The sequence below is a fragment of the Tripterygium wilfordii genome, chromosome 5 (genome assembly GCF_013401445.1).
Source record: "Tripterygium wilfordii isolate XIE 37 chromosome 5, ASM1340144v1, whole genome shotgun sequence".
In the NCBI taxonomy this organism is placed as follows: Eukaryota; Viridiplantae; Streptophyta; class Magnoliopsida; order Celastrales; family Celastraceae; genus Tripterygium; species Tripterygium wilfordii.
The window spans coordinates 4,831,371-4,903,459 of NC_052236.1; positions in this window are offsets into that span (position 1 = coordinate 4,831,371).

The following is a 72,089-nucleotide window of genomic DNA, read 5'->3' on the forward strand; positions in this document are numbered from 1 at the left end:
GCTTTTCACTTTTTTACGCATTTTCAAACATAACTTGGTCTGTTCGCATTTTGCCTTCCGAAACGTTGCACGAACGCTCAACTAGCAAGTTAGACTTGAAAGAATACTAAAACCACATTGATGCTTTGGAAAAATTGCTCAACTCTCTCCACAGAGGAGCTTTTCACGTTTTTGTCCAATTTCAAACATAACTTGGTCTATTAGGATCTTTAACTTACGAAACGTTGCACGAAAGCTAAACAAGCAATTTGACTTCTAAGAACGCTTAATAGAGTACAACGGTCCACATTGATGCTTTGGAATTGCTCAACTCTCTACATAGACGAGCATTTCACGTTTAATGCAATTTCAAACATAACTTGGTCTATTCGCATCTTTAACTTACGAAACGTTGCACAAAAGCTAAATTAGCAAGTTAGGCTTCTACGAACACTAAATAGAGTACAAAGGTCCATTTTTATGATTCGGATTTGCTCAACTCTCTCCATATACGAGTTTTCATATTTTTACGCAATTTCAAACATAAGTTGGTCTATTTGCATCTTCACCTTACGAAACGTTGCACGAAGGCTAAACTAGCAAGTTAGACATCTAAGAACACTAAATAGAGGACAATTGCCCTCATTGATGCTTTGGAATTGGTCAACTCTATCCACAGACAAGCTTTTCACGTTTTCGTTAAATTTCAAACATAACTTGCTCTATTCGCATCTTTACCTTACGAAACGTTGCAAGAAGCCTAAACTAGCAAGTTAGACTTCTAAGAATACTAAATAGAGAACAACGGTCCACATTCATGCTTTGGAATTGCTCAACTCTCTCCATAGATGAGCTTTTCACGTTTTTGCACAATTTCAAACATAACTTGGTCTGTTCGCATCTTTACCCTAGGAAACGTTGCACGAACGCTCAACTAGCAAGTTAAACTTCTAAGAATACTAAACCACATTGATGCTTTGGAATTGCTCAACTCTCTTCACAGACGAGCTTTTCACGTTTTTGTCCAATTTCAAACATAACTTGGTCTATTCACATCTTTAACTTACGAAACATTGCACGAAAGCTAAACTGCAAGTTTGACTTCTAAGAATGCTAAATAGAGTACAACGGTCTACATTGATGCTTTGGAATTGCTCAACTCTCTCCAGAGAGGACGAATTCACGTTTAATGCAATTTCAAAATAACTTGGTCTGTTCGCATCTTTGCCCTAAGAAACGTTGCACGAACGCTCAAGTAGCAAGTTAAACTTCTAAGAATACTAAAACCACATTGATGTTTTGGAATTACTCAACTCTCTTCACAGACGAGCTTTCAAGGTTTTTGTCCAATTTCAAACATAACTTGGTCTATTCACATCTTTAACTTACGAAACATTGCACGAAAGCTAAACTGCAAGTTTGACTTCTAAAAATGCTAAATAGAGTACAACGGTCTACATTGATGCTTTGGAATTGCTCAACTCTCTCCAGAGAGGAGCATTTCACGTTTAATGCAATTTCAAAATAACTTGGTATGTTCGCATCTTTGCCCTAAGAAACGTTGCACGAACGCTCAACTAGCAAGTTAAACTTCTAAGAATACTAAAACCACATTGATGCTTTGGAATTGCTCAACTCTCTTCACAGACGAGCTTTTCACGTTTTTGTCCAATTTCAAACATAACTTGGTCTATTCACATCTTTAACTTACGAAACATTGCACGAAAGCTAAACTGCAAGTTTGACTTTTAAGAATGCTAAATAGAGTACAACGGTCTACATTGATGCTTTGGAATTGCTCAACTCTCTCCATAGAGGAGCATGTCACGTTTAATGCAATTTCAAATATAACTTGGTCTATTCGCATCTTAAACTTACGAAACGTTGCACGAAAGCTAAACTAGCAAGTTAGGCTTCTAAGAACACTAAATAGAGTACAAAGGTCCATTTTCATGCTTCGGAATTGCTCAACTCTCTCCATATACAAGTTTTCATGTTTTTACGCAATTACAAACATAAGTTGGTCTATTTGCATCTTCACCTTACGAAACGTTGCACGAAGGCTAAACCAGCAAGTTAGACATCTAAGAACACTAAATAGAGTACAACTGTTCACATTGATGCTTTGGAATTGCACAACTCTCTGCATAGACAAGATTTTCACATTTTTGTGCAATTTCAAACATAACTTGGTCTCTTCGCATCTTTACCGTACGAAACGTTGCACGAAGGCTAAACTAGAAAGTTAGACTTCTAAGAACACTAAATAGAGTACAACAGTCCTCATTGATGCTTTGAAGTTGGTCAACTCTATCCACAGACAAGCTTTTCACGTTTTAGTTCAATTTCAAACATAACTTGGTCTATTTGCATCTTTACCTTACAAAACGTTGCACGAAGGCTAAACTAGCAACTTAGACTTGTAAGAACACTAAATAGAGTACAACGGTCCACATTGGTGCATGGGAATTGCTCAACTCTCCCCACTGACGAGCTTTTCACGTTTTTGTGCAATTTCAAACATAACTTGGTCTATTCGCATCTTTACCATACGAAACGTTGCACGAAGGCTAAACTAGCAAGTTAGACTTCTAAGAACACTAAACGGAGTACAACAGTCCTCATTGATGCTTTGGAATTGGTCAACTCTATCCACAGACAAGCTTTTCATGTTTTCGTTCAATTTCAAACATAAGTTGGTGTATTCGCATCTTTACCTAACGAAACGTTGCAGGAAGCCTAAACTAGCAAGTTAGACTTCTAAGAACACTAAGCAGAGTACAACAGTCCTCATTGATGCTTTGGAATTGCTCAACTCTCTCCATAGACGAGCTTTTCACGTTTTTACGCAATTTCAAACATAACTTGGTCTGTTCGCATTTTGCCTTCCGAAACGTTGCACGAACGCTCAACTAGCAAGTTAGACTTGAAAGAATACTAAAACCACATTGATGCTTTGGAAAAATTGCTCAACTCTCTCCACAGACGAGCTTTTCACGTTTTTGTCCAATTTCATACATAACTTGGTCTATTAGGATCTTTAACTTACGAAACGTTGCACGAAAGCTAAACAAGCAATTTGACTTCTAAGAACGCTTAATAGAGTACAACGGTCCACATTGATGCTTTGGAATTGCTCAACTCTCTACATAGACGAGCATTTCACGTTTAATGCAATTTCAAACATAACTTGGTCTATTCGCATCTTTAACTTACGAAAAGTTGCACGAAAACTAAATTAGCAAGAAAGGCTTCTACGAACACTAAATAGAGTACAAAGGTCCATTTTTATGATTCGGATTTGCTCAACTCTCTCCATATACGAGTTTTCATGTTTTTACGCAATTTCAAACATAAGTTGGTCTATTTGCATCTTCACCTTATGAAACGTTGCACGAAGGCTAAACCAGCAAGTTAGACATCTAAGAACACTAAATAGAGTACAATTGCCCTCATTGATGCTTTGGAATTGGTCAACTCTATCCACAGACAAGCTTTTCACGTTTTCGTTAAATTTCAAACATAACTTGCTCTATTCGCATCTTTACCTTACGAAACGTTGCAAGAAGCCTAAACTAGCAAGTTAGACTTCTAAGAATACTAAATAGAGAACAACGGTCCACATTCATGCTTTGGAATTGCTCAACTCTCTCCATAGATGAGCTTTTCACGTTTTTGCACAATTTCGAACATAACTTGGTCTGTTCGCATCTTTACCTTAGGAAACGTTGCACGAACGCTCAACTAGCAAGTTAAACTTCTAAGAATACTAAACCACATTGATGCTTTGGAATTGCTCAACTCTCTTCATAGACGAGCTTTTCACGTTTTTTGTTCAATTTCAAACATAACATGGTCTATTCATATCTTTAACTTACGAAACATTGCACGAAAGCTAAACTGCAAGTTTGACTTCTAAGAATGCTAAATAGAGTACAACGGTCTACATTGATGCTTTGGAATTGCTCAATTCTCTCCAGAGAGGAGCATTTCACGTTTAATGCAATTTCAAAATAACTTGGTCTGTTCGCATCTTTGCCCTAAGAAACGTTGCACGAACGCTCAACTAGCAAGTTAAACTTCTAAGAATACTAAAACCACATTGATGCTTTGGAATTGCTCAACTCTCTTCACAGACGAGCTTTTCACGTTTTTGTCCAATTTCAAACATAACTTGGTCTATTCACATCTTTAACTTACGAAACATTGCACGAAAGCTAAACTGCAAGTTTGACTTTTAAGAATGCTAAATAGAGTACAACGGTCTACATTGATGCTTTGGAATTGCTCAACTCTCTCCATAGAGGAGCATTTCACGTTTAATGCAATTTCAAATATAACTTGGTCTATTCGCATCTTAAACTTACGAAACGTTGCACGAAAGCTAAACTAGCAAGTTAGGCTTCTAAGAACACTAAATAGAGTACAAAGGTCCATTTTCATGCTTCGGAATTGCTCAACTCTCTCCATATACAAGTTTTCATGTTTTTACGCAATTTCAAACATAGATTGGTCTATTTGCATCTTCACCTTACGAAACGTTGCACGAAGGCTAAACCAGCAAGTTAGACATCTAAGAACACTAAATAGAGTACAACTGTTCACATTGATGCTTTGGAATTGCACAACTCTCTGCATAGACAAGATTTTCACATTTTTGTGCAATTTCAGACATAACTTGGTCTCTTCGCATCTTTACCGTACGAAACGTTGCACGAAGGCTAAACTAGAAAGTTAGACTTCTAAGAACACTAAATAGAGTACAACAGTCCTCATTGATGCTTTGAAGTTGGTCAACTCTATCCACAGACAAGCTTTTCACGTTTTAGTTCAATTTCAAACATAACTTGGTCTATTTGCATCTTTACCTTACAAAACGTTGCACGAAGGCTAAACTAGCAAGTTAGACTTGTAAGAACACTAAATAGAGTACAACGGTCCACATTGGTGCATGGGAATTGCTCAACTCTCCCCACTGACGAGCTTTTCACGTTTTTGTGCAATTTCAAACATAACTTGGTCTATTCGCATCTTTACCATACGAAACGTTGCACGAAGGCTAAACTAGCAAGTTAGACTTCTAAGAACACTAAACGGAGTACAACAGTCCTCATTGATGCTTTGGAATTGGTCAACTCTATCCACAGACAAGCTTTTCATGTTTTCGTTCAATTTCAAACATAAGTTGGTGTATTCACATCTTTACCTAACGAAACGTTGCAGGAAGCCTAAACTAGCAAGTTAGACTTCTAAGAACACTAAACAGAGTACAACAGTCCTCATTGATGCTTTGGAATTGCTCAACTCTCTCCATAGACGAGCTTTTCACGTTTTTACGCAATTTCAAACATAACTTGGTCTGTTCGCATTTTGCCTTCCGAAACGTTGCACGAACGCTCAACTAGCAAGTTAGACTTGAAAGAAAACTAAAACCACATTGATGCTTTGGAAAAATTTCTCAACTCTCTCCACAGACGAGCTTTTCACGTTTTTGTCCAATTTCAAACATAACTTGGTCTATTAGGATCTTTAACTTACGAAACGTTGCACGAAAGCTAAACAAGCAATTTGACTTCTAAGAATGCTTAAAAGAGTACAACGATCCACATTGATGCTTTGGAATTGCTCAACTCTCTACATAGACGAGCATTTCACGTTTAACGCAATTTCAAACATAACTTGGTGTATTCGCATCTTTAACTTACGAAACGTTGCACGAAAGCTAAATTAGCAAGTTAGGCTTCTACGAACACTAAATAGAGTACAAAGGTCCATTTTTATGATTCGGATTTGCTCAACTCTCTCCATATACGAGTTATCATGTTTTTACGCAATTTCAAACATAAGTTGGTGTATTTGCATCTTTACCTTACGAAAAGTTGCACAAAGGCTAAACCAGCAAGTTAGACATCTAAGAACACTAAATAGAGTACAATTGCCCTCATTGATGCTTTGGAATTGGTCAACTCTATCCACAGACAAGCTTTTCACGTTTTCGTTAAATTTCAAACATAACTTGCTCTATTCGCATCTTTACCTTACAAAACGTTGCAAGAAGCCTAAGCTAGCAGGTTAGACTTCTAAGAATACTAAATAGAGAACAACAGTCCACATTCATGCTTTGGAATTGCTCAACTCTCTCCATAGATGAGCTTTTCACGTTTTTGCACAATTTCAAACATAACTTGGTCTGTTCGCATCTTTACCTTAGGAAACGTTGCACGAACGCTCAACTAGCAAGTTAAACTTCTAAGAATACTAAACCACATTGATGATTTGGAATTGCTCAACTCTCTTCACAGACGAGCTTTTCACGTTTTTGTCCAATTTCAAACATAACTTGCTCTATTCACATCTTTAACTTACGAAACATTGGACGAAAGCTAAACTGCAAGTTTGACTTCTAAGAATGCTAAATAGAGTACAACGGTCTACATTGATGCTTTGGAATTGCTCAACTCTCTCCAGAGAGGAGCATTTCACGTTTAATGCAATTTCAAAATAACTTGGTCTGTTCGCATCTTTGCCCTAAGAAACGTTGCACGAACGCTCAACTAGCAAGTTAAACTTCTAAGAATACTAAAACCACATTGATGCTTTGGAATTGCTCAACTCTCTTCACAGACGAGCTTTTCACGTTTTTGTCCAATTTCAAACATAACTTGGTCTATTCACATCTTTAACTTACGAAACATTGCACGAAAGCTAAACTGCAAGTTTGACTTTTAAGAATGCTAAATAGAGTACAACGGTCTACATTGATGCTTTGGAATTGCTCAACTCTCTCCATAGAGGAGCATTTCACGTTTAATGCAATTTCAAATATAACTTGGTCTATTCGCATCTTAAACTTACGAAACGTTGCACGAAAGCTAAACTAGCAAGTTAGGCTTCTAAGAACACTAAATAGAGTACAAAGGTCCATTTTCAAGCTTCGGAATTGCTCAACTCTCTCCATATACAAGTTTTCATGTTTTTACGCAATTTTAAACATAAGTTGGTCTATTTGCATCTTCACCTTACGAAACGTTGCACGAAGGCTAAACCAGCAAGTTAGACATCTAAGAACACTAAATAGAGTACAACTGTTCACATTGATGCTTTGGAATTGCACAACTCTCTGCATAGACAAGATTTTCACATTTTTGTGCAATTTCAAACATAACTTGGTCTCTTCGCATCTTTACCGTACGAAACGTTGCACGAAGGCTAAACTAGAAAGTTAGACTTCTAAGAACACTAAATAGAGTACAACAGTCCTCATTGATGCTTTGAAGTTGGTCAACTCTATCCACAGACAAGCTTTTCACCTTTTAGTTCAATTTCAAACATAACTTGGTCTATTCGCATCTTTACCTTACAAAACGTTGCACGAAGGCTAAACTAGCAAGTTAGACTTGTAAGAACACTAAATAGAGTACAACGGTCCACATTGGTGCATGGGAATTGCGCAACTCTCCCCACTGACGAGCTTTTCACGTTTTTGTGCAATTTCAAACATAACTTGGTCTATTCACATCTTTACGTTACGAAACGTTGCACGAAGGCTAAACTAGCAAGTTAGACTTCTAAGAACACTAGATAGAGTACAACGGTCCACATTGATGCTTTGCAATTGCTCAACTCTCTCCATATACGAGCTTTTCACGTTTTTGTACAATTTCAACATAACTTGGTCTATTCGGGTATTTAACTTACGAAATGTTGCACGAAAGCTAAACTAGCAAGTTAGACTTGTAAGAACACTAAATAGAGTACAACGGCCCATTTTCAAACTTCAAAATTGAACAACTCTCTCCATAGACTAGCTTTACATGTTTTTGTGCAATTTCAAACATAACTTGGTCTAGTTGCATCTTTACCTTACGAAACGTTGAAGGCTAAACTAGCAAGTTAGATTTCTAAGAACACAAAATAGAGAATAATGGTCCACATTGATGTATTGGAATTGCTCAACTCTCTCCACAGACGAGCTTTTCACCTTTTGTCCGATTTCAAACATAACTTGGTCTATTCACATCTTTACCTTACGAAACATTGCACGAAGGCTAAACTAGCAAGTTAGACTTCTAAGAACAGTAAATAGAGTACAACGGTCCGCATAGATGATTTGGAATTGCTCAACTCTCTCAATAGAAGAGCTTTTCACGTTTTTGGACAATTTCAAGCATAACTGGGTCTATTCGTATCTTTACCTTACGAAACGTTGCACGAAGGCTAAACTAGCTAGTGAGACTTCTAATAAGACTAAATAGAGTACAACTGTCCACATTGACGCTTTCGAAATGCTCAACTCTCTCCACAGAGAAGATTTTCACGTTTTTGTGCAATTTCAAACATAACTTGGTCTATTCGCATCTTTACCATACGAAACGTTGCACAAAGTCTAAACTAGCAAGTTAGACTTCTAAGAACACTAAACTGAGTACAACAGTCCTCATTGATGCTTTGGAATTGGTCAACTCTATCCACAGACAAGCTTTTCATGTTTTCGTTGAATTTCAAACATAAGTTAGTCTATTCGCATCTTTACCTAACGAAACGTTGCAGGAAGCCTAAACTAGCAAGTTAGACTTCTAAGAATACTAAACAGAGTACAATAGTCCTCATCGATGCTTTGTAATTGCTCAACTCTCTCCATAGATGAGCTTTTCATGTTTTTACGCAATTTCAAACATAACTTGGTCTGTTCGCATTTTGCCTTCCGAAACGTTGCACGAACGCTCAACTCTCTCCACAGACGAGCTTTTCACGTTTTTGTCCAATTTCAAACATAACATCTATTAGGATCTTTAACTTACGAAACGTTGCACGAAAGCTAAACAAGCAATGTGACTTCTAAGAAAGCTTAATAGAGTACAACGGTCCACATTGATGCTTTGGAATTGCTCAACTCTCTCCATAGACGAGCATTTCACGTTTAATGCAATTTCAAACATAACTTGGTCTATTCGCATCTTTAACTTACGAAACGTTGCACGAAAGCTAAACTAGCAAGTTAGGCTTCTACGAACACTAAATAGAGTACAAAGGTCCATTTTTATGCTTCGGAATTGCTCAACCCTCTCCATATACGAATTTTCATGTTTTTACGCAATTTCAAACATAAGTTGGTCTATTTGCATCTTCACCTTACGAAACGTTGCACAAAGGCTAAACCAGCAAGTTAGACATCTAAGAACACTAAATAGAGTACAATTGCCCTCATTGATGCTTTGGAATTGGTCAACTCTATCCACAGACAAGCTTTTCACGTTTTCGTTAAATTTCAAACATAACTTGCTCTATTCGCATCTTTACCTTACGAAACGTTGCAAGAAGCCTAAACTAGCAAGTTAGACTTCTAAGAATACCAAATAGAGAACAACGGTCCACATTCATGCTTTGGATTTGCTCAACTCTCTACATAGATGAGCTTTTCACGTTTTTGCACAATTTCAAACATCACTTGGTCTGTTCGCATCTTTACCTTAGGAAACGTTGCACGAACGCTCAACTAGCAAGTTAAACTTCTAAGAATACTAAACCACATTGATGCTTTGGAATTGCTCAACTCTCTTCACAGACGAGCTTTTCACGTTTTTGTCCAATTTCAAACATAACTTGGTCTATTCACATCTTTAACTTACGAAACATTGCGCGAAAGCTAAACTGCAAGTTTGACTTCTAAGAATTCTAAATAGAGTACAACGGTCTACAATGATGCTTTGAAATTGCTCAACTCTCTCCAGAGAGGAGTATTTCACGTTTAATGCAATTTCAAAATAACTTGGTCTGTTCGCATCTTTACCCTAAGAAACGTTGCACGAACGCTCAACTAGCAAGTTAAACTTCTAAGAATACTAAAACCACATTGATGCTTTGGAATTGCTCAACTCTCTTAACAGACGAGCTTTTCACGTTTTTGTCCAATTTCAAACGTAACTTGGTCTATTCACATCTTTAACTTACGAAACATTGCACGAAAGCTAAACTGCAAGTTTGACTTTTAAGAATGCTAAATAGAGTACAACGGTCTAGATTGATGCTTTGGAATTGCTCAACTCTCTCCATAGAGGAGCATTTCACGTTTAATGCAATTTCAAATATAACTTGGTCTATTCGCATCTTAAACTTACGAAACGTTGCACGAAAGCTAAACTAGCAAGTTAGGCTTCTAAGAACACTAAATAGAGTACAAAGGTCCATTTTCATGCTTCGGAATTGCTCAACTCTCTCCATATACGAGTTTTCATGTTTTTACACAATTTCAAACATATGTTGGTCTATTTGCATATTCACCTTACGAAACGTTGCACGAAGGCTAAACCAGCAAGTTAGACATCTAAGAACACTAAATAGAGTACAACTGTTCACATTGATGCTTTGGAATTGCACAACTCTCTGCACAGACAAGATTTTCATAGTTTTGTGCAATTTCAAATATAACTTGGTCTCTTCGCATCTTTACCATACGAAACGTTGCACGAAGGTTAAACTAGAAAGTTAGACTTCTAAGAACACTAAATAGAGTACAATAGTCCTCATTGATGTTTTGGAATTGGTCAACTCTATCCACAGACAAGCTTTTCACGTTTTAGTTCAATTTCAAACATAACTTGGTCTATTCGCATCTTTACCTTACAAAACGTTGCACGAAGGCTAAACTAGCAAGTTAGACTTGTAAGAACACTAAATAGAGTACAACTGTCCACATTGATGCGTTGGAATTGCTCAACTCTCCCCACTGATGAGCTTTTCACGTTTTTGTGCAATTTCAAACATAACTTGGTCTATTCATATCTTTACGTTACGAAACATTGCACGAAGGCTAAACTAGCAAGTTAGACTTGTAAGAACACTAGATAGAGTACAACGGTCCACATTGATGATTTGCAATTGCTCAACTCTCTCCAAACACGAGCTTTTCACGTTTTTGTACAATTTCAACATAACTTGGTCTATTCGGGTATTTAACTTACGAAATGTTGCACGAAAGCTAAACTAGCAAGTTAGACTTCTAAGAACACCAAATAGAGTACAACGGCCCATTTTCAAACTTCAAAATTGAACAACTCTCTTCATGGACTAGCTTTACATGTTTTTGTGCAATTTCAGGCATAACTTGGTCTAGTTGCATCTTTACCTTACGAAACGTTGCACGAAGGCTAAACTAGCAAGTTAGATTTCTAAGAACACAAAATAGAGTACAATGGTCCACATTGATGCTTTGGAATTGATCAACTCTCTCCACGGACGAGCTTTTCACCTTTTGTGCGATTTCAAACATAACTTGGTCTATTCACATCTTTACCTTACGAAACATTGCACGAATGCTAAACTAGCAAGTTAGACTTCTAAGAACAGTAAATAGAGTACAATGGTCCGCATAGATGATTTGGAATTGCTCAACTCTCTCCAAAGAAGAGCTTTCACATTTTTGGACAATTTCAAACATAACTTGGAGTACTCGCATCTTCACCTCATGAAACGTTGCACGAAGGCTAAACTAGCAAGTTAGAATTTCAACAACACTAAATAGTGTACAACAGTACACATTGATGCCATGGAACTGTTCAACTCTCTCCACAGACAAGCTTTTCACATTTTTGTTCAATTTCAAACATAACTTGGTCTATTCGCATCTTTACCTTACGAAACGTTGCACGAAGGCTAAACTAGCAAGTTAGACTTCTACGAACACTAAATAGAGTACAAAGGTCCATTTTTATGCTTCGGAATTGCTCAACTCTCTCCATATATGAGTTTCCATGTTTTTACGCAATTTCAAACGTAAGTTGGTCTATTTGCATCTTCACCTTACGAAACGTTGCACGAAGGCTAAACCAGCAAGTTAGACATCTAAGAACACTAAATAGAGTACAATTGCCCTCATTGATGGTTTGGAATTGGTCAACTCTATCCACAGACAAGCTTTTCACGTTTTTCGTTAAATTTGAAACATAACTTGGTCTATTCGCATCCTTACCTTACGAAACGTTGCAGGAAGGCTAAACTAGCAAGTTAGACTTCTAAGAAAACTAAATAGAGAACAACTGTCCACATTCATGCTTTGGAATTGCTCAACTCTCTCCAGGGATGAGCTTTTCACGTTTTTGCACAATTTCAAACATAACTTGGTCTGTTCGCATCTTTATCTTAAGAAACGTTGCACGAACGTTCAACTAGCAAGTTAAACTTCTAAGAATACTAAAACCACATTGATGCTTTGGAATTGCTCAACTCTCTTCACAGACGAGCTTTTCACGTTTTTGTCCAATTTCAAACATAACTTGGTCTATTCACATCTTTAACTTACGCAACATTGCACGAAAGCTAAACTGCAAGATTGACTTCTAAGAATGCTAAATAAAGTACAACGGTCTACATTGATGCTTTGGAATTGCTCAACTCTCCCCATAGAGGAGCATTTCACGTTTAATGCAATTTCAAACATAACTTGGTCTATTCGCATCTTTAACTTACGAAACGTTGCACGAAAGCTAAACTAGCAAGTTAGGCTTCTAAGAACACTAAATAGAGTACAAAGGTCCATTTTCATGCTTCGGAATCGCTCAACTCTCTCCATATACGAGTTTTCATGTTTTTACGCAATTTCAAACATAAGTTGGTCTATTTGCATCTTCACCTTACGAAACGTTGCACGAAGGCTAAACCAGCAAGTTAGACATCTAAGAACACTAAATAGAGTACAACTGTTCACATTGATGCTTTGGAATTGCACAACTCTCTGCACAGACAAGATTTTCACATTTTTGTGCAATTTCAAACATAACTTGGTCTCTTCGCATCTTTACCATACGAAACGTTGCACGAAGGCTAAACTACAAAGTTAGACTTCTAAGAACACTAAATAGAGTACAACAGTCCTCATTGATACTTTGGAATTGGTCAATTCTATCCACAGACAAGCTTTTCACGTTTTAGTTCAATTTCAAACATAACTTGGTCTATTCGCATCTTTACCTTACAAAACATTGCACGAAGGCTAAACTTGCAAGTTAGACTTCTAAGAACACTAGATAGAGTACAACGGTCCACATTGATGCTTTGCAATTGCTCAACTCTCTCCATCCATGAGCTTTTCACGTTTTTGTACAATTTCAACATAACTTGGTCTATTCGGGTATTTAACTTACGAAATGTTGCACGAAAGCTAAACTAGCAAGTTAGACTTCTAAGAACACTAAATAGAGTACAACGGCCCATTTTCAAACTTCAAAATTGAACAACTCTCTCCATAGACTAGCTTTACATGTTTTTGTGCAATTTCAAATATAACTTGGTCTATTTGCATCTTTACCTTACGAAACGTTGCACGAAGGCTAAACTAGCAAGTTAGATTTCTAAGAACACAAAATAGAGTACAATGGTCCACGTTGATGCTTTGGAATTGCTCAACTCTCTCCATAGACGAGCTTTTCACCTTTTGTGCGATTTGAAACATAACTTGGTCTATTCACATCTTTACCTTACGAAACATTGCACGAAGGCTAAACTAGCAAGTTAGACTTCTAAGAACAGTAAATAGAGTACAACGGTCCGCATAGATGATTTGGAATTGCTCAACTCTCTCCATAGAAGAGCTTTTCACGTTTTTGGACAGTTTCAAACGTAACTTGGTCTATTCGCATCTTCACCACATGAAACGTTGCACGAAGGCTAAACTAGCAAGTTAGAATTCCAACAACACTAAATAGTGTACAACAGTACACATTGATGCCATGGAACTGCTCAACTCTCTCCACAGACAAGCTTTTCACATTTTTGTTCAATTTCAAACATAACTTGGTCTATTCACATCTTTACCTTACGAAACATTGCACGAAGGCTAAACTAGCAAGTTAGACTTCTAAGAACAGTAAATAGAGTACAACGGTCCGCATAGATGATTTGGAATTGCTCAACTCTCTCCATAGAAGAGCTTTTCACGTTTTTGGACAATTTCAAACATAACTTGGTCTATTCGCATTTTCACCACATGAAACGTTGCACGAAGGCTAAACTAGCAAGTTAGAATTCCAACAACACTAAATAGTGTACAACAGTACACATTGATGCCATGGAACTGCTCAACTCTCTCCACAGACAAGCTTTTCACATTTTTGTTCAATTTCAAACATAACTTGGTCTATTCGCATCTTTACCATACGAAACGTTGCACGATGGCTAAACTAGCAAGTTACACTTCTAAGAACACTAAACAGAGTACAACAGTCTACATTGATGCTTTGAAATTGGTCAACTCTATCCACAGACAAGCTTTTCATGTTTTCATTCAATTTCAAACATAAGTTGGTCTATTCGCATCTTCACCACATGAAACGTTGCACGAAGGCTAAACTAGCAAGTTAGAATTCCAACAACACTAAATAGTGTACAACAGTACACATTGATGCCATGGAACTGCTCAACTCTCTCCACAGACAAGCTTTTCACTTTTTTGTTCAATTTCAAACATAACTTGGTCTATTCGCATCTTTACCTTACGAAACGTTGCACGAGGGCTAAACTAGCAAGTTAGACTTCTAGGAACACTAAAAGAGTACAACGGTCCACATTCATGCTGTGGAATTGCACAACTTTCTCCACAGAAGAGCTTTTCACGTTTTTGTGCAATTTCAAGCATAACTGGGTCTATTCGTATCTTTACCTTACGAAACATTGCACGAAGGCTAAACTAGCAAGTGAGACTTCTTAGAACACTAAATAGAGTACAACTGTCCACATTGATGCTTTGGAATTGCTCAACTCTCTCCACATAGAAGATTTTCACGTTTTTGTGCAATTTCAAACATAACTTGGTCTATTCGCATCTTTACCATACGAAACGTTGCACGATGGCTAAACTAGCAAGTTACACTTCTAAGAACACTAAACAGAGTACAACAGTCCTCATTGATGCTTTGAAATTGATCAACTCTATCCACAGACAAGCTTTTCATGTTTTCATTCAATTTCAAACATAAGTTGGTCTATTCGCATCTTCACCACATGAAACGTTGCACGAAGGCTAAACTAGCAAGTTAGAATTCCAACAACACTAAATAGTGTACAACAGTACACATTGATGCCATGGAACTGCTCAACTCTCTCCACAAACAAGCTTTTCACTTTTTTGTTCAATTTCAAACATAACTTGGTCTATTCGCATCTTTACCTTACGAAACGTTGCACGAGGGCTAAACTAGCAAGTTAGACTTCTAAGAACACTAAAAGAGTACAACGGTTCACATTCATGCTGTGGAATTGCACAACTCTCTCCATAGAAGAGCTTTTCACGTTTTTGTGCAATTTCAAGCATAACTGGGTCTATTCGTATCTTTACCTTACGAAACATTGCACGAAGGCTAAACTAGCAAGTGAGACTTCTTAGAACACTAAATAGAGTACAACTGTCCACATTGATGCTTTGGAATTGCTCAACTCTCTCCACAGAGAAGATTTTCACGTTTTTGTGCAATTTCAAACATAACTTGGTCTATTCGCATCTTTACCATACGAAACGTTGCACGATGGCTAAACTAGCAAGTTACACTTCTAAGAACACTAAATAGAGTACAACGGTCCACAATGATGCTTTGGAATTGCTCAACTCTCTCCATGGACGAGCTTTTCACGTTTTTACAAAATTTCAAACATAACTTGGTCTGTTCGTATCTTTTCCTTACGAAACGTTGCACGAACGCTCAACTAGCAAGTTAGACTTCAAAGAATACTAAAACCACATTGATGCTTTGGAAAAATTGCTCAACTCTCTCCACAGACGAGCTTTTCACGTTTTTGTCCAATTTCAAACATAACTTGGTCTCTTAGGATCTTTAACTTACGAAACGTTGCACGAAAGCTAAACAAGCAAGTTTGACTTCTAAGAACGCTAAATAGAGTACAACGATCCACATTGATGCTTTGGAATTGCTCAACTCTCTCCATAGACGAGCATTTCACGTTTAATGCAATTTCAAACATAAGTTGGTCTATTCGCATCTTTAACTTACGAAATGTTGCACGAAAGCTAAACTAGCAAGTTAGGCTTCTACGAACACTGAATAAAGTACAAAGTTCCATTTTTATGCTTCGGAATTGCTCAACTCTCTCCATATACGAGTTTTCATGTTTTTACGTAATTTCAAACATAAGTTGGTCTATTTGCATCTTCACCTTACGAAACGTTGCACGAAGGCTAAACCATCAAGTTAGACATCTAAGAACACTAAATAGAGTACAACTGTCCACATTGATGCTTTGGAATTGCACAACTCTCTCCACAGACAATATTTTCACGTTTTCGTGTAATTTCAAACATAACTTGGTCTATTCGGATCTCTACCATACGAAACGTTGCACGAAGGCTAACCTTGCAAGTTAGACTTCTAAGAACAATAAATAGAGTACAACAGTCCTCACTGATGCTTTGGAATTGGTCAACTCTATCCACAGACAAGCTTTTCACATTTTCCTTCAATTTCAAACATAACATGGTCTATTCGCATCTTTACCTTACGAAACGTTGCATGAAGCGTAAACTAGCTAGTTGGACTTCTAAGAACACTAAATAGAGTACAATTGCCCTCATTGATGCTTTGGAATTGGTCAACTCTCTCCACAGACAAGCTTTTCACATTTTCGTTCAATTTCAAACATTACTTGGTCTATTCGCATCTTTACGATATGAAACATTGCACGAAGGCTAAATTAGCAAGTTGGACTTCTAAGAACACTAAATAGGGTACAACATTCCTCATTGATGCTTTGGAATTGGTCAACTCTATCCACATACAAGCTTTTCACGTTTTCGTTAAATTTCAAACATAACTTGGTCTATTTGCATCTTTACCTTACAAAACGTTGCAGGAAGCCTAAACTAGCAAGTTAGACTTCTAAGAACACTAAATAGAGAACAACGGTCCACATTGATGCTTTGGAATTGCTCGACTCTCTCCATAGACGAGCTTTTCACGTTTTTGCGTAATTTCAAACATAACTTGGTCTGTTCGCATCTTTACCTTAAGAAACGTTGCACGAACGCTCAACCAGCAAGTTAGACTTCTAAGAATAATAAAACCACATTGATGCTTTGGAATTGCTCAACTCTCTTCACAGACGAGGTTTTCACGTTTTTGTCCAATTTCAAACATAACTTGGTCTATTCACATCTTTAACTTACGAAACATTGCACGAAAGCTAAACTGTAAGTTTGACTTCTGAGAATGCTAAATGGAGTACAACGGTCTACATTGATACTTTGGAATTGCTCAACTCTCTCCATAGACGAGCATTTCACGTTTAATGTAATTTCAAACATAACATGTTCTATTCATATCTTTAACTTACGAAATGTTGCACGAATGCTAAACAAGCAACTTAGGCTTCTAAGCACACAAAATAGAGTACAAGGGTCCATTTTCATGCTTCAGAATTGCTCAACTCTCTCCATATACGAGCTTTCATGTTTTTACGCAATTTCAAACATAAGTTGGTGTATTTGCATCTTCACCTTACGAAACGTTGCACGAAGGCTAAACCGGCAAGTTAGACATCTAAGAACACTAAATAGAGTAGAACTATTCACATTGATGCTTTGGAATTGTACAACTCTCTCCACAGACAAGATTTTCACATTTTTGTGCAATTTCAAACCTAACTTGGTCTATTCACATCTTTATCATACGAAACGTTGCACGAAGGCTAAACTAGAAAGTTATACTTCTAAGAACACTAAATAGTGTACAACTGTTCACATTGATGCTTTGGAATTGTACAACTCTCTCCACAGACAAGATTTTCACATTTTTGTGCAATTTCAAACATAACTTGGTCTATTCGCATCGTTACCATACGAAACGTTGCACGAAGGCTAAACTAGAAAGTTAGACTTGTAAGAACACTAAATAGAGTACAACGGTCCACATTGATGCATTGGAATTGCTCAACTCTCTCCACTGACGAACTTTTCACGTTTTTGTGTAATTTCAAACATAACTTGGTCTATTCACATCTTTACCTTACGAAACGTTGCACGAAGGCTAAATTAGCAAGTTAGACTTTTAAGAACACTAAATAGAGTAGAACGGTCCATATTGATGCTTTGCAATTGTTCAACTCTCTCCATAGATGAGCTTTTCACGTTTTTGTACAATTTCAACATAACTTAGTCTCTTCGGGTCTTTAACTTACGAAATGTTGCACGAAAACTAAACTATCAAGTTAGACTTCTAATTACACTAAATAGAGTTAAACGGCCCATTTTCAAACTTCAAAATTGCACAACTCTCTCCATAGACGGGCTTTACATGTTTTTGTGCAATTTGCATCTTTACCTTACGAAACATTGCACGAAGTCGAAACTAGCAAGTTAGACTTCTAAGAACACTAAATAGAGTACAATGGTTCACATTAATGATTTGAAATTGCTCAACTCGCTCCATAGACGAGCTCCTCACATTTTTGGGCAATTTCAAGCATAACTTGGTCTATTCGCATCTTTACCATACGAAACGTTGCACGAAGGCTAAACTAGCAAGTTAGACTTCTAAGAACACAAAATAGATCACAACAGTCCTCATTGATGCTTTGGAATTGCTCAACTGTCTCCACAGACTTGCTTTTCACGTTTACATTCAATTTTCAACATAACTTGGTCTATTCACAGCTTTACCATACGAAACGTTACATGAAGGCTAAACTAGCAAGTTAGACTTCTAAGAACACTAAATAGAGTACAACGGTCCACACTGATGCTTTGGAATTGCTCAACTCTCTCCATATATGAGCTTTCACGTTTTTGCGCAATTTCAAACATAACTTGGTCTATTCACATCTTTACCTTACGAAACGTTGTACAAACGCTCAACTAGCATGTTAGACTTCTAAGAATACTAAAACCGGATTGATGCTTTGGAATTGGTCAACTCTCTTCACAGACGAGCTTTTCACGTTTTTGTCCAATTTCAAACATAACTTGGTATATTCGCTTCTTTTACTTATGAAACGTTGCACGAAAGCTACACTAGCAAGTTAGACTTCTAAGAATACTAAATAGAGTGCAACGGTCCATTTTCATGCTTCAGAATTGCTCAACTCCCTCCACATACAAGTTTTCACGTTTTTGCGCAATTTCAAACATAACTTGGTCTATTGGCATCTTTACCTTACGAAACGTTGGACGAAGGCTAAACTAGCAAGTTAGACTTGTAAGAACAATAAATAGAGTACAACGGTCCACGTTGATGGTTTGGAATTGCTCAACTCTCCCCACTGACGAGCTTTTCACGTTTTTGTGTAACTTCAAACATAACTTGGTCTATTCACATCTTGACCTTACGAAACGTTGCACGAAGGCTAAACTAGCAAGTAAGACTTCTAAGAACACTAAATAGAGTACAACGGTACATTTTCAAACTTAAAAATTGCACAACTCTCTCCATAAATGGGCTTTACATGTTTTTCTGCAATTTCAAACATAACTTGGTCTATTTGCATCTTTACCTTACGAAACGTTGCACGAAGGCTAAACTAGCAAGTTAGATTCCAAGAACACAAAATAGAGTACAATGGTCCACATTGATGCTTAGGAATTGCTCAACTCTCTCCATAGACAAGCTTTTCACGTTTTTGTACAATTTCAAACATAACTTGGTCTATTCACATCTTTACCTTACGAAACATTGCACGAAGGCTAAACTAGCAAGTTAGACTCCTAAGAACACTAAATAGAGTTCAACGGTCCGCATTGATGATTTGGAATTACTCAACTCTCTCCAGAGACGAGCTTTTCACGTTATTGGGCAATTTCAAACATTACTTGGTCTATTCGCATCTTTACCATACGAAACGTTGCACGAAGGCTAAACCAGCAAGTTAGATTTTTAAGAACACAAAATAGAGTACAACGGTCCACATTGATGCTATGGAACTGCTCAACTCTCTCCACAAGCAAGCTTTTTACGTTTTTGTTCAATTTCAAACATAATTTGGTCTATTCGCATTTTTAACTTACGAAACCTTGCACGAAAGCTACACTAGCAAGTTAGACTTCTAATAACACTAAATAGAGTACAACGGTCCATTTTCATGCTTCGGAATTGCTCAACTCTCTCCATATACAAGTGTTCATGTTTTTGCGCAATTTCAAACATAACTTGGCCTATTCGCATCATTACCTTACTAAACGTTGAACGAAGGCTAAACTAGAAAGTTAGACTGCTAAGAACATTAAATAGAGTACAACGGTCCACATTGATGCTTTGGAATTGCTCAACTCCCTCTATAGATGAGCTTTTCACATTTTTTCGCAATGTCAATCATAACTTGGTTTATTCACATCTTTACCTTATGAAACGTTACACGAACGCTCAACTAGCAATTTATACTTCTAAGAACACTGAATAGGGTACGACGTCCACATTGATGCTTTGGAATTGCTCAACTCTCTCCACAGGCAAGATTTTCACGTTTTCGTTCAATTTCAAACATGACTTGGTCTATTCGCATCTTTACCTTACGAAAAGTTGCACGAAGGGTAAACTAGCAAGTTAGACTTCCAAGAACACTAAATATAGTACAACGGTCCACATTCATGCTTTGGAATTGCTCAACTCTCTCCATAGACTAGCTTTTCACGTTTTTGTACAATTTCAACATACCTTGGTCTATTCGGGTATTTACTTACGAAATGTCGCACGAAAGCTAAACTAGTAAGTTAGACTTCTAAGAACACTAAATAGAGGAAAACGGTCCATTTTCAAACTTCAAAATTGCACAACTCTCTCCATACACGCGCTTTACATGTTTTTGTGCAATTTGAAGCATAACTTGGTCTATTTGCATCTTTACCTTACGAAACGTTGCACGAATGCTAAACTAGCAAATTAGATTTCTCAGAACACAAAATATAGTACAACGGTCCACATTGATGCTGTGGAATTGCTCAACTCGCTCCATAGACGAGCTTTCCACATTTTTACGCAATGTCAATCATAACTTGGTTTATTCACATCTTTACATTATGAAACGTTGCACGAACGCTCAACTAGCAAGTTATACTTCTAAGAACACTAAATAAAGTATGACGTCCGCATTGATGCTTTGGAAATGCTCAACTCTCTCCAAAGATGAGCTTTTCACATTTTTGTGCAATTTCAAACATAACACGGGCTATTCACATCTTTACCATACGAAACGTTGCACGAAGGCTAAACTAGCAAGTTAGAATTCTAAGAACACTAAATAGAGTACAACAGTCCACGTTGATGCTATGGAATTGCTCATCTCTTTCCACAGACAAGCTTATCACGTTTTTGTTCAATTTCAAACATGACTTGGTCTATTTGCAACTTTACCTTATGAAACATTGCATGAAGGCTAAGCTAGCAAGTTAGACTTCCAAGAACACTAAATAGAGTACAACGGTCCACATTGATGCTTTGGAATTGCTCAACTCTCGCCATAGACGAGCTTTTCACGTTTATATGCAATTTCAAAAATAACTTGGTTTATTCGCAACTTTACCTTATGAAACGTTGCACGAAGGCAAAGCTAGCAAGTTATACTTCTAAGAACACTAAATAGAGTACAACGGTCCATTGATGCTTTGGAATTGCTCAACTCTCTCCACAGGCAAGATTTTCACGTTTTTGTTCAATTTCAATCATAACTTGGTCTATTCGCATCTTTACCTTACGAAACGTTGCACGAAGGCTAAACTAGCAAGTTAGACTTCTAAGAACACAAAATAGAGTACAACAATCCACATTGATGCTATGGAACTGCTCAACTCTCTCCACAGGCAAGCTTTTCACATTTTTGTTCAATTTCCAACATAACTTGGTCTATTCGCATCCTTACCTTACGAAACGTTGCACGAATGCTAAACTAACAAGTTAGACTTCTAAGAACACTAAATAGAGTACAGCGGTCCACATTGATGCTTTGAAATTGCCCAACTCTCTCCATAGACGAGCTTTTCACGTTTTCTTGCAATTTCGATCATAACTTGGTCGATTCCCATCTTTACCTTACGAAACGTTGCACGATGGCTAAACTAGCAAGTTAGACTTGTAAGAACACTAAATAGAGTACAACGGTCCACATTGATGCATTGCAATTGCTCAACTCTCCCCACTGACAAGCTTTTCACATTTTTGTGCAATTTCAAACATAACATGGTCTATTCACATCTTTAGCTTACGAAACGTTGCACGAAGGCTAAACTAGCAAGTTAGACTTCTAAGAACACTAAATAGAGTACAACGGTCCATATTGATGCTTTGCAATTGCTCAACTCTCTCCATAGACGAGCTTTTCACGTTTTTCTGCAATTTCGATCATAACTTGGTCTATTCGCATCTTTACCTTACGAAACGTTGCACAAAGGCTAAACTAGCAAGTTAGACTTGTAAGAACACTAAATAGAGTACAACGGTCCATATTCATGCTTCAAAATTGCTCAACTGTCTCCATAGATGAGTTTTGCATCTTTTTGTACAATTTCAAACATAACATGGTCTATTCACATCTTTACCTTACGAAACGTTGCACAAAGGCTAAACTAGCAAGTTAGACTTCTAAGAACACTAAATAGAGTACAACGGTCCACATTGATGCTTTGGAATTGCTCAACTCTCTCCACAGGGAAGATTTTCACGTTTTTGTTCAATTTCAATCATAACTTGGTCTATTCGCATCTTTACCTTACGAAACGTTGCACGAAGGCTAAACTAGCAAGTTAGACTTGTAAGAACACTAAATAGAGTACAACGGTCCACATTGATGCATTGGAATTGCTCAACTCTCTCCACTGACGAGCTTTTCACGTTTTTGTGTAATTTCAAACATAACTTGGTCTATTCACATCTTTAGCTTACGAAACGTTGCACGAAGGCTAAACTATCAAGGTAGACTTCTAAGAACACTAAATAGAGTACAACGGTCCATATTGATGCTTTGCAATTGCTCAACTCTCTCCATAGACGAGCTTTTCACGTTTTTCTACAATTTCGATCATAACTTGGTCTATTCGCATCTTTACCTTACGAAACGTTGCACGATGGCTAAACTAGCAAGTTAAACTTGTAAAAACACTAAATAGAGTACAACGGTCCACATTGATGCATTGCAATTGCTCAAGTCTCCCCACTGACAAGCTTTTCACATTTTTGTGCAATTTCAAACATAACATGGTCTATTCACATCTTTAGCTTACGAAACGTTGAACGAAGGCTAAACTATCAAGGTAGACTTCTAAGAACACTAAATAGAGTACAACGGTCCATATTGATGCTTTGCAATTGCTCAACTCTCTCCATAGACGAGCTTTTCACGTTTTTCTACAATTTCGATCATAACTTGGTCAATTCGCATCTTTACCATACGAAACGTTGCACGAAGGCTAAACTAGCAAGTTACACTTCTAGGAACACTAAATAGAGTACAACGGTCCTAATTGATGCTTTGCAATTGCTCAACTCCCTCCATAGATGAGCTTTTCACGTTTTTGTACAATTTCAACATAACTTGGTCTATTCGCATCTTTACCTTACGAAACGTTGCACGATGGCTAAACTAGCAAGTTAAAACTTGTAAGAACACTAAATAGAGTACAACGGTCCACATTGATGCATTGGAATTGCTCAACTCTCCCCACTGACAAGCTTTTCACGTTTTTGTGCAATTTCAAACATAACATGGTCTATTGACATCTTTACCATACGAAACAATGCACGGAGGCTAAACTAGCGAGTTAGACTTCTAAGAACACTAAATAGAATACAACGGTCCATATTGATGCTTTGCAATTGCTCAACTCTCTCCATAGACGAGCTTTTCACGTTTTTCTGCAATTTCGATCATAACTTGGTCTATTCGCATCTTTACCTTACGAAAAGTTGCACGAAGGCTAAACTAGCAAGTTAGACTTGTAAGAACTCTAAATGGAGTACAACGGTCCATTTTCATGCTTCAAAATTGCTCAACCCTCTCCATAGACGAGTTTTGCATGTATTTGTTCAATTTCAAACATAACATGGTCTATTCACATCTTTACCTTACGAAACGTTGCGTGAAGGCTAAACTAGCAAGTTCGACTCCTAAGAACACTAAACTAGCAAGTTAGATTTCTAAGAATACTAAATAGAGTACAACGGTCCATTTTCAAACTTCAAAATTGCACAACTCTCTCCATAGACGGGCTTTACATGTTTTTGTGTAATTTCAAACATAACTTGGTCTATTTGCATCTTTACCTTACGAAACGTTGCACGAAGGGTAAAATAGCATGTTAGAATTCTAAGAACACTAGATAGAGTACAACAGTCCACATTGATGCTATGGAATAGCTCATCTCTTTCCACATACAAGCTTTTCACGTTTTTGTTCAATTTCAAACATGACTTGGTCTATTTGCATCTTTACCTTATGAAACGTTGCAAGAAGGCTAAACTAGCAAGTTAGACTTCCAAGAACACTAAATAGAGTACAACGGTCCACATTGATGCTTTGGAATCGCTCAACTCTCGCCATAGACGAGCTTTTCACGTTTTTATGCAATTTCAAACATAACTTGGTCTATTCGCAACTTTACCTTACGAAACGTTGCACGAAGGCAAACCTAGCAAGTTAGACTTCTAAGAACACTAAATAGAGTACAACAGTTCATAATGATGCTATGGAACAGCTCAACCCTCTCCACAGGCAAGCTTTTCACGTTTTTGTTCAATTTCAATCATAACTTGGTCTATTCGCATCTTTACCTTACGAAACGTTGCACGAAGGCTAAACTAGCAAGTTAGACTTGTAAGAACATTAAATAGAGTACAACGGTCCACATTGATGCATTGGAATTGCTCAACTCTCTCCACTGACGAGCTTTTCACGTTTTTGTGCAATTTCAAACATAACTTGGTCTATACGCATCTTTACCTTACGAAACGTTGCACGAAAGGCTAAACTAGCAAGTTACACTTCTAGGAACACTAAATAGAGTACAACGGTCCTAATTGATGCTTTGTAATTGCTCAACTCCCTCCACAGGCAAGATTTTCACGTTTTTGTTCAATTTCAATCATAACTTGGTCTATTCGCATCTTTACCTTACGAAACGTTGCACGAATGCTAAACTAGCAAGTTAGATTTGTAAGAACACTAAATAGAGTACAACGGTCCACATTGATGCTTTGGAATTGCTCAACTCTCGCCATAGACGAGCTTTTCATGTTTTTATGCAATTTCAAACATAACTTGGTCTATTCGCAACTTTACCTTACGAAACGTTGCACGAAGGCAAAGCTAGCAAGTTAGACTTCTAAGAACACTAAATAGAGTACAACGGTCCATTGATGCTTTGGAATTGCTCAACTCTCTCCACAGGCAAGATTTTCACATTTTTGTTCAATTTCAATCATAACTTGGTCTATTCGCGTCTTTACCTTACGAAACGTTGCACGAATGCTAAACTAGCAAGTTAGATTTGTAAGAACACTAAATAGAGTACAACGGTCCACATTGATGCATTGGAATTACTCAACTCTCTCCACTGATGAGCTTTTCACGTTTTTGTGCAATTTCAAACATAACTTGGTCTATATGCATCTTTACCTTACGAAACGTTGTACGAAAGCTAAACTAGCAAGTTATACTTCTAAGAACAATAAATAGAATACAACGGTCCATTTTCATGTTTCAAAATTGCTCAACTCTCTCCATAGACGAGCTTTGCATGTTTTTGTACAATTTCAAACATAACTTGGTCTATTTGCATCTTTACCTTACGAAACATTGCACGAAGGCTAAACTAGCAAGTTAGATTTCGAAGAACACAAAATAGAGTACAACAGTCCACAATGATGCTGTGGAACTGCTCAACTCTCTCCACAGGCAAGCTTTTCACGTTTTTGTTCAATTTCAAACATAACTTGGTCTATTCGCATCTTTACCTTACGAAATATTGCACGAAGGCTAAACTAGCAAGTTAGATTTCTAAGAACACTAAATAGAGTACAGCGGTCCACATTGATGCTTTGGAATTGCCCAACACTCTCCATAGACGAGCTTTTCACCTTTTTTTGCAATTTCGATCATAACTTGGTCGATTCGCATCTTTACCTGACGAAACGTTGCACGAAGGCTAAACTAGGAAGTTAGACTTGTAAGAACACTAAATAGAGTACAACGGTCCATTTTCATGTTTCAAAATTGCTCAACCCTCTTCATAGACGAGTTTTGTATATTTTTGTGCAATTTCAAACATAACATTGTCTATTCATATCTTTACCGTACGAAACGTTGCACGAAGGCTAAACTAGAAACTTAGACTTCTAAGAACACTAAATAGAGTACAGCGGTCCACATTGATGCTTTGGAATTGCCCAACTCTCTCCATAGACGAGCTTTTCACGTTTTTTTGCAATTTCGATTATAACTCTGTCGATTCGCATCTTTACCTTACGAAATGTTGCACGAAGGCTAAACTAGCAAGTCAGAGTTGTAAGAAAACTAAATAGAGTACAACGGTCCACATTGATGCATTGGAATTGCTCAACTCTCCCCACTGACAAGCTTTTCACGTTTTTGTGCAATTTCAAACATAACATGGTCTATTGACATCTTTACCATACGAAACATTGCACGGAGGCTAAACTAGCAAGTTAGACTTCTAAGAACACTAAATAGAATACAACGGTCCATATTGATGCTTTGCAATTGCTCAACTCTCTCCATAGACGAGCTTTTAACGTTTTTCTGCAATTTCGATCATAACTTGGTCTATTCGCATCTTTACCTTACGAAACGTTGCACGAATGCTAAACTAGCAAGTTAGATTTGTAAGAACACTAAATAGAGTACAACGGTCCACATTGATGCTTTGGAATTGCTCAACTCTCGCCATAGACGAGCTTTTCATGTTTTTATGCAATTTCAAACATAACTTGGTCTATTCGCAACTTTACCTTACGAAACGTTGCACGAAGGCAAAGCTAGCAAGTTAGACTTCTAAGAACACTAAATAGAGTACAACGGTCCATTGATGCTTTGGAATTGCTCAACTCTCTCCACAGGCAAGATTTTCACATTTTTGTTCAATTTCAATCATAACTTGGTCTATTCGCATCTTTACCTTACGAAACGTTGCACGAATGCTAAACTAGCAAGTTAGATTTGTAAGAACACTAAATAGAGTACAACGGTCCACATTGATGCATTGGAATTACTCAACTCTCTCCACTGATGAGCTTTTCACGTTTTTGTGCAATTTCAAACATAACTTGGTCTATATGCATCTTTACCTTACGAAACGTTGTACGAAAGCTAAACTAGCAAGTTATACTTCTAAGAACAATAAATAGAATACAACGGTCCATTTTCATGTTTCAAAATTGCTCAACTCTCTCCATAGACGAGCTTTGCATGTTTTTGTACAATTTCAAACATAACTTGGTCTATTTGCATCTTTACCTTACGAAACATTGCATGAAGGCTAAACTAGCAAGTTAGATTTCGAAGAACACAAAATAGAGTACAACAGTCCACAATGATGCTGTGGAACTGCTCAACTCTCTCCACAGGCAAGCTTTTCACGTTTTTGTTCAATTTCAAACATAACTTGGTCTATTCGCATCTTTACCTTACGAAATATTGCACGAAGGCTAAACTAGCAAGTTAGATTTCTAAGAACACTAAATAGAGTACAGCGGTCCACATTGATGCTTTGGAATTGCCCAACACTCTCCATAGACGAGCTTTTCACCTTTTTTTGCAATTTCGATCATAACTTGGTCGATTCGCATCTTTACCTGACGAAACGTTGCACGAAGGCTAAACTAGGAAGTTAGACTTGTAAGAACACTAAATAGAGTACAACGGTCCATTTTCATGTTTCAAAATTGCTCAACCCTCTTCATAGACGAGTTTTGTATATTTTTGTGCAATTTCAAACATAACATTGTCTATTCATATCTTTACCGTACGAAACGTTGCACGAAGGCTAAACTAGAAACTTAGACTTCTAAGAACACTAAATAGAGTACAGCGGTCCACATTGATGCTTTGGAATTGCCCAACTCTCTCCATAGACGAGCTTTTCACGTTTTTTTTGCAATTTCGATTATAACTCTGTCGATTCGCATCTTTACCTTACGAAATGTTGCACGAAGGCTAAACTAGCAAGTCAGAGTTGTAAGAAAACTAAATAGAGTACAACGGTCCACATTGATGCATTGGAATTGCTCAACTCTCCCCACTGACAAGCTTTTCACGTTTTTGTGCAATTTCAAACATAACATGGTCTATTGACATCTTTACCATACGAAACATTGCACGGAGGCTAAACTAGCAAGTTAGACTTCTAAGAACACTAAATAGAATACAACGGTCCATATTGATGCTTTGCAATTGCTCAACTCTCTCCATAGACGAGCTTTTAACGTTTTTCTGCAATTTCGATCATAACTTGGTCTATTCGCATCTTTACCTTACGAAAAGTTGCACGAAGGTTAAACTAGCAAGTTAGACTTGTAAGAACTCTAAATGGAGTACAACGGTCCATTTTCATGCTTCAAAATTGCTCAACCCTCTCCATAGACGAGTTTTGCATGTATTTGTGCAATTTCAAACATAACATGGTCTATTCACATCTTTACCTTACAAAACGTTGCACGAAGGCTAAACTAGCAAGTTCGACTTCTAAGAACACTAAATCGAGTACAACGGTCCATATTGATACTTTGCAATTGCTCAACTCTCTCCATAGATGAGCTTTCCACATTTTTGTACAATTTCAACATAAGTCAGTCTATTCGTGTATTTAACATACTAAATGTTGCACGAAAGCTAAACTAGCAAGTTAGATTTCTAAGAATACTAAATAGAGTACAACGGTCCATTTTCAAACTTCAAAATTGCACAACTCTCTCCATAGACGGGCTTTACATGTTTTTGTGTAATTTCAAACATAACTTGGTCTATTTGCATCTTTACCTTACGAAACGTTGCACGAAGGCTAAACTAGCAAGTTAGAATTCTAAGAACACTAGATAGAGTACAACAGTCCACATTGATGCTATGGAATTGCTCATCTCTTTCCACAGACAAGCTTTTCACGTTTTTGTTCAATTTCAAACAGGACTTGGTCTATTTGCATCTTTGCCTTATGAAACGTTGCAAGAAGGCTAAACTAGCAAGTTTGACATCCAAGAACACTAAATAGAGTACAACGGTCCATTTTCAAACTTCAAAATTGCACAACTCTCTCCATAGACGGGCTTTACATGTTTTTGTGTAATTTCAAACATAACTTGATCTATTTGCATCTTTACCTTACGAAACGTTGCACGAAGGCTAAAATAGCATGTTAGAATTCTAAGAACACTAGATAGAGTACAACAGTCCACATTGATGCTATGGAATTGCTCATCTCTTTCCACATACAAGCTTTTCACGTTTTTGTTCAATTTCAAACATGACTTGGTCTATTTGCATCTTTACCTTATGAAACGTTGCAAGAAGGCTAAACTAGCAAGTTAGACTTCCAAGAACACTAAATAGAGTACAACGGTCCACATTGATGCTTTGGAATTGCTCAACTCTCGCCATAGACGAGCTTTTCATGTTTTTATGCAATTTCAAACATAACTTGGTCTATTCGCAACTTTACCTTACGAAACGTTGCACGAAGGCAAAGCTAGCAAGTTAGACTTCTAAGAACACTAAATAGAGTACAACGGTCCATTGATGCTTTGGAATTGCTCAACTCTCTCCACAGGCAATATTTTCACATTTTTGTTCAATTTCAATCATAACTTGGTCTATTCGCATCTTTACCTTACGAAACGTTGCACGAATGCTAAACTAGCAAGTTAGATTTGTAAGAACACTAAATAGAGTACAACGGTCCACATTGATGCATTGGAATTACTCAACTCTCTCCACTGATGAGCTTTTCACGTTTTTGTGCAATTTCAAACATAACTTGGTCTATATGCATCTTTACCTTACGAAACGTTGCACGAAGGCTAAACTAGAGAGTTACACTTCTAGGAAGACTAAATAGAGTACAACGGTCCTAATTGATGCTTTACAATTGCTCAACTCTCTCCAAAGACGAGTTTTTCACGTTTTTGTACAATTTCAACATAACTTGGTCTATTCGGATATTTAACTTACGAAATGTTGTACGAAAGCTAAACTAGCAAGTTAGACTTCTAAGAACACTAAATAGAGCACAACGGTCCATTTTCAAGCTTCAAAATTTCTCAACTCTCTCCATAGACGAGCTTTGCATGTTTTTGTACAATTTCAAACATAACTTGGTCTATTTGCATCTTTACCTTACAAAACATTGCACGAAGGCTAAACTAGCAAGTTAGATTTCTAAGAACACAAAATAGAGTACAACAATCCACATTGATGCTATGGAACTGCTCAACTCTCTCCACAGGCAAGCTTTTCACGTTTTTGTTTAGTGTCCAACATAACTTGGTCTATTCGCATCTTTACCTTATGAAACGTTGCACGATGGCTAAACTAGCAAGTTAGACTTCTAAGAACACTAAATAGAGTACAGCGGTCCACATTGATGCTTTGGAATTGCCCAACTCTCTCCATAGACGAGCTTTTCACGTTTTTTTGCAATTTCGATCATAACTTGGTCGATTCGCATCTTTACCTTACGAAACGTTGCACGATGCCTAAACTAGCAAGTCAGAGTTTTAAGAACACTAAATAGAGTACAACGGTACACATTGATGCATTGGAATTGCCCAACTCTCCACACTGACAAGCTTTTCACGTTTTTGTGCAATTTCAAACATAACATGGTGTATTGACATCTTTACCATACGAAACATTGCACGGAGGCTAAACTAGCAAGTTAGACTTCTAAGATTACTAAATAGAATACAACGGTCCATATTGATGCTTTGCAATTGCTCAACTCTCTCCATAGACGAGCTTTGCATGTTTTTGTAGAATTTCAAACATAATTTGGTCTATTTGCATCTTTACCTTACGAAACATTGCACGAAGGCTAAACTTGCAAGTTAGATTTCGAAGAACACAAAATAGAGTACAACAGTCCACAATGATGCTATGGAACTGCTCAACTCTCTCCACAGGCAAGCTTTTCACGTTGTTGTTCAATTTCAAACATAACTTGGTATATTCGCATCTTTACCTTACGAAATGTTGCACGAAGGCTAAACTAGCAAGTTAGATTTCTAAGAACACTAAATAGAGTACAGCGGTCCACATTGATGCTTTGGAATTGCCCAACTCTCTCCATAGACGAGCTTTTCACCTTTTTTTGCAATTTCGATCATAACTTGGTCGATTCGCATCTTTACCTTACGAAAGGTTGCACGAAGGCTAAACTAGCAAGTTAGACTTGTAAGAACACTAAATAGAGTACAACGGTCCATTTTTATGCTTTAAAATTGCTCAACTGTCTCCATAGATGAGTTTTGCATGTTTTGGTGCAATTTCAAACATAACATGGTCTATTCACATCTTTACCTTACGAAACGTTGCACAAAGGCTAAACTAGCAAGTTAGACTTTTAAGAACACTAAATAGAGTACAACGGTCCACATTGATGCTTTGGAATTGCTCAACTCTCTCCACAGGGAAGATTTTCACATTTTTGTTCAATTTCAATCATAACTTGGTCTATTCGCATCTTTACCTTACGAAACGTTGCACGAAGGCTAAACAAGCAAGTTAGACTTGTAAGAACACTAAATAGAGTACAACGGTCCACATTGATGCATTGGAATTGCTCAACTCTCCCCACTGACAAGCTTTTCACGTTTTTGTGCAATTTCAAACATAGCATGGTCTATTCACATCTTTACCATACGAAACATTGCGCAGAGGCTAAACTAGCAAGTTAGACTTCTAAGAACACTAAATAGAATACAACGGTCCATATTGATGCTTTGCAATTGCTCAACTCTCTCCATAGACGAGCTTTTCACGTTTTTCTGTAATTTCGAACATACCTTGGTCTATTCACATCTTTACCTTACGAAAGGTTGCACGAAGGCTAAACTAGCAAGTTAGACTTGTAAGAACTCTAAATGGAGTACAACGGTCCATTTTGTTGGACCTATGGTCCTATATGTCTAATTTTGATGATATTAAATCATTTATAAATGATAATGAAACATTAAAGCAATATTTGATTTATATGAATTGAATTTAAATGACTATATATTTTTGAGATAGTGCTGGAAATTCAGTTTTGAAAACAAACATACATGAACTAAGTTAGAGCATTAATTTTCCAATTATCATATCTTAACCAACTTAGGTCGAAATGACATGAAACTTGAACCACATGCACATGAAGGCTTAATATATGTTCTAGGACTATAATCATGAGAAATTAAGTGCATCACATATATATTTGGTCATATGCTTAAATTCCGCCAAAACTAGGTTTTACCTAATTTTGTGCATATGTGTTCTTTGTGAACGTGGTGAACCAAATGAACTCCGATTTAAATGAAATTTCGTGTGCATCTTAGTTTCATCACTATGAACATATTTGATTTAGTAAAGTTCAATAGAAAAGGTCATTTACACTGAGTTTGTAAAATGACTTTGAATTTACACTTAGAATTTATCGGTTTTACTATTAGTGATCTAATTGCTTGGTTGAGTGACCAAACGATTTCCAATTGTTATGAAATTTTACATGGACATTCTAATACATATAAAATGATTTATCATGCAGTAATATGAATTTTCTGGGTTGTTTTGCTAATGTAATTAACCTATGCGCTCTATATGAAGCTCTTTGAGCTTACATGCAATTGGGGAGTTCTACCTCCTATTTCCTTGTAGGTTAATCATCATTGTGGTCTCATATGGCTCAGAATTCAGTATGTTCAAGAGTGGTCGAAGTCCAGTTTCTAAGAATGAGCTTGGAGCTCTAGGAAACTATGAAAAATCCTATATTTGCCAACTTTCCACTAAGGCACTTAATCAAGTTGAATGAATCAAACATTGAGGCTATTGGTTATGGTCTTCATGGAGATACAACTCTTTTCAATCATATGAGACAAACCTTGTCCTCTCTATCATTAGTGATATATTCTTGTTTGACATTTTCACTCAAGACATGTGCTACCAAGAAAGTTAGGTTGGTGCAATCAAACAAGATCCTTGACATTTTCACTCAAGACATGTGCTATCAAGAAAGTTATGTTGGTGCAATCAAACAAGATCCTTGACTAAGGGATCACTTTTGAAGTCTTTGATTCAAAATGAAGGGACAAGATGGCATAGTACAATCTACATCCATGGCTGAGAATTAAAGAGAGTTTGAATGGTCAAGATTTGAAGACATACATTGATCAAATGGTTGTGCATAAGACAACTTTCTTGCTTGCAATTTTTGACTTAAAAAAAGGAGCATGTGCAACGTCTATATGCTCTATGGTGGAGATTTCTTTGCTCAAATCATCAATGACCAAGATTAGGAGCTGCAATGGATGGTAGAGATCAACTCTTGAAGTTTGATCCAATGGTTACAAGCATAGGAGAGAATTGCCTTTAAAAGAGGATCTTCCCTTTCATACAACTTGGAGATGCAAATTGAAAAATTATCCTTGAGAGAAACCTCTTGCTATCAAGTTCATCAATCATCAAGCCTTCTTGCTATTTGCTACAACAATCTTCTCCAATACAAGCCTCTACAATCAAGGACTTCTCACTACTCTTGCTTTTGCAAAAGGGAAGTTCCTATATCCTTTAGGCTTTGTTTACTTACAATCTAAACCTCTCTTGTTCTTAAAATCCTATCTTTGAGAGTGTTGCTGTAATCTTGAGAGTTCCACACCAAATACCTTTGAGGTAACCTGTGAGAACCTTGGTTGAAAATCCCATTGAAAAATTCCCTTTGTTAAGGGAAATTGTAAACATTGAAGTTTGAGGGAGTTCTTAGAAACCCTTGGTGTAAGGAGTTTTGTGGGTCTCTTAAAACCACACCTTAGTGGAGTTGGGAAAATCCTAGGTTGGTGAATCTAGGTAGTAGACGTAGGAGAAGGGTCTCCGAACTACTATAAATCGCTGTGTTGATTTCTTTGTTTACTTGTTTATATTTACTACTTGTTTCAAACTGTAGGATTTTCAAAACCCTAATCTGTCCGAGATTAGCAGGCTGCCTTAAACTTTGAATTTTGATCTGAAATTTTGATATAGTGTTTACTAAGGTGTTGTGACATTGCATATAAAATTTCGTTGCATTTTGACATCATTTGATAGGTAAAATCTGAGTTGAAAAATCTGTGTGCAGTGTGTTGCTTGAAAATCTGTTTTGTGCAATTCTTGATTATTTTATATTTGGTCATTCACTATATTGTATCACATCTTGCATTGGATTGAATATTGATTAGGAAAATCATTAGAGTCCAAATTTGTGTGCTACTTGTTAATTCCCATTAATTTGTTTAAATTGAAAAAGAGATTCCAATTGGAATTTGGGGACACAATTCACCCCCCCTCTTGTGTTAAACTCGATCCGTCACATTTTCATGCTTCAAAAATGCACAACCCTCTCCATAGACGAGCTTTGCTTGTTTTTGTACAATTTCAAACATAACTTGGTCTATTTGCATCTTTACCTTACAAAACATTGCACGAAGGCTAAAGTAGCAAGTTAGATTTCTAAGAACACAAAATAGAGTACAACAATCCACATTGATGCTATGGAACTGCTCAACTCTCTCCACAGGCAAGCTTTTCACGTTTTTGTTCAATTTCCAACATAACTTGGTCTATTCGCATCTTTACCTTACGAAACGTTGCACGAAGGGTAAACTAGAAAGTTAGACTTCTAAGAACACTAAATAGAGTACAGCGGTCCACATCGATGCTTTGGAATTGCCCAACTCTCTCCATAGACGAGCTTTTCACGTTTTTTTGCAATTTCGATCATAACTTGGTCGATTCGCATCTTTACCTTACGAAACGTTGCACGATGGCTAAAATAGCAAGTTAGACTTGTAAGAACACTAAATAGAGTACAACGGTCCACATTGATGCATTGCAATTGCTCAACTCTCCCCACTGACAAGCTTTTCACATTTTTGTGCAATTTGAAACGTAACTTGGTCTATACGCATCTTTACCTTACGAAACGTTGCACGAAGGCTAAACTAGCAAGTTACACTTCTAGGAACACTAAATAGAGTACAACGGTCCTAATTGATGCTTTGCAATTGCTCAACTCCCTCCATAGACGAGCTTTTCACGTTTTTGCACAATTTCAACATAACTTGGTCTATTCGGATATTTAACTTATGAAATGTTGTACGAAAGCTAAACTAGCAAGTTAGACTTCTAAGAACACTAAATAGAATACAACGGTCCATTTTCATGTTTCAAAATTGCTCAACTCTCTCCATAGACGAGCTTTGCATGTTTTTGTACAATTTCAAACATACCTTGGTCTATTTGCATCTTTACCTTACGAAACATTGCACGAAGGCTAAACTTGCAAGTTAGATTTCGAAGAACACAAAATAGAGTACAACAGTCCACAATGATGCTATGGAACTGCTCAACTCTCTCCACAGGCAAGCTTTTCACGTTTTTGTTCAATTTCAAACATAACTTGGTATATTCGCATCTTTACCTTACGAAATGTTGCACGAAGGCTAAACTAGCAAGTTAGATTTCTAAGAACACTAAATAGAGTACAACGGTCCACATTGATGCTTTGGAATTGCCCAACTCTCTCCATAGACGAGCTTTTCACCTTTTTTTGCAATTTCGATCATAACTTGGTCGATTAGCATCTTTACCTTACGAAACGTTGCACGAAGGCTAAACTAGCAAGTTAGACTTGTAAGAACACTAAATAGAGTACAACGGTCCACATTGATGCATTGGAATTGCTCAACTCTCCCCACTGACAAGCTTTTCACATTTTTGTGCAATTTCAAACATAACATGGTCTATTCACATCTTTACCATACGAAACATTGCGCGGAGGCTAAACTAGCAAGTTAGACTTCTAAGAACACTAAATAGAATACAACGGTCCATATTGATGCTTTGCAATTGCTCAACTCTCTCCACAGACGAGCTTTTCATGTTTTTCTGTAATTTCGATCATACCTTGGTCTATTCACATCTTTACCTTACGAAAAGTTGCACGAAGCCTAACTAGCAAGTTAGACTTGTAAGAACTCTAAATGGAGTACAACGGTCCATTTTCATGCTTCAAAATTGCACAACCCTCTCCATAGACGAGCTTTGCATGTTTTTGTACAATTTCAAACATAACTTGGTCTATTTGCATCTTTACCTTACAAAACATTGCACGAAGGCTAAAGTAGCAAGTTAGATTTCTAAGAACACAAAATAGAGTACAACAATCCACATTGATGCTATGGAACTGCTCAACTCTCTCCACAGGCAAGCTTTTCACGTTTTTTTTCAATTTCCAACATAACTTGGTCTATTCGCATCTTTACCTTACGAAACGTTGCACGAAGGGTAAACTAGCAAGTTAGACTTCTAAGAACACTAAATAGAGTACAGCGGTCCACATTGATGCTTTGGAATTGCCCAACTCTCTCCATAGACGAGCTTTTCACGTTTTTTTGCAATTTCGATCATAACTTGGTCGATTCGCATCTTTACCTTACGAAACGTTGCACGATGGCAAAACTAGCAAGTTAGACATGTAAAAACACTAAATAGAGTACAACGGTCCACATTGATGCATTGCAATTGCTCAACTCTCCCCACTGACAAGCTTTTCACATTTTTGTGCAATTTCAAACATAACATGGTCTATTCACATCTTTAGCTTACGAAACGTTGCATGAAGGCCAAACTAGCAAGCTAGACTTCTAAGAACACTAAATAGAGCACAACGATCCATATTGATGCTTTGCAATTGCTCAACTCTCTCCATAGACGAGCTGTTCGCGTTTTTCTGCAATTTCGATCATAACTTGGTCTATTCGCATCTTTACCTTACGAAACGTTGCACGAAGGCTAAACTAGCAAGTTAGACTTGTAAGAACACTAAATAGAGTACAACGGTCCATGTTCATGCTTAAAAATTGCTCAACTGTCTCCATAGACAAGCTTTGCATGTTTTTGTGCAATTTCAAACATAACATGGTCTATTCACATCTTTACCTTACGAAACGTTGCACAAAGGCTAAACTAGACAGTTAGACTTCTAAGAACACTAAATAGAGTACAACGGTCCACATTGATGCTTTGGAATTGCTCAACTCTCTCCACAGGGAAGATTTTCACGTTTTTGTTCAATTTCAATCATAACTTGGTCTATTCGCATCTTTACCTTACGAAACGTTGCACGAAGGCTAAACTAGCAAGTTAGACTTGTAAGAACATTAAATAGAGAACAACGGTCCACATTGATGGATTGGAATTGCTCAACTCTCTCCACTGACGAGCTTTTCACGTTTTTGTGCAATTTCAAACAGAACTTGGTCTATACGCATCTTTACCTTACGAAACGTTGCACGAAGGCTAAACTAGCAAGTTACACTTCTAGGAGCACTAAATAGAGTACAACGGTCCACATTGATGCTTTGCAATTGCTCAACTCCCTCCATAGATGAGCTTTTCACGTTTTTGCACAATTTCAACATAACTTGGTCTATTCGGATATTTAACTTATGAAATGTTGTACGAAAGCTAAACTAGCAAGTTAGACTTCAAAGAACACTAAATAGAATACAACGGTCCATTTTCATGTTTCAAAATTGCTCAACTCTCTCCATAGACGAGCTTTGCATGTTTTTGTACAATTTCAAACATAACTTGGCCTATTTGCATCTTTACCTTACGAAACATTGCACGAAGGCTAAACTAGCAAGTTAGCTTTCGAAGAACACAAAATAGAGTACAACAATCCACAATGATGCTATGGAACTGTTCAACTCTCTCCACAGGCAAGCTTTTCACGTTTTTGTTCAATTTCAAACATAACTTGGTTTATTCGCATCTTTTCCTTACGAAATGTTGCACGAAGGCTAAACTAGCGATTTAGATTTCTAAAAACACTAAATAGAGTACAGCGGTCCACATTGATGCTTTGGAATTGCCCAACTCTCACCATAGACGAGCTTTTCACCTTTTTTTGCAATTTCGATCATAACTTGGTCGATTCGCATCTTTACCTTGCGAAACGTTGCACGAAGCCTAAACTAGCAAGTTAGACTTATAAGAACACCAAATAGAGTACAACGGTCCATTTTCATGTTTCCAAATTGCTCAACCCTCTCCATAGACGAGTTTTGTATGTTTTTGTGCAATTTCAAACATAACATGGTCTATTCACATCTTTACCGTACGAAACGTTGCACGAAGGCTAAACTAGCAACTTAGACTTCTAAGAACACTAAATAGAGTACAGCAGTCCACATTGATGCTTTTGAAGTGCCCAACTCTCTCCATAGACGAGCTTTTCACGTTTTTTTGCAATTTCGATCATAACTTGGTCGATTCGCATCTTTACCTTACGAAACGTTGCACAAAGGCTAAACAAGCAAGTTAGACTTGTAAGAACACTAAATAGAGTACAACGGTCCTAATTGATGCTTTGCAATTGCTCAACTCTCTCCAAAGACGAGCTTTTCACGTTTTTGTACAATTTCAACATAACTTGGTCTATTCGGATATTTGACTTACGAAATGTTGTACGAAAGCTAAACTAGCAAGTTAGACTTCTAAGAACACTAAATAGAACACAACGGTCCATTTTCAAGCTTCCAAATTGCTCAACTCTCTCCATAGACGAGCTTTGCATGTTTTTGTACAATTTCAAACATAACTTGGTCTATTTGCATCTTTACCTTACAAAAAATTGCACGAAGGCTAAACTAGCAAGTTAGATTTCTAAGAACACAAAATAGAGTACAACAATCCACATTGATGCTATGGAACTGCTCAACTCTCTCCACAGGCAAGCTTTTCACGTTTTTGTTCAATATCCAACATAACTTGGTCTATTCGCATCTTTACCTTACGAAACGTTGCACGAAGGCTAAACTAGCAAGTTAGACTTCTAGGAACACTAAATAGAGTACAGCGGTCCACATTGATGCTTTGGAATTGCCCAACTCTCTCCATAGACGAGCTTTTCACGTTTTTTTGCAATTTCGATCATAACTTGGTCGATTCGCATCTTTACCTTACGAAACGTTGCACGAAGGCTAAACTAGCAAGTTAGACTTGTAAGAACACTAAATAGAGTACAACGGTCCACATTGATGCATTGGAATTGCTCAAATCTCTCCACTGACGAGCTTTTCACGTTTTTGCGCAATTTCAAACATAACTTGGTCTATACGCATCTTTACCTTACGAAACGTTGCACGAATGCTAAACTAGCAAGTTACACTTCTAGGAACACTAAATAGAGTACAACGGTCCTAATTGACGCTTTGCAATTGCTCAACTCCCTACATAGACGAGCTTCTCACGTTTTTGCACAATTTCAACATAACTTGGTCTATTTGGATATTTAACTTATGAAATGTTGTACGAAAGCTAAACTAGCAAGTTAGACTTCTAAGAACACTAAATAGACTAGAACGGTCCATTTTCATGTTTCAAAATTGCTCAACTCTCTCCATAGACGAGCTTTGCATGTTTTTGTACAATTTCAAACATAACTTGGTCTATTTGCATCTTTACCTTACGAAATGTTGCACGAAGGCTAAACTAGCAAGTTAGATTTCTAAGAACACTAAATAGAGTACAGCGGTCCACATTGATGCTTTGGAATTGCCCAACTCTCTCCATAGACGAGCTTTCACATTTTTTTGCAATTTCGATCATAACTTGGTCGATTCGCATCTTTACCTTACGAAAAGTTGCACGAAGGCTAAACTAGCAAGTTAGACTTGTATGAACACTAAATAGAGTACAACGGTCCATTTTCATGTTTCAAAATTGCTCAACCCTCTCCATAGACGAGTTTTGTATGTTTTTGTGCAATTTCAAACATAACGTGGTCTATTCACATCTTTACCGTACGAAACGTTGCACAAAGGCTAAACTAGCAACTTAGACTTCTAAGAACACTAAATAGAGTACAGCGGTCCACATTGATGCTTTGGAATTGCCCAACTCTCTCCATAGACGAGCTTTTCATGTTTTTTTACAATTTCGATCATAACTTGGTCAATTCGCATCTTTACATTACGAAACGTTGCACGCAGGGTAAACTAGCAAGTTAGACTTGTAAGAACACTAAATAGAGTACAACGGTCCACATTGATGCATTGGAATTGCTCAACTCTCCCCAATGACAAGCTTTTCACGTTTTTGTGCAATTTCAAACATAACATGGTCTATTCACATCTTTACCATACGAAACATTGCACGGAGGCTAAACTAGCAAGTTAGACTTCTAAGAACACTAAATAGAATACAACGGTCCATATTGATGCTTTGCAATTGCTCAACTCTCTCCATAGACGAGCTTTTCACGTTTTTCTGCAATTTCGATCATAACTTGGTCTATTCGCATCTTTACCTTACGAAAAGTTGCACGAAGGCTAAACTAGCAAGTTAGACTTGTAAGAACGCTAAATGGAGTACAACGGTCCATTTTCATGCTTGAAAATTGCTCAACCCTCTCCATAGTCGAGTTTTGCATGTTTTTGTGCAATTTCAAACATAACATGGTCTATTCACATCTTTACCTTACGAAACGTTGCACGAAGGCTAAACTAGCAAGTTCGACTTCTAAGAACACTAAATAGAGTACAATGGTCCATATTGATACTTTGCAATTGCTCAACTCTCTCCATAGATGAGCTTTTCACATTTTTGTACAATTTCAACATAAGTTGGTCTATTCGGGTATTTAACTTACGAAATGTTGCACGAAAGCTAAACTAGCAGGTTAGATTTATAAGAATACTAAATAGAGTACAACGGTCCATTTTCAAACTTCAAAATTGCACAACTCTCTCCATAGACTGGTTTTACATGTTTTTGTGTAATTTCAAACATAACTTGGTCTATTTGCATCTTTACCTTACGAAACGTTGCACGAAGGCTAAACTAGCAAGTTAGATTTTTAAGAACACTAAATAGAGTACAACGGTCCACATTGATGCATTGGAATTACTCAACTCTCTCCACTGATGAGCTTTTCACGTTTTTGTGCAATTTCAAACATAACTTGGTCTATATGCATCTTTACCTTACGAAACGTTGCACGAAGGCTAAACTAGCAAGTTACACTTCTAGGAAGACTAAATAGAGTACAACGGTCCTAATTGATGCTTTGCAATTGCTCAACTCTCTCCAAAGACGAGCTTTTCATTTTTTTGTACAATTTCAACATAACTTGGTCTATTCGGATATTTGACTTACTAAATATTGTACGAAAGCTAAACTAGCAAGTTAGACTTCTAAGAACACTAAATAGAACACAACGGTCCATTTTCAAGCTTCCAAATTGCTCAACTCTCTCCATAGACGAGCTTTGCATGTTTTTGTACAATTTCAAACATAACTTGGTCTATTTGCATCTTTACCTTACAAAAAATTGCACGAAGGCTAAAGTAGCAATTTAGATTTCTAAGAAGACAAAATAGAGTACAACAATCCACATTGATGCTATGGAACTGCTCAACTCTCTCCACAGGCAAGCTTTTCACGTTTTTGTTCAATATCCAACATAACTTGGTCTATTCGCATCTTTACCTTACGAAACGTTGCACGAAGGCTAAACTAGCAAGTTAGACTTCTAAGAACACTAAATAGAGTACAGCGGTCCACATTGATGCTTTGGAATTGCCCAAATCTCTCCATAGACGAGCTTTTCACGTTTTTTTTGCAATTTCGATCATAACTTGGTCGATTCGCATCTTTACCTTACGAAACGTTGCACGAAGGCTAAACTAGCAAGTTAGACTTGTAAGAACACTAAATAGAGTACAACGGTCCACATTGATGCATTGAAATTGCTCAAATCTCTCCACTGACGAGCTTTTCACGTTTTTGCGCAATTTCAAACATAACTTGGTCTATACGCATCTTTACCTTACGAAACGTTGCACGAATGCTAAACTAGCAAGTTACACTTCTAGGAACACTAAATAGAGTACAACGGTCCTAATTGATGCTTTGCAATTGCTCAACTCCCTACATAGACGAGCTTCTCACGTTTTTGCACAATTTCAACATAACTTGGTCTATTTGGATATTTAACTTATGAAATGTTGTACGAAAGCTAAACTAGCAAGTTAGACTTCTAAGAACACTAAATAGAATAGAACGGTCCATTTTCATGTTTCAAAATTGCTCAACTCTCTCCATAGACGAGCTTTGCATGTTTTTGTACAATTTCAAACATAACTTGGTCTATTTGCATCTTTACCTTACGAAATGTTGCTTGAAGGCTAAACTAGCAAGTTAGATTTCTAAGAACACTAAATAGAGTACAGCGGTCCACATTGATGCTTTGGAATTGCCCAACTCTCTCCATAGACGAGCTTTCACATTTTTTTGCAATTTCGATCATAACTTGGTCGATTCGCATCTTTACCTTACGAAAAGTTGCACGAAGGCTAAACTAGCAAGTTAGACTTGTAAGAACACTAAATAGAGTACAACGGTCCATTTTCGTGTTTCAAAATTGCTCAACCCTCTCCATAGACGAGTTTTGTATGTTTTTGTGCAATTTCAAACATAACGTGGTGTATTCACATCTTTACCGTATGAAACGTTGCACAAAGGCTAAACTAGCAACTTAGACTTCTAAGAACACTAAATAGAGTACAGCGGTCCACATTGATGCTTTGGAATTGCCCAACTCTCTCCATAGACGAGCTTTTCATGTTTTTTTGCTATTTCGATCATAACTTGGTCGATTCGCATCTTTACATTACGAAACGTTGCACGCAGGGTAAACTAGCAAGTTAGACTTGTAAGAACACTAAATAGAGTACAACGGTCCACATTGATGCATTGGAATTGCTCAACTCTCCCCAATGACAAGCTTTTCACGTTTTTGTGCAATTTCAAACATAACATGGTCTATTCACATCTTTACCATACGAAACATTGCACGGAGGCTAAACTAGCAAGTTAGACTTCTAAGAACACTAAATAGAATACAACGGTCCATATTAATGCTTTGCAATTGCTCAACTCTCTCCATAGACGAGCTTTTCACGTTTTTCTGCAATTTCGATCATAACTTGGTCTATTCGCATCTTTACCTTACGAAAAGTTGCACGAAGGCTAAACTAGCAAGTTAGACTTGTAAGAACGCTAAATGGAGTACAACGGTCCATTTTCATGCTTGAAAATTGCTCAACCCTCTCCATAGTCGAGTTTTGCATGTTTTTGTGCAATTTCAAACATAACATGGTCTATTCACATCTTTACCTTACGAAACGTTGCACGAAGGCTAAACTAGCAAGTTCGACTTCCAAGAACACTAAATATTGTACGAAAGCTAAACTAGCAAGTTAGACTTCTAAGAACACTAAATAGAACACAACGGTCCATTTTCAAGCTTCCAAATTGCTCAACTCTCTCCATAGACGAGCTTTGCATGTTTTTGTACAATTTCAAACATAACTTGGTCTATTTGCATCTTTACCTTACAAAAAATTGCACGAAGGCTAAACTAGCAATTTAGATTTCTAAGAACACAAAATAGAGTACAACAATCCACATTTATGCTATGGAACTGCTCAACTCTCTCCACAGGCAAGCTTTTCACGTTTTTGTTCAATATCCAACATAACTTGGTCTATTCGCATCTTTACCTTACGAAACGTTGCACGAAGGCTAAACTAGCAAGTTAGACTTCTAAGAACACTAAATAGAGTACAGCGGTCCACATTGATGCTTTGGAATTGCCCAACTCTCTCCATAGACGAGCTTTTCACGTTTTTTTGCAATTTCGATCATAACTTGGTCGATTCGCATCTTTACCTTACGAAAGATTGCACGAAGGCTAAACTAGCAAGTTAGACTTGTAAGAACACTAAATAGAGTACAACGGTCCACATTGATGCATTGGAATTGCTCAAATCTCTCCACTGACGAGCTTTTCACGTTTTTGCGCAATTTCAAACATAACTTGGTCTATACGCATCTTTACCTTACGAAACGTTGCACGAATGCTAAACTAGCAAGTTACACTTCTAGGAACACTAAATAGAGTACAACGGTCCTAATTGACGCTTTGCAATTGCTCAACTCCCTACATAGACGAGCTTCTCACGTTTTTGCACAATTTCAACATAACTTGGTCTATTTGGATATTTAACTTATGAAATGTTGTACGAAAGCTAAACTAGCAAGTTAGACTTCTAAGAACACTAAATAGACTAGAACGGTCCATTTTCATGTTTCAAAATTGCTCAACTCTCTCCATAGACGAGCTTTGCATGTTTTTGTACAATTTCAAACATAACTTGGTCTATTTGCATCTTTACCTTACGAAATGTTGCACGAAGGCTAAACTAGCAAGTTAGATTTCTAAGAACACTAAATAGAGTACAGCGGTCCACATTGATGCTTTGGAATTGCCCAACTCTCTCCATAGATGAGCTTTCACATTTTTTTGCAATTTCGATCATAACTTGGTCGATTCGCATCTTTACCTTACGAAAAGTTGCACGAAGGCTAAACTAGCAAGTTAGACTTGTAAGAACACTAAATAGAGTACAACGGTCCATTTTCATGTTTCAAAATTGCTCAACCCTCTCCATAGACGAGTTTTGTATGTTTTTGTGCAATTTCAAACATAACGTTGTCTATTCACATCTTTACCGTACGAAACGTTGCACAAAGGCTAAACTAGCAACTTAGACTTCTAAGAACACTAAATAGAGTACAGCGGTCCACATTGATGCTTTGGAATTGCCCAACTCTCTCCATAGACGAGCTTTTCATGTTTTTTTGCAATTTCGATCATAACTTGGTCGATTCGCATCTTTACATTACGAAACGTTGCACGCAGGGTAAACTAGCAAGTTAGACTTGTAAGAACACTAAATAGAGTACAACGGTCCACATTGATGCATTGGAATTGCTCAACTCTCCCCAATGACAAGCTTTTCACGTTTTTGTGCAATTTCAAACATAACATGGTCTATTCACGTCTTTACCATACGAAACATTGCACGGAGGCTAAACTAGCAAGTTAGACTTCTAAGAACACTAAATAGAATACAACGGTCCATATTGATGCTTTGCAATTGCTCAACTCTCTCCATAGACGAGCTTTTCACGTTTTTCTGCAATTTCGATCATAGCTTGGTCTATTCGCATCTTTACCTTACGAAAAGTTGCACGAAGGCTAAACTAGCAAGTTAGACTTGTAAGAACGCTAATTGGAGTACAACGGTCCATTTTCATGCTTGAAAATTGCTCAACCCTCTCCATAGTCGAGTTTTGCATGTTTTTGTGCAATTTCAAACATAGCATGGTCTATTCACATCTTTACCTTACGAAACGTTGCACGAAGGCTAAACTAGCAAGTTCGACTTCTAAGAACACTAAATAGAGTACAATGGTCCATATTGATACTTTGCAATTGCTCAACTCTCTCCATAGATGAGCTTTTCACATTTTTGTACAATTTCAACATAAGTTGGTCTATTCGGGTATTTAACTTACGAAATGTTGCACGAAAGCTAAACTAGCAGGTTAGATTTCTAAGAATACTAAATAGAGTACAACGGTCCATTTTCAAACTTCAAAATTGCACAACTCTCTCCATAGACTGGTTTTACATGTTTTTGTGTAATTTCAAACATAACTTGGTCTATTTGCATCTTTACCTTACGAAACGTTGCACGAAGGCTAAACTAGCAAGTTAGATTTTTAAGAACACTAAATAGAGTACAACGGTCCACATTGATGCATTGGAATTACTCAACTCTCTCCACTGATGAGCTTTTCACGTTTTTGTGCAATTTTAACATTAACTTGGTCTATATGCATCTTTACCTTACGAAACGTTGCACGAAGGATAAACTAGCAAGTTACACTTCTAGGAAGACTAAATAGAGTACAACGGTCCTAATTGATGCTTTGCAATTGCTCAACTCTCTCCAAAGACGAGCTTTTCACGTTTTTGTACAATTTCAACATAACTTGGTCTATTCGGATATTTGACTTACTAAATATTGTACGAAAGCTAAACTAGCAAGTTAGACTTCTAAGAACACTAAATAGAACACAACGGTCCATTTTCAAGCTTCCAAATTGCTCAACTCTCTCCATAGACGAGCTTTGCATGTTTTTGTACAATTTCAAACATAACTTGGTCTATTTGCATCTTTACCTTACAAAAAATTGCACGAAGGCTAAACTAGCAATTTAGATTTCTAAGAACACAAAATAGAGTACAACAATCCACATTGATGCTATGGAACTGCTCAACTCTCTCCACAGGCAAGCTTTTCACGTTTTTGTTCAATATCCAACATAACTTGGTCTATTCGCATCTTTACCTTATGAAACGTTGCACGAAGGCTAAACTAGAAAGTTAGACTTCTAAGAACACTAAATAGAGTACAGCGGTCCACATTGATGCTTTGGAATTGCCCAACTCTCTCCATAGACGAGCTTTTCACGTTTTTTTGCAATTTCGATCATAACTTGGTCGATTCGCATCTTTACCTTACGAAACGTTGCACGAAGGCTAAACTAGCAAGTTAGACTTGTCAGAACACTAAATAGAGTACAACGGTCCACATTGATGCATTGGAATTGCTCAAATCTCTCCACTGACGAGCTTTTCACGTTTTTGCGCAATTTCAAACATAACTTGGTCTATACGCATCTTTACCTTACGAAACGTTGCACGAATGCTAAACTAGCAAGTTACACTTCTAGGAACACTAAATAGAGTACAACGGTCCTAATTGATGCTTTGCAATTGCTCAACTCCCTACATAGACGAGCTTCTCACGTTTTTGCACAATTTCAACATAACTTGGTCTATTTGGATATTTAACTTATGAAATGTTGTACGAAAGCTAAACTACAAAGTTAGACTTGTAAGAACACTAAATAGAGTACAACGGTCCATTTTCATGTTTCAAAATTGCTCAACTGTCTCCATAGATGAGTTTTGCATGTTTTTGTGCAATTTCAAACATAACATGGTCTATTCACATCTTTACCTTACGAAACGTTGCACAAAGGCTAAACTAGCAAGTTAGACTTCTAAGAACACTAAATAGAGTACAACGGTCCACATTGATGCTTTGGATTGCTCAACTCTCTCCACAGGGAAGATTTTCACGTTTTTGTTCAATTTCAATCATAACTTGGTCTATTCGCATCTTTACCTTACGAAACGTTGCACGAATGCTAAACTAGCAAGTTAGACTTGTAAGAACACTAAATAGAGTACAACGGTCCATTTTCATGTTTCAAAATTGCTCAACTGTCTCCATAGATGAGTTTTGCATGTTTTTGTGCAATTTCAAACATAACATGGTCTATTCACATCTTTACCTTACGAAACGTTGCACAAAGGCTAAACTAGCAAGTTAGACTTCTAAGAACACTAAATAGAGTACAACGGTCCACATTGATGCTTTGGATTGCTCAACTCTCTCCACAGGGAAGATTTTCACGTTTTTGTTCAATTTCAATCATAACTTGGTCTATTCGCATCTTTACCTTACGAAACGTTGCACGAATGCTAAACTAGCAAGTTAGACTTGTAAGAACACTAAATAGAGTACAACGGTCTACATTGATGCATTGGAATTGGTCAACTCTCTCCACTGATGAGCTTTTCACGTTTTTACGCAATTTCAAACATAACTTGGTCTATACGCATCTTTACCTTACGAAACGTTGCACGAAGGCTAAACTAGCAAGTTACACTTCTAGAAACACTAAATAGAGTACAACGGTCCTAATTGATGCTTTGCAATTGCTCAACTCCCTACATAGACGAGCTTTTCACGTTTTCGCACAATTTCAACATAACTTGGTCTATTCTGATATTTAACTTATGAAATGTTGTACGAAAGCTAAACTAGCAAGTTAGACTTCTAAGAACACTAAATAGAATACAACGGTCCATTTTCATGTTTCAAAATTGCTCAACTCTCTCCATAGAAGAGCTTTGCATGTTTTTGTACAATTTCAAACATAACTTGATCTATTTGCATCTTTACCTTACGAAACATTGCACGAAGGCTAAACTAGCAAGTTAGATTTCGAAGAACACAAAATAGAGTACAACAGTCCACAATGATGCTATAAAACTGCTCAACTCTCTCCACAGGCAAGCTTTTCATGTTTTTGTTCAATTTCAAACATAACTTGGTCTATTCGCATCTTTAACTTACGAAATGTTGCACGAATGCTAAACTAGCAAGTTAGATTTCTAAGAACACTAAATAGAGTACAGCGGTCCACATTGATGCTTTGGAATTGCCCAACTATCTCCATAGACGAGCTTTTCACCTTTTTTTGTAATTTCGATCATAACTTGGTCGATTCGCATCTTTACCTTACGAAACGATGCACGAAGGCTAAACTGGTAAGTTAGACTTGTAAGAACACTAAATAGAGTACAACGGTCCATTTTCATGTTTCAAAATTGCTCAACCCTCTCTATAGACGAGTTTTGTATGTTTTTGTGCAATTTCAAACATAACATGGTCTATTCACATCTTTACCGTACGGAACGTTGCACGAAGGCTAAACTAGCAACTTAGACTTCTAAGAACACTAAATAGAGTACAGCGGTCCACATTGATGCTTTGGAATTGCCCAACTCTCTATATAGACGAGCTTTTCACGTTTTTTTGCAATTTCGATCATAATTTGGTCGATTCGCGTCTTTACCTTACGAAACTTTGCACGAAGGCTAAACTAGCAAGTTAGACTTGTAAGAACACTAAATAGAGTACAACGGTCCATATTGATGCATTGGAATTGCTCAACTCTCCCCACTGACAAGCTTTTCACGTTTTTGTGCAATTTCAAACATAACATGGTCTATTCACATCTTTACCATATGAAACATTGCACGGAGGCTAAACTAGCAAGTTAGACTTCTAAGAACACTAAATAGAATACAATGGTCCATATTGATGCTTCGCAATTGCTCAACTCTCTCCATAGATGAGCTTTTCACGTTTTTCTGCAATTTCGATCATAACTTGGTCTATTCGCATCTTTACCTTACGAAAAGTTGCACAAAGGCTAAACTAGCAAGTTAGACTTGTAAGAACTCTAAATGGAGTACAACGGTCCATTTTCATGCTTCAAAATTGCTCAACCCTCTCCATAGACGAGTTTTGCATGTTTTTGTGCAATTTCAAACATAACATGGTCTATTCACATCTTTACCTTACGAAACGTTGCACGAAGGCTAAACTAGCAAGTTCGACTTCTAAGAACACTAAATAGAGTACAACGCTCCATATTGATACTTTGCAATTGCTCAACTCTCTCCATAGATGAGCTTTTCACATTTTTGTACAATTTCAACATAAGTTGGTCTATTCGGGTATTTAACATACGAAATGTTGCACGAAAGCTAAACTAGCAAGTTAGATTTCTAAGAATACTAAATAGAGTACAACGGTCCATTTTCAAACTTCAAAATTGTACAACTCTCTCCATAGACGGGCTTTACATGTTTTTGTGTAATTTCAAACATAACTTGGTCTATTTGCAACTTTACCTTACGAAACGTTGCACGAAGGCTAAACTAGCAAGTTAGATTTGTAAGAACACTAAATAGAGTACAACGGTCCATATTGATGCATTGGAATTACTCAACTCTCTCCACTGATGAGCTTTTCACGTTTTTGTGCAATTTCAAACATAACTTGGTCTATATGCATCTTTACCTTACGAAACGTTGCACGAAGGCTAAACTAGCAAGTTACACTTCCAGGAAGACTAAATAGAGTACAACGGTCCTAATTGATGCTTTGCAATTGCTCAACTCTTTCCAAAGATGAGCGTTTCACGTTTTTGTACAATTTCAACATAACTTGGTCTATTCGGATATTTAACTTACGAAATGTTGTACGAAAGCTAAACTAGCAAGTTAGACTTCTAAGAACACTAAATAAAACACAACGGTCAATTTTCAAGCTTCCAAATTGCTCAACTCTCTCCATAGACGAGCTTTGCATGTTTTTGTACAATTTCAAACATAACTTGGTCTATTTGCATCTTTACCTTACAAAAAATTGCTTGAAGGCTAAACTAGCAAGTTAGATTTCTAAGAACACAAAATAGAGTACAACAATCCACATTGATGCTATGTAACTGCTCAACTCTCTCCACAGGCAAGCTTTTCACGTTTTTGTTCAATATCCAACATAACTTGGTCTATTCGCATCTTTACCTTACGAAACGTTGCACGAAGGCTAAACTAGCAAGTTAGACTTCTAAGAACACTAAATAGAGTACAGCGGTCCACATTGATGCTTTGGAATTGCCCAACTCTCTCTATGGATGAGCTTTTTGACGGATCGTACTTAACACAAGAGGGGGGGGTGAATTGTGTCCCCAAATTCCGATAGGAATCTCTTTTTATAATTTAAGATGAAATCAATGTCAATTAACAATTAGCACACAAATTTGAACTTTAATGATTATCCTAATCAATATTCATTTGAATGCAAGATGTGATACAATATGGTGAATGATCAATTATCAAATAATCAAGGAATTGCAAAAACAGATTTTTTAAACAACACACTGTGCACAGATTTTACAACTCAAATTTCACCTAGCAAATCAAGTCAGAATTCAATGAAATTTGGTATGCAGTATCACAACACCCTAATGAATACTATATCAAAAATTCAGATTAAAATTCAAAGTTTAGCTATGTGAACAGTGCACGGACAGACTAGTGGTTCAGAAAATTCTGCAATCAAAACACTTAATCAATCAACAAGCAAGCAATGCAATCAAGAAAGTCCACACAGCAATTTATAGTAGTTCGGAGACTCTTCTCCTACATCTACAACCTAGGTTCACCAACCTAGGATTTTCCAACCTCCACTAAGGATGTGGTTTTCTCAAGAGCTCCACAAAACTCACAAGGGTTTTTAGGTCACCCTTAAAACTGAAGATTTCAAGACAATCTTCAAACTTTACAACCAAGGGTTTCAAGCACTCCCTTAAACTCAACCTCAACAAGGTTTTTGCCCAATGAAGGGACTTTTACAAGTGTTCGGTATAAATGGTTCACTCAAGGTTTGCACTAAGCAAATAGGATTGAGGAACACTCAAGAATCACAATATCACCTCACGGGTTGGATAGAAAATGAAGAATAATGAGGATTTTCGAATCTGAAAATAAGAAGCCAAATGAGAAGCACTCCCTCTTTGCAAAAGCAAAATAGTGAGGAAGCCTTTAGAGTGGCTTGGGTAGAAGCTTGGATTCAATGGCACAAACTAGCTTGAAAGCTTTGAGAGCAAGAATTTCTTCAATATAATTTTGGCTTCTCCAAGTTGGAATGAGGAAGAACCCCTCTTTATAATTTACCAAGCTCTTGTGATTTCCACCATTGGATCTTTTTCTATCTTCAAATCTCGACCTTCAATTACATGTGCAAATCTTGGCCATTGAATGAATAGATCATTAAATCTCAACCTTGCAATATGTAGCCGTTGCACTTGCATGATTTTCTAAGTCTAGCTTTCCAAGATTTGAGTTGTCATGTGCACTTGCAGCCATCTTTGACAATTTGATCAAACTTGCACCAAATCTTGACCTTGGTATCTCCAACAATTTTGTCATCTTTGATCATTTGATCAAATTTACACCAAATCTTGGCCTTGGTATCTCCAACGATTTCCTACAAAATGTGTAGCAACTTGCAGCCATCTTTGACTCCAAAAATCAAGTAAGATCTTCTTTTAAGTCAAAAGTTTCAAGCAAGAATATGGTCTTATGCACAACCATTGGATTCACCTTTTAAATGGTCATCTTAACCCTTCAAGTCTTGTTGTAATCTGATCCATTCATAATTCAAAACAATTCAATCTCAGCCATAGATTAGTGTACCGTTGGAGCTTGTAGTCTTCAAGAATATCTTCATAATCTAAGTCTTGTCTAGTTGTAAAATATACTTTCTCATCTCTTACAAATTTCAACCATTGCATTTGTCCTTTAGCTTCATCAATTTTCTTCTCACAAAAATCTTATCATTGACCTCAATAAAGGAAGCATGTGCAAGATCTTGTTTGATGAAGATAAGAGATCCTTCACATGACCAAACATGTCCCTCCAATCTTGACTTCAAATTCTGAATTTGGCAGCACCAATATATCCATATTATACAGCTCCAAGGCTAATTCCAAACATCAATCAAAATGCCTTAGTGGAAGGTTGATGAACATAGGTTTTTCTTGGTTTTCTAGAGATCCAAGCTCATACTTGAAAACCAGACTTCAATTCACTTGAGCAAACTGAATTCTGAGTGATATAACATCCTCATGATGATTAACCTACAAAGAAATAGGAGGTAGAACTCCCCAATTGCATGTAAGCTCAAAGAGCTTCATATAGAGCGCATAGGTTAATTACATTAGAAAAACAACCCAGAAAATTCGTATTACTGCATGATAAATCATTTTATATATATTAGAATGTCCACATAAAATTTCATAACAATCGGAAATCGTTTGGTCACTCAACCAAGCAAATAAGTCACTAATAGTGAAACCGATAAATTCTAAGTGTAAATTCAATGTTATTTTGCAAACTCAGTGTAAATGACCTTTTCTCTTGAACTTTACTAAATCAAATATGTTCATAGTGATGAAACTAAGATGCACACGAAATTTCATTTAAATCGGAGTTCATTTGGTTCACCACGTTCACAAAGAACACATATGCACAAAATTAGGTAAAACCTAGTTTTGGCGGAATTTAAGCATATGACCAAATATATATGTGATGCACTTAATTTCTCATGATTATAGTCCTAGAACATATATTAAACCTTCGTGTGCATGTGGTTCAAGTTTCAAGTAATTTGGACCTAAGTAAGATAAATTATGATCATTAGAAGATTAATACCCTAACTTAGTCCATGTATATTTATTTTCAAAACTTAATTTCCAGCACTATCTCAAAAATATATAGATACCAAATTCACATAGAGATATGCATAAGCTTTCATTTGTATATGCACAATTAAGATATTAAACAATTAACCAAATAACCATTTAAGCATGTTTTCTAGCATTTTAGGATATGTTCAAGTAAAGCATGCTCACACACATTTTAGTATACAATCATACACAATCATCAAAAACACAATGTTGACTAGACACTAAGTGTTGGTCCAACAATCTCTTCATATTCCATTCGTATAAATATTCAAAAGTAAGAATCATCATAAACCAATATCTTTCTCAAGAAATCTTCAAGGATGGATACTCCTAACTCTCCACCTGTAAAAAGGTCTAGAACTGATGAAGGTTCTACTTCTAAAGAAGAAGAAGGTGGAGGTGATCCCAGATTCAACCTCTCCCCTATAAGGGAAGACGTATACGAGGACGATCCCCAGAAAACCATTGAATCTCTACAAGAAGCTTTGAGGGAAACCAAAAGGAGACTTAAAAAAGCAACCGACAAAGTTCAAGACTACAAAAGGCAACTTATGGTTTCAAGGTATGCCATACAAGGTGTTCGATATATGTCATGGGGCAGACAAGCAAGTACTCATGACCCAGATAAATTGCACGAAGCAATCACTGAGATCACAGTACAACTTGGATCTGTTGCAGATGGAATAGACAGTGTTCTTTATACCCTAGAATAAAATCTTTGTCCAACACTTTTCACGTTTTTTTGCAATTTCGACCATAACTTGGTCGATTCGCATCTTTACCTTACGAAACTTTGCACGAAGGCTAAACTAGCAAGTTAGACTTCTAGGAACACTAAATACAGTACAATGGTCCATATTGATGCTTTGCAATTGCTCAACTCTCTCCATGGACGAGCTTTTCACGTTTTTCTGCAATTTCGATCATAACTTGGTCTATTCGCATCTTTACCTTACGAAACGTTGCACGAAGGCTAAACTAGCAAGTTAGACTTGTAAGAACACTAAATAGAGTACAACGGTCCATTTTCATGCTTCAAAATTGCTCAACTGTCTCCATAGATGAGTTTTGCATGTTTTTGTGCAATTTCAAACATAACATGGTCTATTCACATCTTTACCTTACGAAACGTTGCACAAAGGCTAAACTAGCAAGTTACACTTCTAAGAACACTAAATAAAGTACAACGGTCCACATTGATGCTTTGGAATTGCTCAACTCTCTCCACAGGGAAGATTTTCACGTTTTTGTTCAATTTCAATCGTAAGTTGGTCTATTCGCATCTTTACCTTACGAAACGTTGCACGAAGGCTAAACTAGCAAGTTACACTTGTAAGAACACTAAATAGAGTACAACGGTCCACATTGATGCATTGGAATTGCTCAACTCTCTCCACTGACGAGCTTTTCACGTTTTTGTGCAATTTCAAACATAACTTGGTCTATATGCATCTTTACCTTACGAAACGTTGCACGAAGGCTAAACTAGCAAGTTAAACTTCTAGGAACACTAAATAGAGTACAACAGTCCTAATTGATGCTTTGCAATTGCTCAACTCCCTCCATAGACGAGCTTTTCACGTTTTTGCACAATTTCAACATAACTTGGTCTATTCGGATATTTAACTTATGAAATGTTGTACGAAAGCTAAGCTAGCAAGTTAGACTTCTAAGAACACTAAATAGAATACAACGGTCCATTTTCATGTTTCAAAATTGCTCAACTCTCTCAATAGACGAGCTTTGCATGTTTTTGTACAATTTCAAACATAACTTGGTCTATTTGCATCTTTACCTTACAAAACATTGCACGAAGGCTAAACTAGCAAGTTAGATTTCGAAGAACACAAAATAGAGTACAACAGTCCACAATGATGCTATGGAACTGCTCACCTCTCTCCACAGGCAAGCTTTTCACATTTTTGTTCAATTTCAAACATAACTTGGTCTATTCGCATCTTTACCGTACGAAATGTTGCACGAAGGCTAAACTAGCAAGTTAGATTTCTAAGAACACTAAATAGAGTACAGCGGTCCACATTGATGCTTTGGAATTGCCCAACTCTCTCCATAGACGAGCTTTTCACCTTTTTTTGCAATTTCGATCATAACTTGGTCGATTCGCATCTTTACCTTACGAAATGTTGCACGAAGGCTAAACTAGCAAGTTAGACTTGTAAGAACACTAAATAGAGTACAGCGGTCCTTTTTCATGTTTCAAAATTGCTCAACCCTCTCCATAGACGAGTTTTGTATGTTTTTGTGCAATTTCAAACATAACATGGTCTATTCACATCTTTACCGTACGAAACGTTGCACGAAGGCTAAACTAGCAACTTAGACTTCTAAGAACACTAAATAGAGTACAGCGGTCCACATTGATGATTTGGAATTGCCCAACTCTCTCCATAGACGAGCTTTTCACGTTTTTTTGCAATTTCGATCATAACTTGGTCGATTCGCATCTTTACCTTACGAAACGTTGCACGAAGGCTAAACTAGCAAGTTAGGCTTGTAAGAACACTAAATAGAGTACAACAGTCCACATTGATGCATTGGAATTGCTCAAGTCTCCCCACTGACAAGCTTTTCACGTTTTTGTGCAATTTCAAACATCACATGGTCTATTCACATCTTTACCATACGAAACATTGCACGGAGGCTAAACTAGCAAGTTAGACTTCTAAGAACACTAAATAGAATACAACCTTCCATATTGATGATTTGCAATTGCTCAACTCTCTCCATAGAAGAGCTTTTCATGTTTTTCTGCAATTTCGATCATAACTTGGTCTATTCGCATCTTTACCTTACGAAAAGTTGCACGAAGGCTAAACTAGCAAGTTAGACTTCTAAGAACTCTAAATGGAGTACAACGGTCCATTTTCATGCTTCAAAATTGCTCAACCCTCTCCATAGACGAGTTTTGCATGTTTTTGTGCAATTTCAAACATAACATGGTCTATTCACATCTTTACCTTACGAAACGTTGCACGAAGGCTAAACTAGCAAGTTTGACTTCTAAGAACACTAAATAGAGTACAACAGTCCATATTGATACTTTGCAATTGCTCAACTCTCTCCATAGATGAGCTTTTCACATTTTTGTACAATTTCAACATATGTTGGTCTATTCGGGTATTTAACATACGAAATGTTGCACGAAAGCTAAACTAGCAAGTTAGATTTCTAAGAATACTAAATAGAGTACAACGGTCCATTTTCAAACTTCAAAATTGCACAACTCTCTCCATGGACGGGCTTTACATGTTTTTGTGTAATTTCAAACATAACTTGGTCTATTTGCATCTTTACCTTACGAAACGTTGCACGAAGGCTAAACTACCAAGTTAGATTTCAAAGAACACAAAATAGAGTACAATGGCCCACATTGATGCCTTGGAATTGCTCAACTCTCTCCATGGACGAGCTTTTCATGTTTTTGTACAATTTCAAACATAACATGGTCTATTCACATCTTTACCTTACGAAACGTTGCACGAAGGCTAAACTAGCAAGTTAGACTTCTATGAACACTACATAGAGTACAATGGTCCATATTGATGCTTTGCAATTGCTCAACTCTCTACATAGATGAGCTTTTCACGTTTTTGTACAATTTCAACATAACTTAGTCTATTCGGGTATTTAACTTACAAAATGTTGCACGAAAGCTAAACTAGCAAGTTAGACTTTTAAGAACACTAAATAGAGTACAACGGTTCATTTTCAAACTTCAAAATTGCACAACTCTCTCCATAGACGGGCTTTACATGTTTTTGTGTAATTTCAAACATAACGTGGTCTATTTGCATCTTTACCTTACGAAATGTTGCACGAAGGCTAAACTAGCAAGTTAGATTTCTAAGAACACAAAAAAGAGTACAATGGTTCACATTGATGCTTTGGAATTGATCAACTCTCTCCATAGACGAGCTTTTCACGTTTTTGTGCAATTTCAAACATAACTTGTGAAAGAATCTAGGTAACACAAGAGGGCGGGTGAATTGTTTTACCCTTAAAAATATGTCAAATTTGAGTTTAAACCTACTGATTTCAGATTACTTTAAATCTTATAGAAACTTGATATTAGTGAATATAAGCTTGAGGTCTAGGTTAGTTCAAGTAGGAATCAAGTACTAGAACTAAATACAACAAGCACACACACAAATAAACAAGTAAAGAGTAGGGTAAGAGAGTGCAAACAGATTTATAGTGGTTCGGCTACGTATAGTCCTACATCCACTCCTCAAGGCTCCTCCTTGAGAGTTTGAATCCACTATGATTTGCTTGTTGAAGAGCCAAGCCTCTCTCTTTACACCAACTGTTGTTTAAAGTGCCAACTTCACTTTACAATGGCTGTTTTGGCTTACCAAGTGCCAGCCTCACTTTCTTGTGATTTTGTAAGCTAACCACCAGCACTTAGACTCTTAATTGTGTGTACAAAGTGACTCTATAATGATCAAGGAGTGTACAATGAAGCTCGAGTATTTTCTGAGTAAGAATGAAGGCTTGAATGCTTGTAAAACTCTCAGAGAATTGGAATCAAGTTCTGTGTTGTTCTATGGAGTATATAGAAGCATTTATATGCACTAGAATTCCTAAACATGACCGTTGCATGGAGCTAGACCTTTTTGACTTTTAAGGCTTTGTGATCTTGAAAGATTTCAGCTCCCATTTGCAGCTATATTTCACTTCTTGTCTTCTCCATTTATTTCTTCATCTCTTCAATAATTCCAACTTCTTTTACAGCCAACTTTGACTTCTTATCTCTTTCACCTACTTCATTGCTTTTCTTTTCAACAATTGCAGCCATCTTTAACTTTTTGCAGTAACTTGAACATGTGATGTTTGTAGGTGCTAGGAAAGTCTTCATAATTTAATTTTCAGCATGCTTTGCTAGCTGCCATTTCAAATCAGCTGCTAATCTTTCTTTTCTGTACTCATTCATTGAATTTCAGCAAGCTTTGACTTTATAGGATGACAACTTGTGATATGCTAACTTGTGCAAGATTAGTAATGGCCAAAACAACAAGACAAATCATAATGAAATCTGAAACCTGAAACTTAGTGACTTGTAAGCTTGATTAAAAGCTTCATGTCTTGATCTTTGTTAGCCTTGCAAATTAAAGCATTAAAGGATAGAAACAAGTTCAGAATATAATTAAGAATGCATAGCAAACATAGAACACATATTTTGATCAACATATAGAATGCACACTTCATCATCAAAACTCATATCATAACAACTTGGTCTATTCACATCTTTACCATACGAAACATTGCACGAAGGCTAAACTAGCAAGTTAGACTTCTAAGAACACTAACTAGAGTACAACGGTCCGCATTGATGATTTGGAATTGCTTAACTCTCTCCATAGACGAGTTTTTCACTTTTTGGGCAATTTCAAACATAACTTGGTCTATTCGCATCTTTACCATACGAAACGTTGCACGAAGGCTAAACTAGCAAGTTTGACTTTTAAGAACACTAAATAGAGTACAACCGTCCTCACTGATGCTTTGGAATTGCTCAACTCTCTCCACAGACAAGCTTTTTACGTTGACGTTCAATTTCAAACATAACTTGGTCTATTCGTATCTTTACCTTACGAAACGTTGCACGAAGGCTAAACTAGCAAGTTAGACTTCTAGGAACACTAAATAGAGTACAACGGTCCACACTGATTCTTTGGAATTGCTCAACTCTCTCCATAGATGAGCTTTTCACGTTTTTACCTTACGAAACATTGCACGAACGCTCAACTAGCATATTAGACTTCTAAGAATACTAAAACCACATTGATGCTTTGGAATTGGTCAACTCTCTCCACACACGAGCTTTCCACGTTTTTGTCCAATTTCAAACATAACTTGGTCTATTCACATCTTGAACTTATGAAACGTTGCACGAAAGATAAACTAGCAAGTTAGACTTCTAAGAATACTAAATAGAGTGCAACGGTCCATTTTCATGCTTCGGAATTGCTCAACTCTCTCCATATACGAGTTTTCATGTTCTTGCTCAATTTCAAACATAACTTGGTCTATTTGCATCTTTACCTTACGAAACATTGCACGAAGGCTAAACTAGGAAGTTACACTTCTAGAAACACTAAATAGAGTACAACGGTCCACATTGATGCTTTGGAATTGCTCAACTCTCTCCACAGGCAAGATTTTCACGTTTTTGTTCAATTTCAATTAGAACTTGGTCTATTCGCATCTTTACCTTACGAAACGTTGCACGAAGGCTAAACTAGCAAGTTGGACTTGCAAGAACACTAAATAGAGTACAACGGTCCACATTGATGCATTGGAATTGCTCAACTCTCTCCACTGACGAGCTTTTCACGTTTTTGTGAAATTTCAATCATAACTTGGTCTATACGCATCTTTACCTTACGAAACGTTGCACGAAGGCTAAAATATCAAGTTACACTTCTAGGAACACTAAATAGAGTACAACGGTCCTAATTGATCCTTTGCAATGGCTCAACTCCATCCATAGACGAGCTTTTCACGTTTTTGCACAATTTCAACATAACTTGGTCTATTCGGATATTTAACTTACGACATGTTGTACGAAAGCTAAACTAGCAAGTTAGACTTCTAAGAACACTAAATAGAATACAACGGTCCATTTTCATGCTTCAAAATTGCATCTTTACCTTACGAAACATTGCACGAAGGCTAAACTAGCAAGTTAGATTTCGAAGAACACAAAATAGAGTACAACAGTCCACATTGATGCTATGGAACTGCTCAACTATTTCCACAGGCAAGCTTTTCACGTTTTTGTTCAATTTCAAACATAACTTGGTCTATTGACATCTTTACCTTACGAAACGTTGCACGAAGGCTAAACTAGCAAGTTCGATTTCTAAGAACACTAAATAGAGTATAGCGGTCCACATTGATGCTTTGGAATTGCCCAACTCTCTCCATAGACGAGCTTTTCACCTTTTTTTGCAATTTCGATCATAACTTGGTCGATTCGCACCTTTACCTTACGAAACGTTGCACGAAGGCTAAACTAGCAAGTTAGACTTGTAAGAACACTAAATAGAGTACAACGGTCCATTTTCATGCTTCAAAATTGCTGAACCCTTTCCATAGATGAGTTTTGCATGTTTTTGTGCAATTTCAAACATAACATGGTGTATTCACATCGTTACCTTACGAAACGTTGCACGAAGGCTAAACTAGCAAATTAGACTTCTAAGAACACTAAATAGAGTACAACGGTCCACATTGATGCTTTGGAATTGCCAAACTCTCTCCATAGACGAGCTTTTCATGTTTTTTTTCAATTTCGATCATAACATGGTCGATTCGCATCTTTACCTTACGAAACGTTGCACGAAGGCTAAACTAGCAAGTTAGACTTGTAAGAACACTAAATAGAGTACAACAATCCACATTGATGCAATGGAATTTCTCAACTCTCTCCACTGACAAGCTTTTCATGTTTTTGTGCAATTTCAAACATAACATGGTCAATTCACATCTTTACCTTACGAAACGTTGCACGAAGGCTAAACTAGCAAGTTCGACTTCTAAGAACACTAAATAGAGCACAACGGTCCATATTGATACTTTGCAATGGCTCAACTCTCTCCATAGATGAGCTTTTCACGTTTTTGTACAATTTCAACATAAGTTGGTCTATTTGGGTATTTAACATACGAAATGTTGTGCGAAAGCTAAACTGGCAAGTTAGACTTCTAAGAACACTAAATAGAGTACAACGGTCCATTTTCAAACTTCAAAATTGCACAACTCTCTCCATAGACGGGCTTTACATGTTTTTGTGTAATTTCATATGTAACTTGGTCTATTTGCATCTCTACCTTACGAAACGTTGCACAAAGGCTAAACTACCAAGTTAGATTTCTAAGAACACAAAATAGAGTACAATGGTCCACATTCATGTTTTGTAATTGCTCAACTCTCTCTATAGACGAGCTTTTCAGGTTTTTGTGCAATTTCAAACATAACATGGTCTATTCACATCTTTACCTTACGAAACATTGCACGAAGGCTAAACTAGCAAGTTACACTTCTAAGAACACTAAATAGAGTACAATGGTCCGCATTGATTATTTGGAATTGCTCAACTCTCTCCATAGACGAGCTTTTCACTTTTTGGGCAATTTCAAACATAACTTGGGCTATTCGCATCTTTACCATACGAAACGTTGCACGAAGGCTAAACTAGCAAGTTAGACTTCTAAGAACACTAAATATAGTACAACCGTCCTCATTGATGCTTTGGAATTTCTCAACTCTCTCCACGGACAAGCTTTTCACACGTTGACATTCAATTTCAAACATAACTTGGTCTATTCGTATCTTTACCTTACGAAACGTTGCATGAAGGCTAAACTACCAAGTTAGACTTCTAGGAACACTAAATAGAGTACAACGGTCCAAACTGATGATTTGGAATTGCTCAACTCTCTCCAGAGATGAGCTTTTCACGTTTTTACCTTACGAAACATTGCACGAACGCTCAACTAGCATATTAGACTTCTAAGAATATTAAAACCACATTCATGCTTTGGAATTGGTCAACTCTCTCCACAGACGAGCTTTCCACGTTTTTATCCACTTTCAAACATAACTTGGTCTTTTCGCATCTTGAACTTATGAAACGTTGCACGACAGATAAACTAGCAAGTTAGACTTCTAGGAATACTAAATATAGTGCAACGGTCCATTTTCATGCTTCGGAATTGCTCAACTCTCTCCATATACTAGTTTTCATGTTTTTGCGCAATTTGAAACATAACTTGGTCTATTTGCATCTTTACCTTACGAAACGTTGCACGAAGGCTAAACTAGCAAGTTAGACTTCTAAGAACACTAAATAGAGTACAGCGGTCCACATTAATGCTTTGGAATTGCTCAACTCTCTCCATAGATGAGCTTTTCACGTTTTTTTGCAATTTCGATCATAACTTGGTCGATTCGCATCTTTACCTTACGAAACGTTGCACGAAGGCTAAACTAGCAAGTTAGACTTGTAAGAACACTAAATAGAGTACAACGGTCCACATTGATGCATTGGAATTGCTCAACTCTCTCCACTGATGAGCTTTTCACGTTTTTGTGCAATTTCAAAGATAACATGGTCTATTCACATCTTTACCTTACGAAACGTTGCACGAAGGCTAAACTAGCAAGTTAGACTTATAAGAACACTAAATAGAGTACAACAGTCCATATTGATGGTTTGCAATTGCTCAACTATCTCCATAGACGAGCTTTTCACGTTTTTCTACAATTTCGATCATAACTTGGTCTATTCGCATCTTTACCTTACTAAACGTTGCACGAAGGCTAAACTAGCAAGTTAGACTTGTAAGAACACTAAATAGAGTAGAACGGTCCACATTGATGCATTGGAATTGCTCAACTCTCTCCACTGATGAGCTTTTCACGTTTTTGTGCAATTTTAAACATAACTTGGTCTATACGCATCTTTACCTTACGAAACGTTGCACGAAGGCTAAACTAGCAAGTTACACTTCTAGGAACACTAAATAGAATACAACGGTCCACATTGATGCTTTGGAATTGCTCAACTCTCTCCACAGGCAAGATTTTCACGTTTTTGTTCAATTTCAATCATAACTTGGTCTATTCGCATCTTTACCTTACGAAACGTTGCACGAAGGCTAAACTAGCAACTTAGACTTGTAAGAACACTAAATAGAATACAACGGTTAACATTGATGCATTGGAATTGCTCAACTCTCTCCACTGATGAGCTTTTCACTTTTTTGTGCAATTTCAAACATAACTTGGTCTATACGCATACGAAACGTTGCACGAAGGCTACACTAGCAAGTTACACTTCTAGGAAAACTAAATAGAGTACAACGGTCGTAATTAATGCTTTGCAATTGCTCAACTCTCTCCATAGATGAGCTTTTCACGTTTTTGTACAATTGCAACATAACTTGCTCTATTCGGATATTTAACTTACGAAATGTTGTACGAAAGTTAAACTAGCAAGTTAGACTTCTAAGAACACTAAATAGAATACAACGGTCCATTTTCATGCTTCAAAATTGCTCAACTCTCTCCATAGGCGAGCTTTGCATGTTTTTGTACAATTTCAAACATAACTTGGTCTATTTGCATCATTAACTTCATAACATTGCACGACGGCTAAACTAGCAAGTTAAATTTCTAAGAACACAAAATAGAGTGCAACAGTCCACATTGATGCTATGGAACAGCTCAACTCTCTCCACGGGCAAGCTTTTCACGTTTTTGTTCAATTTCAAACATAACTTGGTCTATTCGTATCTTTACCTTATGAAACGTTGCACGAAGGCTAAACTAGCAAGTTAGATTTCTAAGAACACTAAATAGAGTACAGCGGTCCACATTGATGCTTTGGAATTGCTCAACTCTCTCCATAAACAAGCTTTTCACGTTTTTTTACAATTTCGATCATAGCTTGGTCGATTCGCATCTTTACCCTACGAAACGTTGCACGAAGGATAAACTAGCAAGTTAGATTTGTAAGAACACTAAATAGAGTACAACGGTCCATATTGATGCATTGGAATTGCTCAACTATCCCCACTGACAAGCTTTTCACATTTTTGTGCAATTTCAAACATAACATGGTCTATTCACATCTTTAACTTACGAAATGTTGCATGAAAGCTAAACGAGCAAGTTTGACTTCTAGGAACACTAAATAGAGTAAAACGGTCCATGTTGATGCTTTGCAATTGCTCAACTCTCTCCATAGACGAGCTTTTCACATTTTTCTGTAATTTCGATCATAACTTGGCCTATTCGCATCTTTACCTTAAGAAACGTTGCACAAAGGCTAAACTAGCAACTTGGGCTTGTAAGAACAGTAAATAGAGTACAACGGTCCATTTTCATGCTTCAAAATTGCTCAACTCTCTCCATAGACGAGTTTTACATGTTTTTGTGCAATTTCAAACATAACATGGTCTATTCACATCTTTACCTTACGAAACGTTGCACGAAGGCTAAACTTGCAAGTTAGACTTCTAAGAACACTAAATAGAGTACAACGGTCCATATTGATGCTTTGCAATTGCTTAACTCTCTCCATAGATGAGCTTTTCACGTTTTTGTACAATTTCAACATAACTTGGTCTATTCAGGTATTTAAGTTACGAAATGTTGCACGAAAGCTAAACTAGCAAGTTAGACTTCTAAGAACACTAAATAGAGTACAACGGTCCATTTTCAAACTTCAAAATTGCACAACTCTCTCCATAGACGGGCTTTACTTGTTTTTGTGTAATTTCACAAATAACGTGGTCTATTGGCATCTTCACCATACGAAACGTTGCACGAAGGCTAAATTAGCAAGTTATACTTCTAAGAACACTAAATAGAGTACAACGGTACACATTGATGCATTGCAATTGCTCAACTCTCCCCACTGACAAGCTTTTCATGTTTTTGTGCAATTTCGATCATAACTTGGTCGATTCGCATCTTTACCCTACGAAACGTTGCACGAAGGCTAAACTAGCAAGCTAGACTTGTAAGAACACTAAATAGAGTACAACGGTACACATTGATGCATTGCAATTGCTCAACTCTCCCCACTGACAAGCTTTTCATGATTTTGTGTAATTTCAAACATAACATGGTCTATTCACATCTATAACTTACGAAACGTTGCACGAAGGTTAAAGTAGCAAGTTAGACTTCTAAGAACACTAAATAGAGTAAGACGGTCCATATTGATGCTTTGCAATTGCTCAACTCTCTCCATAGATGAGCTTTTCACGTTTTTCTGCAATTTCGATCATAACTTGGTCTATTCGCATCTTTACCTTACGAAACATTCCACGAAGGCTAAACATGCAAGTTAGACTTGTAAGAACACTAAATAGAGTACAACTGTCCATTTTCATGCTTCAAAATTGCTCAACTCTCTCCATAGACGAGTTTTGCATGTTTTTGTGCAATTTCAAACATAACATGGTCTATTCACATCTTTACCTTACGAAACGTTGCACGAAGGCTAAACTAGCAAGTCAGGCTTCTAAGAACACTAAATAGAGTACAACGGTCCATATTGATGCTTTGCAATTGCTCAACTCTTTCCATAGATGAGCTTTTAACGTTTTTGTACAATATCAACATAACTTGGTCTATACGGGTATTTAACTTACGAAATGTTGCACGAAAGCTAAACTAGCAAGTTAGACTTATAAGAACACTAAATAGAGTACAACGGTCCATTTTCAAACTTCAAAATCGCACAACTCTCTCCATAGACGGGCTTTACATGTTTTTTTGTAATTTCAAACATAACTTGGTCTATTTGCATCTTTACCTTACGAAACATTGCACGAAGGCTAAACTAGCAAGTTAGATTTCTAAGAACACATAATAGAGTACAATGATCTACATTGATGCTTTAGAATTGTTCAAGTCTCTCCATAGACGAGCTTTTCATGTTTTTGTGCAATTTCAAACATAACATGGTCTATTCACATCTTGACCATACGAAACGTTGCACGAAGGCTAAACTAGCAAGTTACACTTCTAAGAACACCAAATAGAGTACAACGGTCCATATTGATGCTTTGCAATTGCTCAACTCTCTCCATAGATGAGCTTTCCACGTTTTTGTACAATTTCAACATACCCTGGTCTATTCAGGTATTTAACTTATGAAATGTTACACGAAAGCTAAACTAGCTAGTTAGACTTCTAAGAACACTAAATAGAGTACAACGGTCCATTTTCAAACTTCAAAATTGTAGAACTCTCTCCATAGACGGGCTTTACATGTTTTTGTGTAATTTTAAACATAACTTGGTCTATTTGCATATGTACCTTGCGAAACGTTGCACGAAGGCTAAACTAGCAAGTTAGATTTCTAAGAACACAAAATAGAGTAAAATGGTCCACATTGATGCTTTGGAATTGCTCAACTCTCTCCATAGACGAGCTTTTCACGTTTTTGTGCAATTTCAGACATAACTTGGTCTATTCACATCTTTACCTTACGAAACATTGCACGAAGGCTAAATTAGCAGGTTAGACTTCTAAGAACACTAAATAGAGTACAACGGTCCGCATTGATGATTTGGAATTGCTCAACTCTCTCCATAGACGAGCTTTTCACTTTTTGGGCAATTGCAAACATAACTTGGTCTATTCGCATCGTTACCATACGAAACGTTGCACGAAGGATAAACTAGTGAGTTAGGCTTCTAAGAACACTAAATAGAGTACAACCGTCCTCATTGATGCTTTGGAATTGCTCAACTCTCTCCACGGACAAGCTTTTCACGTTTACGTTCAATATCAAATATGACTTGGTCTATTCGTATCTTTACCTTACGAAACGTTGCATGAAGGCTAAACTAGCAAGTTAGACTTCTAAGAACACTAAATAGAGTACAACGGTCCACACTGATGCTTTGGAATTGCTCAAATCTCTCCATAGATGAGCTTTTCATCGAACGCTCAACTAGCATGTTAGAATTCTAAGAATACTAAAACCACATTGATGCTTTGGAACTGGTAAACTCTCTCCACATGCAAGCTTTCCACGTTTTTGTCCAATTCCAGACATAACTTGGTCTATTCGCATCTTTACCTTACGAAACGTTGCACGAAGGATAAACCAGCAAGTTAGACTTCTACGAACACTAAATAGACTACAGCGGTCCACATTGATGCTTTGGAATTGCTCAACTCTCTCCATATACGAGCTTTTCATGTTTTTTTGCAATTTCGATCATAACTTGGTCGATTCGCATCTTTACCTTACGAAACGTAGCACGAAGGCTAAACTAGCAAGTTAGACTTCTAAGAACACTAAATAGAGTACAACGGTCCACATTGATGCATTGGAATTACTCAACTCTCCCCACTGACATGCTTTTCACGTTTTTGTGCAAATTCGATCATAACTTGGTCGATTTGCATCTTTACCCTACGAAACATTGCACGAAGGCTAAACTAGCAAGTTAGACTTGTAAGAACACTAAATAGAGTACAACAGTACACATTGATGCATTGCAATTCCTCAACTCTCCCCACTGACAAGCTTTTCACGATTTTGTGCAATTTCAAACATAACATGATCTATTCACATCTTTAACTTACGAAACGTTGCACGAAGGTTAAACTAGCAAGTTAGACTTCTAAGAACACTAAATAGAGTAAAACGGTCCATGTTGATGCTTTGCAATTGCTCAACTCTCTCCATGGACGAGCTTTTCACGTTTTTCTACAATTTCGATGATAACTTGGTCTATTCGCATCTTTACCTTACGAAACGTTGCACGAATGCCAAACTAGCAAGTTAGACTTGTAAGAACACTAAATAGAGTACAACTGTCCATTTTCATGCTTCAAAATTGCTCAACTCTCTCCATAGATGAGTTTTGCATGTTTTTGTACAGTTTCAAACATAACATGGTCCATTCACATCTTTACCTTACGAAACGTTGCACGAAGGCTAAACTAGCAAGTTAGACTTCTAAGAACACTAAATAGAGTACAACGGTCCATATTGATGCTTTGCAATTGCTCAACTCTCTCCATATATGAGCTTTTCACGTTTTTGTACAATTTCAAGATAACTTGGTCTATTCGGGTACTTAACTTACGAAATGTTGCACGAAAGCTAAACTAGCAAGTTAGACTTCTAAGAACACTAAATAGAGTACAACGGTGCATTTTCAAACTTCAAAATCGCACAACTCTCTCCATAGACGGGCTTTACATGTTTTTGTGTAATTTCAAACGTAACTTGGTCTATTTGCATCTTTAACTTACGAAACGTTGCACGAAGGCTAAACTAGCAAGTTAGATTTCTAAGAACACAAAATAGAGTACAATGATCCACATTGATGCTTTGGAATTGCTCAACTCTCTCCATAGACGAGCTTTTCATGTTTTTGTGCAATTTCAAACATAACATGGTCTATTCACATCTTTACCTTACGAAACGTTGCACGAAGGCTAAACTAGCAAGTTACACTTCTAAGAACACCAAATAGAGTAGAACAGTCCATATTGATGCTTTGCAATTGCTCAACTCTCTCCATGGATGAGCTTTTCACGTTTTTGTACAATTTCAACATACCTTGGTCTATTCAGGTATTTAACTTACGAAATATTGCACGAAAGCTAAACTAGCAAGTTAGACTTCTAAGAACACTAAATAGAGTACAATGGTCCATTTTCAAACTTCAAAATTGTACAACTCTCTCCATAGACGGGCTTTACATGTTTTTGTGTAATATCAAACATAACTTGGTCTAGTTGCATCTTTACCTTACGAAACGTTGCACGAAGGCTAAACTAGCAAGTTAGATTTCTAAGAACACAAAATAGAGTACAATGGTCCACATTGATGCTTTGGAATTGCTCAACTCTCTCCATAGATGAGCTTTTCACGTTTTTGTGCAATTTCAAACATAACTTGGTCTATTCACATCTTTACCTTACGAAACATTGCACGAAGGCTAAACAAGCAAGTTAGACTTCTAAGAACACTAAATAGAGTACAACGGTCCGCATTGATGATTTGGAATTTCTCAACTCTCTCTATAAACGAGCTTTTCACTTTTTGGGCAATTGCAAACAAAACTTGGTCTATTCGCATCTTTACCATACGAAACGTTGCACGAAGGCTAAACTAGTGAGTTAGGCTTCTAAGAACACTAAATAGAGTACAACCGTCCTCATTGATGCTTTGGAATTGCTCAACTCTCTCCACGGACAAGCTTTTCACGTTTACGTTCAATTTCAAACATGACTTGGTCTATTCGCATCTTTACCTTACGAAACGTTGCATGACGGCTAAACTAGCAAGTTAGACTTCTAAGAACACTAAATAGAGTACAACGGTCCACACTGATGCTTTGGAATTGCCCAACTCTCTCCATAGATGAGCTTTTCACGTTTTTACCTTACGAAACATTGCTCTAACGCTCAACTAGCATGTTAGACTTCTAAGAATACTAAAACCACATTGATGCTTTGGAACTGCTAAACTCTCTCCACATGCAAGCTTTCCACGTTTTTGTCCAATTCCAAACATAACTTGGTCTATTGGCTTCTTTACCTTACGAAACGTTGCAGGAAGGTTAAACTAGCAAGTTAGACTTCCAAGAACACTAAATAGAGTACAACGGTCCACATTCATGCTTCGGAATTGCTCAACTCTCTCCATATATGAGTTTTCATGTTTTTGCGCAATTTCAAACATAACTTGGTCTATTTGCATCTTTACCTTACGAAACATTGCACGAAGGCTAAACTAGCAAGTTAGACTTGTAAGAACACTAAATAGAGTACATCGGTCTACATTGATGCATTGGAATTGCTCAACTCTCCCCACTGACAAGCTTTTTCACGTTTCTGTGCAATTTCAAACATAAAATGGTCCATTCACATCTTTACCTTACGAAACGTTGCACGAAGGCTAAACTAGCAAGTTAGACTTCTAAGAACACTAAATAGAGTACAACGGTCCACGCTGATGCGTTGGAATTGCTCAACTCTCTCCATAGATGAGCTTTTCACGTTTTTACCTGACGAAACATTGCTCGAATACTCAACTAGCATGTTAGACTTCTAAGAATACTAAAACGACATTGATGCTTTGGAACTGGTCAACTCTCTCCGCAGATGAGCTTTCCACGTTTTTGTCCAATTTCAAACTTAACTTGGTCTATTCGCATCTTGAACTTATGAAACGTTGCACGAAAGCTAAACTAGCAAGTTAGACTTCTAAGAATACTAAATAAAGTGCAACGGTCCATTTTCGTGCTTCGGAATAGCTCAACTCTCTCCATATACGAGTTTTCATGTTTTTGCGCAATTTCAAACATAACCTGGTCTATTTGCATCTTTACCTTACGAAACATTGCACGAAGGCTAAACTAGCAAGTTACACTTCTAGGAACACTAAATAGAATACAACGGTCCATTTTCATGCTTCAAAATTGCTCAACTCTCTCCATAGACGAGCTTTGCATGTTTTTGTACAATTTCAAACATAACTTGGTCTATTTGCATCTTTACCTTACGAAACATTGCACGAAGGCTAAACTAGCAAGTTAGATTTCAAAGAACAAAAAATAGAGTACAACAGTCCACATTGATGCTATGGAACTGCTCAACTCTCTCCACAGGCAAGCTTTTCACATTTTTGTTCAATTTCAAACATAACTTGGTCTATTCGCATCTTTACCTTACGAAAAGTTGCACGAAGGCTAAATTAGCAAGGTAGACTTCTAAGAACACTAAATAGAGTACAACGGTCCATATTGATGCTTTGCAATTGCTCAACTCACTCCATAGACGAGCTTTTCACGTTTTTCTGCAATTTCAATCATAACTTGGTCTATTCGCATCTTTACCTTACGAAACGTTGCACGAAGGCTAAACTAGCATGTTAAACTTGTAAGAACACTAAATAGAGTACAACGGTCCATTTTCATGCTTCAAAATTGCTCAACTCTCTCCATAGACGAGTTTTGCATGTTTTTGTGCAATTTCAACATAACTTGGTCTATTCGGGTATTTAACTTACGAAATGTTGCGCGAAAGCTAAACTAGCAAGTTAGACTTCTAAAAACACTAAATAGAGTACAACGGTTCATTTTCAAACTTCAAAGTTGCACAACTCTATCCATAGACGGGCTTTACATGTTTTTGTGTAATTTCAAACATAACTTGGTCTATTTGCATCTTTACCTTACGAAACGTTGCACGAAGGCTAAACTAGCAAGTTAGATTTCTAAGAACACAAAATAGAGTACAATGATACACATTGATGCTTTGGAATTTCTCAACTCTCTCCATCGACGAGCTTTTCATGTTTTTGTGCAATTTCAAACATAACATGGTCTATTCACATCTTTACCCTACGAAACGTTGCACGAAGGCTAAACTAGCAAGTTACACTTATAAGAACACCAAATAGAGTACAACTGTCCATATTGATGCTTTGCAACTGCTCAACTCTCTCCATAGATGAGCTTTTCACGTTTTTGTACAATTTCAACATACCTTGGTCTATTCAGGTATTTAACTAACGAAATGTTGCACAAAAGCTAAACTAGCAAGTTAGACTTCTAAGAACACTAAATAGAGTACAACGGTCCATTTTCAAACTTCAAAATTGTACAACTCTCTCCATAGACGGGCTTTACATGTTTTTGTGTAATTTCAAACATAACTTGGTCTATTTGCATCTTTACCTTACGAAACGTTGCACGAAGGCTAAACTAGCAAGTTAGATTTCTAAGAACACAAAATAGAGTACAATGATACAAATTGATGCTTTGGAATTTCTCAACTCTCTCCATAGACGAGCTTTTCATGTTTTTGTGCAATTTCAAACATAACATGGTCTATTCACATCTTTACCCTACGAAACGTTGCACGAAGGCTAAACTAGCAAGTTACACTTCTAAGAACACCAAATAGAGTACAACTGTCCATATTGATGCTTTGCAACTACTCAACTCTCTCCATAGATGAGTTTTTCACTTTTTTGTACAATTTCAACATACCTTGGTCTATTCAGGTATTTAACTGACGAAATGTTGCACGAAAACTAAACTAGCAAGTTAGACTTCTAAGAACACTAAATAGAGTACAACGGTCCATTTTCAAACTTCAAAATTGTACAACTCTCTCCATATACGGGCTTTACATGTTTTTGTGTAAACATAACTTGGTCCATTTGCATCTTTACCTTACGAAACGTTGCATGAAGGCTAAACTAGCAAGTTAGATTTCTAAGAACACAAAATAGAGTACAATGGTCCACATTGATGCTTTGGAATTGCTCAACTCTCTACATAGACGAGCTTTTCACGTTTTTGTGCAATTTCAAACATAACTTGGTCTATTCACATCATTACCTTACGAAAACATTGCACGAAGGCTAAACTAGCAAGTTAGACTTCTAAGAACACTAAATAGAGTACAACGGTTCGCATTGATGATTTGGAATTGCTCAACTC